The 72089-nt window shown below is 44.0% G+C and overlaps 1 protein-coding gene across 1 annotated transcript; it reads left to right on the top strand.

Annotated features, from left to right (window-relative positions):
- Positions 1 to 4545: 4545 nt before the first annotated feature.
- Positions 4546 to 45994, top strand: SV2B (synaptic vesicle glycoprotein 2B). Its single transcript, XM_058156458.1, has 12 exons — positions 4546 to 5023; positions 19689 to 19869; positions 21014 to 21165; positions 23928 to 24061; positions 26881 to 26970; positions 29304 to 29414; positions 30595 to 30683; positions 31271 to 31435; positions 38616 to 38749; positions 41200 to 41400; positions 44457 to 44616; positions 45606 to 45994. Exons 1-12 carry the CDS (start codon positions 4546 to 4548, stop codon positions 45787 to 45789), a joined length of 2079 nt encoding a protein of 692 aa, XP_058012441.1. The 3' UTR covers positions 45790 to 45994.
- The last annotated feature ends 26095 nt before the right edge of the window (positions 45995 to 72089 follow it).

Consider the following 72089-nt stretch of genomic DNA (forward strand, 5'->3'; position numbering starts at 1 on the left):
AATTCCTGGGAAGATAGATGGATGGATGGATAGATGATAGATAGAGATAGATAGATAGATAGATAGATGACAGATAGAGATATTGATTGACAGACAGACAAACAGACAGACAGACACTGCAGATAGATGATGGGTACATAGATGATATATAGAATTAAAGATAGATTGGTAGACAGACAGACAGACAGACAGACAGATAGACACAAACTAGCTTCTTCCTCTTCTCCATCCTGATGATCTGAATTTGCAGCCATCTCAGAATAACTGAAATGGACAACATGACTATGCTTCTCACCTGCAAGGAGTTGGTATTCCTATTTAATTGCTACCAACCTGCCTTCCACTGAAGACCTGTATACTGCACGAATCAAGAAGAGGGCCGTGAAAATATTTACAGATCCCTCACATCCTGGAAATAAAATGTTTCAACTCCTACCCTCAAAACGACATAGAGCACTGCACACCAGAACAACTAGGCACAAGAACAGTTTTTCCCCTGAATGCCATCACTCTGCTAAACAAATAATTCCCTCAATGCTGTCAAACTAGTTACTAAGTCTGCACTACTATTAATCTTCTCATCATTTGCATCACCAATCTCTTTCCACTTATGACTGTATGACTGTAACTTTGTTGCTGGCAATCCTTATGATTTATATTGATATATTGACCATCATTTGTGTTGTAAGTGTTGTACCTTGATGAAGGTATCTTTTCTTTTATGTACACTGAGAGCATATGCACCAAGACAAATTCCTTGTGTGTCCAATCACAATTAGCCAATAAAGAATTCTATTCTATTCTATTCTATTCTATTCTATTCTATTCTATTCTATTCTATTCTATTCTATTCTATTCTATTCTTATTTGTACCCTCTGACTATCATTAAGTGTTGTAAGTGTTGTACCTTGATGAAGGTATCTTTTCTTTTATGTACACCGAGAGCATATGCACCAAGAGAAATTCCTTGTGTGTCCAATCACACTTGGCCAATAAAATTCTATTCTATTCTATTCTATTCTATTCTATTCTATTCTATTCTATTCTATTCTATTCTATTCTATTCTATTCTATTCTTATTTGTACCCTCTGACTATCATTAAGTGTTGTAAGTGTTGTACCTTGATGAAGGTATCTTTTCTTTTATGTACACTGAGAGCGTATGCACCAAGACAAATTCCTTGTGTGTCCAATCACAATTAGCCAATAAAGAATTCAATTCAATTCAATTCAATTCTATTCTATTCTATTCAAGTCAATTCTATTCTATTCTATTCTATTCTATTCTATTCTATTCTATTCTATTCTATTCTATTCTATTCTATTCTATATATTTATTTATTTTTTGCTTTCTGAGATGTCTTCCTTCCCATGCAAGATGCTTTCAAGGGTGCCAAGCTAACATTCAGATCAGTGGTGAAATCTGAACCGGTTTACTACCAGTTCGCTGGGTGCCCAAACACGCTGGGTGTGCTTGTGCAGTGCGCACCACGTACCAAATGTGAGGTGTGCACGTGGGCACACGCAGTGCATGCCAAAAGGAGTCATGGGGTAAGTAAAACAGCGCAGGGGTGGGATGGGGGTGGGTGATCAGCTGTGGCGTGTGATTTTTTTTTTTTAACTTTTAAAAGCATTTTTTTAAACAACCTCTTCGGCCAAACAGATTGTAAAAAAAATGTTTTTTTTTAAAATAAATAAAAAAGGCTCTGACGATCACGCAGCTCAGCTGTGATCGTCAGATCCTTTTTAAAAACTTTTTAGAAGCATTTTTTTAAAGAAGCAGCAAGCAACCAGGCAATTGGGTGGGCATGGGTGGGTGGGTGGGGGGCAGGGATTTTTGCTGCCGGTTCTCTGAACCACCTGCCGCCATCGCTACGGGATCGGATTGGATCACTACCGGTCCGAACCGGAAGCATTTCACCCTTGATTCAGATGGTGTAACAGTATCCTGGAATGTACTACCACAGGGTACTTAGGTTGACGATGGTTGATCTTTGCGTCAGCCAAAATCAGACCAGATTCCTGAATTTTATTTATTTATTTATTTTATTTTATTTTATTTATTTATTTGTCACGACAGTATATATAAACATAAGCATGAAATAACTATACGATATATAAGCATATATATATAAGTATGAGTATGTAATAACTATATTAATTGGATATAATGAAAGGAAACTATAGGACAGGAATGGTAGGCACATTGGTGCTCTTATGCACGCCCCTTACAGACCTCTTAGGAATGGGGTGAGGTCAATAGGAGATAGTCTTTGGTTAAAGCTTTGGGGATTTTGGGAAGAGACCACAGAGTCTGGTAGTGTATTCCAAGTATTAACAACTCTGTTACTGAAGTCATATTTTCTGCAATCAAGATTGGAGCAGTTCACATTAAGCTTAAATCTATTGTGAGCTCGTGTATTGTTGCAATTGAAGCTGAAGTAGTCTGAAGAAGTAGTTCAATTCTTATCTGGGTGTATGCGTAAGATTCTAGGAGCATCAATCATAATCTGGCATGGAAGGAGCAAAATATGACTTTATGCTTACAATGTGAAAAGTGAGTTTTTCAAATATTGCCGAGCAGTTGTTTAGAGTCCAAGAGCCATGCATACCATTTTAGAGTACATGAGGATGGATGTAGACGTGCGGGTGGAATTGCACGCATCAAAATGTGTGTGGTGGAGTTGGGGATTAGTGTGGGAGAGGCACATGGGTGGTGCTTGAATTTTCAGTTCTTTCCCTGCCTTTTCTTGGCAGTAAGTAGACAGGATTTGAAGATCTATTTCATGGGTATAGTTGTTTCAGGAACTATACCATCCCAAAAGTGTGAGAAGCAATGCCAGTGTTTTGGGATTATGCTAAGGAATTTTGGAGAGGGTCTCACACATCTACAAAGGGAGAAATGTGATGAATACAAGTTGTTACCCAGCCTTTCAAAAGCCTGCTTTACAAAATGTGACTTTCCGGTAGAACTTGGACTTTTTCCCAGTGTTCAGAGGGCAGCTGTTATGCACTCAGCTGAAACAATTCCAGTTGCGGGAGAAACCTGTAAGAAATCTGTTGGCCTCGATCACTTGTTTTTTGTTCTCTTGTACACCGATGCGATGCAGATGTAAAAGTGTTGGACTAGGAACAAAGAGACTCGGATTTTAGCCCATCCTCAGCCGTGAAATTCCCTGCAGGAAGAGGATGGAGGGCTAAGCCAAGCCTGGGCACCTGAACAAAATATGGAATATAAATGGAACCAGGGATGGGCTGCTGGGGGTTTGCAGGGGTTCGGGAGAACCTCTAGCTAAGATTCTGTGCAGTTCGGAGAACACCCAAATTTTATTTTTATTATTTTTTTATTATTTGAATTTATATCCCGCCCTTCTCCGAAGACTCAGGGCGGCTTACATTGTATTAAGCAATAGTCTTCGTCCATTTGTATATTATATACAAAGTCAATTTTTATTGCCCCCAACAATCTGGGTCCTCATTTTACCTACCTTATAAAGGATGGAAGGCTGAGTCGACCTTGGGCCTGGTGGGACTTGAACTTGCAGTAATTGCAAGCAGCTGTGTTAATAACAGACTGCTTAGTCTGTTGAGCCACCAGAGACCCCTCCCACCTTGCCCCTCCCCTCCCAGGAGTCCCCATGCAGCCCGTTTTGGATGCAGGTAAGTGCAGAGGCTCAGGGAGGGCAAAAAATGGGCCTACCAGAAATTCAGGAAGGACAGAAACAGGCCTGTTTCCGGCCTCCAGAGGGCCTCTGGAGCCTGGAGAGGCCATTTTTGCCCTCCCGGAGGCTCAAGAAAAGCCTCCAGAGCCCAGGGAGGGCAAAAATGCCCCCACTCTGCCATTGTGCAGGAGGCTGACTATGCCATGCCCACCATGGCCACACCCACCCAGCAACCAGAAGAACCCCTTCCTAAACTTTTTGAAGCCCACCTCTGAATGGAACACACACACAGTCATTCTAGGGACCACGGTGTGTTTAAATATGTTTTAGCTGCCCTTTTTCCCCTCTTCCCCAAGATGTTTTCAGATGTGTCTTTTCTTGAAATTCCTTTGGTATTTCTGCCAGGCAGGTTTTGTGAAAGAAACATGTCAGAAAATATACCACGGCATGACCTTTCTCTCTCTTTCAAAGCATTTAATTGTGTATTTTTCTCTTTTCCCTTTTTCTTCTCTAGGATGTGACTTTCCACAGGAAGATGGACCATGAAAGCAAACGATCTGCCAAAACTTACTAGCGCCTGATGAGACGAGCTGCTGGTCCCTTAGGTTTCCTCCCCCACAACATCGCTTGACAGCTGAAGGATTCAGAAGACACGACAAGGCAGAGCTAAAATACTATGGCATGCTTTAGGAAGGATACAGTTCCTTAATTCAAGTTTCATCTAAATTGTGGTGGTTTGATCACATCTAAAGCAAATCTTCAAAGGAAGAGGGGGTTATGCCCATGTAGCTAACTGAACAGGTTAAAATATATCCACTTGCACAAAAGAACAGAACAAACATTGATAAAATATAGACGTCCATCCAGACATACTTGCTCAAGATGGATAGAAACCAGGGGAGCCGTGGGCTTGATGACTATCGCTACCAGGACGGCGGCTACATGGGTTATGCTCCCAACGACCCAACCTATAACACTGGGGAGGAGCCCAATCAGGAAGAAGATGCTCAGAGCGATGCTACCGAAGGCCATGATGAAGACGATGAAGTCTATGAAGGAGAGTACCAGGGCATTCCTCACCCAGATGACAAGCCCAAGCAGAAGAAGAAAGCCGGTCTGTCCAATGAGTTCAGAGATCATGACGAGCTTATAGCGGAAAAGATGGAGGATGAAGAGCAGTTGGCCCACCAGTATGAGAATATCATTGTGGAATGTGGGCACGGACGATTCCAGTGGATGCTTTTCATTGTGCTGGGCTTGGCCCTGATGGCGGATGGAGTGGAAGTCTTTGTGGTTGGTTTTGTCTTGCCCAGCGCTGAGAAGGATATGTGCTTATCAAGCTCCAACAAAGGAATGCTAGGTGAGTCCTACGTCTCTTAAGGAACTAGGAGGGAGGTTGTATAGTTTTCCTGATTATATATTTAAATATATTGAAATGTCTATGGAGATTCTCAATTTTCCATTCTCAATCTTCCACGGTTGTCCCAAAGATGCTTTCTCGAAAGGAAACTGGACTTCCTTTGTTTTTCCTTGAAGACGTTTTGCTTCTCGACCGAGAAGCTTCTTTAGTTCTGAGCTAAAGAAGAATAGAGAACTAACTAAAGGAGACTACAGAACAGTGGTGAAATCTGAATTGGTTTACTACCGGTTCGCTGGCTGCGCATGTGCGCTGCGTGTGCATGCGCAATGCGCACCATGCACCAAATGCAAGGTGCATGCATGCAGTGCATGCCAAAAGGAGGCATAGGGTAAGTAGAACAGCGTGCGGGGAGTGATCAGCTGTGGCGCACAATCTTTTTTTTTTACTTTTAAAAGCATTTTTTTACAACCTATTCGGCCGAAAAGGTTGTAAAAAATGCTTTTAAAAGTAAAAAAAAAAAAGGCTCTGACGATCGTGCGGCTCAGCTGGGATCATCAGCGCTTTTTTTAAAGCATTTTTTACAACCTATTCGACCAAATAAGTTGTAAAAAAATGCTTTTAAAAGTTAAAAAAAGGCTCTGACAATCGCGTGGCTCAGCTGGGCATGAGCGGGGGGGTGGGGGGGAGGGGGCCGGGATTTTTGCTACCGGTTCTCAGAACCACCCACCACCATTGCTACCAGATCGACCGATCAGGTCTGACCCGGGAGCATTTCACCCCTGCTACAGAACTAAAGAAGCTTCTCGGATGAGAAGCAAAGCACTTTCAAAGAAAAACAGAGAAAGTCCAGTTGTCTTTTGAAAAAGCACCCATGGGACGATTATATATTTAGTTTCCAATTTCATTGCCTGCTCTCATTCTTGGGTGGAAGTATGGAGAGGTATAACTGAACCAGCAGAAGGCTGATAGGTGAATTGCTTCTCCATATTTCTCATCCTAGGTCAACCTTACCTAAGTCTTCCCCAATCTATTTAAGAAGTGCTGAGATTGGAGAATTCTTGCTACCCATATCTGAGGGTACCAAAATGTTGAATAGTTTTTTTTAATTGACAGATGGCTGGGGGTAGGATCAATGCAATACATCACTTGTAAACCAGAACAATTAAATCTTACCAAATGGAAGCCACAGAATCCATAGGCTTTCAGGCATGTTATATTATCTATAAACTATTTTACACATTTGTTTGAAAGGATTGGCCTGATTATGATTTGATTTGATGATGGTTTAGTCTATCGTCTGGGTTTGCTCAGTGTGGAATCATAAAATAAGCACAACATTAGCACAAATGAAGGCATGTGCAATCTCACTGAAATTAAAACGAACTGAATTTAGCTTGTTGCATGAATTCAGCAAGCTGGCGTGACACCAACCTGGTTAAGTATCTTGTGTGAACTTAGCCACTGTATATGTCAGGCGGTTCTCAGGCTGGACCACAGAACCAAATTCATTCACATGCATCTAGACATACTGTACAACCAGGTTTGGGAAATTTAATGCAAATATCAAACTGCATCATTTCAGCTGCCAGCAGCCACTGGATTTCATAGTGGTATCCTGAGCAATTCTGCACGTTGGTCTATCAATTCTCATTTAGTCAGATGAAAGAGATTTTGCTTTTGAATTTTCTTAAAAGGGGGAAAAAAAAGAATTTGGACTTAATGATGAACTCTTCTGATTAAGTCTCTCTCCAATAGTCTGTAGGTTTCCAGGAAGAACGAATGTCTTTAATGGGAATTGCCCTTTGTATAAGCAAAGAAAGAAAGAAAAGAGAGAGAGAGAAAGAGAAAGAGAAAGACAGAGAGAGAGAGTGAAAGAAAAGAAAGACACACAGAGAGAAAAACAGAAAAGAAAGACAGACAGAGAGAGAGAGAGAAAGAAAAGAAAAGAAAAGAAAAGAAAAGAAAAGAAAAGAAAAGAAAAGAAAAGAAAAGAAAAGAAAAGAAAAGAAAAGAAAAGAAAGAGAAAGAAAGAAAGAAAGACCCACTATTGAAATTGAAAAATTTAAAAACCTACTAAGGCCACTCCCTTAATATTAGAAGCAGATCAGTGTAGATATTCTTTCTTTACGTTTCACTATATATATATATATATATATATATATATATATATATATATATATATATATATATATATATATATATATATATATATATATATATATATATATATATATATATATATATATATATATATATATATATATATATATATATGTATATATATATATATATATATATATATATATATATATATATATATATATATATATATATATATATATATATATATATATATATCTCCTGAAGATGATGAGTGAGACCTCGTCGAAACGTCGCCAAGATACTCTCAACCTTACATGGGGAAAGACCCGAAAATGCGTATATATATATATATATATATATATATATATATATATATATGTGTGTGTGTGTGTGTGTGTGTGTGTGTGTGTGTGTGTGTGTGTGTGTCTTTGGTTACTCGGGTTTTCTCCCGCGTAAAATTGGAAGTGTCTTGGTGACATTTCAACAAAGTCTCATTTGTCATCTTTAGGCTTCAGCTTCGTGCTTCTGGGATCAATGTGTGATTGCAGCTGTTTCTTCCTTTTTAACTGCTAGAGGGGGTTTGAACTGATTGGGTGGGAGCTTGGCTGTGCTCTGATTGGATGGGGGTTTTTTTGTGCTCTGATTGGCTGGGGGTGTGTCCTGTTTGGGTGGGGACTTGGTTGTGCTCAGATTAGTCTGAGTTGCAGGGGGATTTGAGCTGGTAAGCTGCATTGCTGTTGTTTGGCTTCGTGTTTGTGGTCGTGCTACATCTTCATAGTGGATGTCAGTCTGCTGCATGTATGGATTGGAGGGGTTTGAAATGGCTAATGTTGCAGCTGCGGTCTGGCTTCTGGTCCTTGGTCGTGCTTCATGATCAGTGTGGGTTTGGGTCTGCTTTCTGGGTGGATGTGTGGTGGTGACATCCTGTGTGGACCTCATGAGTGTGGGTCTGGTGTCATTCCTCATGTTAGGGACTCATTTGTCAATAAGGGTGGGTTTCCAAATGGCTGGTAGGCGGGAGGTATCATCTCGTTTGTTCATGCTGTGTGGGTGTTTTTCTATCTTGATGGCTTCTCTGATTATTCTGTTGTTAAAGTGTTCCATTTTGGCGATAGTTCTGGTCTTTTTAAAGTCAATATCGTGTCCTGTGGCTTTAAGATGTTGGACCAGGGAAGAAGTTGGTTCCTCTTTTTTGACTGAGTTCTTTTGTTCTTTAATGCGTGCACTTATTCTTCTGTTGGTTTATCCAATGTATGTGGTGGGGCAGGCGGTGCATGGGATTTCATATACTCCTTGATTTTCTAACTCAGTTTTGTCTTTGGGGTTTCTTAGGATGGTGGATATTTTTCGGTTTGTGCAGAATGCTGTCTTGATGTTGTGTTTGTGGAGGATCTTGCTGATTCTGTCTGTGGTGCCTTTTATATATGGGAGGAGGGCTGTGTCATTTTCTTGTTCCCTGTCTTGGATTTTAGTGAGGGGTTCTTTTTGGATTAGTTTGGTAATCTTATTTCTCTGGAATCCATGAAACCAAGCCCCCACCCAAACAGGACACACCCCCAGCCAATCAGAGCACAGAAGAACCCCCCATCCAATCAGAGCACAGCCAAGCTCCCACCCAATCAGTTCAAACCCCCTCTAGCAGTTAAAAAGGAAGAAACAGCTGCAATCACACATTGCTCCCAGAAGCATGAAGCTGAAACCTGAAGATGACGAATGAGACTTCGTCGAAACGTCGCCAAGACACTTCCAATTTTACGCGGGAGAAAACCCGAATAACCAAAGACCTACATACAATCACCCGCGAAAACCTCAGAAAACAAATATATATATATATATATATATATATAAATATATATATATATATATATATATATATATATATATATACACACACACACATATATGTATATGTATATGTATATGTATATGTATATGTATATGTATATATATATTTCCATGGCACATCCACATAATTGGAGAAGTTTGTTGTCTTGGGTGTTATGTTCCTCGTGGTTAAATGTCAGACATTTTTCTATATGTGAAAATAGATTTGCTGCTCTTCTCACCCACCCGCTGCCCCTCTGAAGGCCAACTTGGCAGGTGTGTTGAGTTCCAATGACGTCTCCTTTTCTGGAGAAAACAGGTTGCCAGACGAAACTACGCAGTAATTACATTAGGAAAACTCTGCTGGGCCAAGCAGAAAACCATGTGACTTGGTTTTCTCCCCTCAAGTGACTCATATATAATTTTATTTCCCTTGAATTGCATTCATTTGGTTCTTCAGTTTGGTTTATTTGTGCTGATAGATACTGGGAAATTATCATTTCCCCTTTTTCTTTAAATGTCTTTCTGTTGCCTCGTAAATCGATATCCAGGCAATACTGCAGCATCTGAAAGTGATTCAATGTGGTGCTTGTGTCCCAGCTGGGATAATTTTTGTTCTTTTTGTCCAGATGTCTCTTTCAATTATAAGCCAGGACTGCAAAGCAGTGAGGTGGAAGAGACAACCATAAGCAGGAGGGACAGCAGGGTATAATAAAAAAAAAAAGTCAAAAACAGTGCACCCCACTATTGTGTTCAAAGTGAGACCCAACTGAGTAGAGGTTCAGCTGCCATCTTGACTTTTTTTGACCAGATCTTGTAGATGCCCATTAGCAAGAATTTAGGCTTTGAGACTGAAGGATAGATGAAGGAAAAGAAAAGAATGGAGATCCATTTTGCCAAGACAGCAGAAACATTTGCTAAGAGATTGGAGAAAAATCTAGGTGTGGTTCATAGGAATGCTTGTAACAAGGGCCATTTAAGGAAGTAACAACACTGAACACCTTGGGTGCAATTCTTGCAGTTCATCCATCAGCTGAACAGTATTCAAACAAGCTCTACTTTCATTTTTAAAGGAGAATGAAGATTGGTGGCATTATTATTTTTAAACAGAGTGTGGAATACCGATATGAGGGAAGAGCATTCTTTATTTGATAGCTGGTGATAATCTAACGTTTGTGAGACTTCCTCTCCTCTCCCTTGAAGTGTCTAGTATTATTAGGTCACTGCCACCAGCAAAGTCCAGGGTGAGAGTTTCATATTTTACCTGTGGCAGAAATCTAAAGAAACTGGCTGCAAGGAAATTGTAGGCAGCTATCTTACTATTTATTACTATTTATTAGGGACACAGTGGCTCAGACGCTGATTGTTGATCGAAAGGTCGACAGTTCGAATCCCTAGCACCGCGTAATGGGGTGAGCTCCCATTACTTGTTCAGCTTCAGCAAACCTAGCAGTTCGAAAGCAGGTAAAAAATGCAAGTAGAAAAATAGGGACCACCTTTCGTGGGAAGGTAACAGCCTTCCGTGCACCTTTGGCGTTGAGTTATGCTGGTCACATGACCACGGAGATGTCTTCGGACAGCGCTGGCTCTTCGGCTTTGAAATGGAGATGAGCACCGCCCCCTAGAATCGGGAATGACTAGCACATATGTGAGAGGGGAAACTTTACCTTATAGAAACCTATAGGAACCTTTACTTTATAGAAACCAACCATTAGGTTGCTAGAATAGACCTAGAAATTTTAGGGCCTGCAAGCCATATCCAGCCCTTTGGCTGTTCCTGTCCAGCCCTCGTGACGTCAACTGAAAATCAAATATCAATAAGTGTACACTGTACACACAATACAACTGTATTGCTTTTATTCTGAAGGCAACTGCTATTTATTTTTTCAATTTAAGTTTGTGCCTGTGTGCCTGTACGCTCTCACGACTCTTGTTGGTTTCGCCCTCTGCAGCAGTCCCAGTTTCTCATGTGGGTAAAATTAATTGCCCATCGCTGTGCTACACTCACATTAGTGAATTATGAGATAGCAGCCAGGAAAGACGTTGGCGTAAAAGAATTCAGAATTCCCATGGCCCAATCCTTGGACCCCATGTCTATGTGTGCGTATGGAACCCAACTGGATCCAGAGACCTGGATTTCATTTCAAGAGAATTATTATTATTTTAGGATGGGGGCTGTCCCTTTATGTCCCATAACTGGGACATAGTACATTTGGCAAGAGTTCAGAATGGAGGGACGGAGCCCCACGTCCCTTGTTATGCTAATCAAGCGGGTTTGCAGAAAGCAATGGAATGACGATGTGTCCATATTAAAAGTGGAGTGGAAAAGTTGGATCACAGGCATTTATATATGTGCCGGGCGAAGGAGGAGAATGGCCTCTGCTTTTAAGGAGCTTTGGAGAACAGCTGGCATGAAGGATTTTCTCTGCAGAAAAGGCTGTTTACCCCGCCCCCCTTCCCTTTTTAATCTCTCAGCGAAGGCTCGAGTCAAAGCAGGGCATCTCTACTTTCCTGATTGCATTAATCATTCCCGTTTGTGACCTGAGGACTGTATGGATCTTACAAGAGTATTTTCCCTAACCTGATGCATTGATCTACGTGGACCATGCTGGTTGAGAACGATGAGACAGGTGGCCTGATGTTTCAATTATCTTCTCGGTTAACAAACCTTTTCTTTGCCTGCAATAATTGCTAGAACTAGCCATTATTAAATTAATATTACATCAATTATTAAATAAATAAATCCGATAGAACTTCTATAATTGGAGCGGTGGGTTGGCCTAGAGGTGGAGCACTCGCCTCACAATCAGGAGGCTGTGAGTTCGATCCTAGGTAGAGGCAGATATTTCTCTCTCTGGGCATGGTGAGAATTTATCCGCTGAATAAATTTCCACATTGGCGATAGGAAGGGCATCTGGCCAGTAAACACTCGGCTCCATTCAGTTGCCCAGACGCCACCCTGCAAGGGATTATGGGGTCATAAAAAGGAGATGATGGTTTGTTGTTGTCATGTCCAACCCATCGCAAACCCATGGACAAATGTTCCTCCAGGTCTTCCTGTCCTCTATCATCTCCCGGAATCCATTTAAGCTCACGCCGACTGCTTCAGTGACTCCATCCAGCCACCTTGTTCTCTGCCGTCCCCTTCTTCTTTTGCCCTCAATCTTTCCCAGCATTAGGCTCTTCTCCAGTGAGTCCTTCTTTCTCATTAGGTAGTCAAAATATTTGAGTTTCATCTTCAGGATCTGGCCTTCTAAAGAGCAGTCAGGATTGATCTCCTCTAAGACTGACCAGTTGGATCACCTTGCGGTCCAAGGGACTCGCAGGAGTCTTCCCCAGCACCAGAGTTCAAAGGCCTCAATTCTTTGGCACTCAGCCTTTCGTATGGTCCAGCTTTCACAACCATACATTGCAACTGGTGATTATGATGATAGATGCTGATAGAACATCTATAATTGTTTGGTTTGGCACAGCAACCAAATAGGACAGGTACAGACTCCAATGGACCCAGATAAGACAGCAGAAGGAACAGTTGCAACCAGCCTGCCCTCCATAGAAGGCCTGTATGGTTCAGAAGCAGTGGTGGGATTCAGACAGTTCGCACCACTTCAGGAGAACCGGTTGTTAACTTTCTGAGCAGTTTGGCAAACTGGTTGTTGGAAGAAATCATTAGGGAAGAGAACCGGCTGTTAAATTACTTGAATCCCATCACTGGTCAGAAGGAAGGCTGTGAGGATACTACAGACCCTTCATATCCGTGGACATAAACTGTTTCAACAGTGCTGTAGGGCATTGCATGCCAAAACAACTCAACACAAGGACAATCCCCCCCCCCTCTTGTGGCATCATTTTGCAGAACGCCTAATTCTCACAGTACAGCCATAGAGTAAATAATTTTACCCATTGGAATGGCTGTATCACTATTATCCTTCTCATCTTCTCTACTACATCCTCTTATTGATATCATTATTATAATTATTATTACTCTGTTGGTTTGCATGAACATTGAGTGCTTCTGTCCAGGAGACAAATTCCTTTTGTGTTGAATCATGCCTGGCCAAATAAAGTTCAATTCAATTCAATACTTTTATTTCCAATATACTGGTATAGCCTTTCACAAGTTGGTATCTAATGGGCAGTGTTGGGCTTCCAGGTTTAGTGATTGTTGGACTAGGCAACAGATTCCCTGAAGTTTTCCTGGCAACTGTGGCTGGCATTTTCAGAGGTGGTCTACACCCTGAAACCCAATACTGTCTATGTTTTTGTAAGAGTCAGGGTCAGGTTTCCGCCTCGAGCCAAGCTTCAAAAGAAATCCAGTTATTTATTAGGAGCTTTATGTTGGCACATTCCCAAGTGAAGCCAGCTCTGACCCTACATAATTTACACCCCAATCATGACCCTGTTTCCCCCTTCCCCCCCAGGGTGTGTCAACAATCACATTCACCAACAGAGCAATTTCGCGGATTGTAGAGATTTAATATTGTAAGATACCCAGAGTTATCACGTGATAAGATGAGTGGCTAATAACTTTTATAAATCATTCATTTATTTATTCATTCATTTATTCATTCATTCATTCATACATTCATTCATTCATTCATTCATTCAATCAATCAATCAATCAATCAATCCCACCTTACGTGTCATCTTAATCTGCTATTTGGTTTCATGGAGTTTACTTCCATGTTGTATGATCTTAGTAAGTTGTCACTTATTTCCTCCCAATAACCAATGGGGACAATAACTATCCTTCCATCCTTCCGAGGTGGGTAAAAGGGGGACCCAGATTGTTGGGGGCAAGAGGCTGACTCTGTAAACTGCTTAGAGAGGGCTATAAAGCACTGTGAAGCGGTATATAAGTCTAAGACAGTGCTATTGCTATTGCTATAACTCCAGTGGCTAGAAGCCCATCAACTATCAGGCTAGATTCCATTAAAAAAAAAAACAACTCCTAAAATCTACAGGTAGCCAACCTGGTGGAATAATTTCTCCAGATTGCCCCAGGAGCAGGAGAACCTCAATAATAATAATAATAATAATAATAATAATAATAATAATAATAATAATAATAATAATAATAATAATAATAATAATAATAATAATTTTATTTCCATTTATATCCCGCCCTTCTCCGAAGATTCAGGGCGGCTTACACTATGTTAGCAATAGTCTTCATCCATTTGTATATTATATACAAAGTTGACTGTTATTGCCCCTAACAATCTAGGTCCTCATTTTACCTACCTTATAAAGGATGGAAGGCTGAGTCAACCTTGGGCCTGGTGGGACTTGAACCTGCAGTAATTGCAAGCAGCTGTGTTAATAACAGACTGTCTTAGCATTCTGAGCCACCAGAGGCCCTTAATAATAATAATAATAATTATTATTATTATTATTTTACTGGTTTATGCCAGAGTCGAATTGCGAATTATTCTGGCATAAACCAGTGCAGGTGGTTCCAGTGGTACTCGGCACACTGGGTGCTGTGCCTAAAGACCTAGGCAAGTACTTAAAAGCAATTGGCACTGACAAGATCACCATTGGTCACCTGAAGAAGGCCACCTTACTGGGATCTGCTCGCATAATTCGCCGATACATCACGCAGTCCTGTATGCTTGGGAAGTGTTCGACTAGTGATCTGTGATACGAAATCCAGCATAGTTATCTCGTTTGCTGTGTATGCTGTCATTTTGTGTGAAATAATAATAATAATAATAATAATAATAATAATAATAATAATAATAATAATAATAATAATAATAATTTGAGAACAAGGCACCACCTTAGAGATCAATACTGCTACTCCGAGAGCTTCCTAGTAGAGGTTCCTCCTGATGACTCATCTTGGCATGGGTTGGAAACATTGGAATACAGAGAGGAGGCAGATGGTTGGAGGGATGATGGCATAGCGGATGAGGTGACATTAATAGGCAACTCTTCAAATCTCTGGTCCTTATTTAAGCAGAAGAACCTTGAAATCCACTCAGGAAAATATCTCCAAATCCACATCTTTGGAAGAACTTTCTAAAGCAAAATCCTCCTTCATGCTGTTGAATAGGAACTGATGGGGAAAAGGAGGATAAATTTCAGCCCAAAGTCTCTTGAAATAGCCAGGAGATGTGAATACCCAAAGCTCTGGAGATGATGCCGGAGGAGCACAAGATAGATAGAAAGATAGATAGATAGATAGATAGATAGATAGATAGATAGATAGATAGAATATGATAGATAGATAGATAGAGGATGATAGATAGATAGATAGATAGATAGATAGATAGATAGATAGATAGATAGATAGAGGATAGAGGATGGATGTAGAAGATAGATAGATAGATAGAATTCTTTATTGGCCAAGTGTGATTGGACACACAAGGAATTTGTCTTTAGTGCATATGCTTTCAGTGTACATAAAAAGACAAAATACATTCATCAAGAATCATAAGATACAATACTTAATGATAGTTATAGGGTACAAATAAGCCATCAAATCATACTAAGAAACAATCAATATAAATTGTGAGGATCTGGCAACAAGTTACAGTCATACAGTCATAACTGGAAGGAGATGGGTGATGGGAACGATGAGAAGATTAATAGTAGTACAGATTTAGTGAATAGTTTGACAGTGTTAAGGGAATTATTTGTTTAGCAGAGTGATGGCCTTCGGGAGAAAACTGTTCGTGTCTAGTTGTTCTGGTGTGCAGTGCTCTATAGCGTCGTTTTGAGGGTAGGAATTGAAACAGTTTATGTCCAGGATGCGAGGGATCTGCAAATATTTTCCCAGCCCTCTTCTTGATTCGTGCAGTATACAGGTCCTCAATGGAAGGCAGGTTGGTAGCAATTATTTTTTCTGCAGTTCTAATTATCCTCTGAAGTCTGTGTTTTTCTTGTTGGGTTGCAGGGCAGATGCAATGCTTCTGAGGGTAAATTCAGCTTCAGGACCCTCTACAGTCTCTCCCTGGAATCCAATAATCCATACGGTCCTCAAGAAAGGAACTCTATTTTATTAACACCCTGTACGTTTTACGAGTTTATAGTTTGACTCAGTCATTCATGCATGCCTGTGTTTATAGAGTGCTGCAGTGGCCTAGAGGTGGAGCTCTCACATCACAATCAGGAGGCTGTGAGTTCGATCCTAGGTAGAGGCAGACATTTCTTTCTCTGGGCCCAATGAGAAATATAACTGCTTGAACAAAACTCCACATTGGCGACAGGAAGGGCATCTGGCCAGTAAACACTCAGCTCTGTTCAGTTGTGTGAGACTCCACCCTGCAAGGGTATTTAAAAGGAGATGATGATGATGATGATGATGTGTGTGTTTATATCTGTTTGTGTGTGATGCATATGCTTAATAGGAAAAAGAAAGAAAAAAGAAAAAGAAAAGGCATCTCCTCCGAAACAAAATGTCGTGTCCCACTCCTCCGCTGACGGCCGGGTCAGGGAAATCCGAATCAGGCTTGCCTCTGCAGCTCTGCCCAAAGTCCTAGCAAAGTCCTCAGAGCAGGCAGGAGACCAGAAAGTGACTTCAGCAAGATATGTTCGACTTTGCCTGACTCAGAGACTGCCAGAAAGCAGATCCTTTATATAGGCCATGGGGTGTGGCTCCATGACTCAGCACTCATTAAGGCCTGCCCCTCCCTTCCTTCTGTTGCCTCCGCCTATCCAGTCTTCTGATGCAAGGGTCACTCCAATCAGCAGCTGTTGGAAATAAACCTTCCTCAGGCTCACATGCTGTGGAGGAGGGGGAGGGGTGTAGCTGCTCCGTTTGCCTGGGCATGGAGCCAGGGCTGGGGCCAGGGGGTGCTCCCTCCTCTGCAGCCTGCTTGGGCATGGAGCCAGGGCTGGGGCTGGGAGGCATACATTCCTCCGTGTTCGGAAGCAGATAAGCAGACCCCGGCTGTGGTGAGAGCGGGCAAGACACAACACAAAAGAAAACTAAGCTAAAGAAGGAATAATGAATACATATGAAAGGGAATCGCAGCTGGCTTGCAGCCTTGAAGCCAATGCATCTAAATATTGTGTTGTTCACTACAAAGCCTTTGCTTTTGTCCTGATTAGGAGAAATAACCGTATTTATGGACTCTTCCAATGGCTGATTAGCAGAGATATAAAGCTTCTGGCTGCTGCTGTTAATGCTGCAGTGCCTTTTAATGTCACAAGGGCCTTTGGTCTACCACGAGAGGAAAAGAATCAACTCCCCGCTTTTCCTTTGGTAAAATGAGGGCGTCAGCAATGAATTTGTGACTTTCTAGGAGCTTGTTTACCAAATGGGACATCTTGCAACCAGCCAGGCGCCTCGTTGTGGGGGCAGTTTCTTTGTTCTGCTTTGGGGAAGGTCCATTGGAACATTGGTTGCAACATTGGTACATTTTGTCTTGGCCGATTTGTGAATATTTTGCTTCCGAGGAGAACTGAGATTAGAGCCAGAGAAAGGACTACAGTATATTATTCCATCCTGTTCCCAGCTGGTCACTTATATTTGCACCTGCCTATATAGATAATCCTTCCTTCCTTCCTTCCTTCCTTCCTCCCTCCCTCCCTCTCCCTCCCTCCCTCTTAGTTTCTCTCTCCCTTTCTTCCACAACTCTCAATTTCCTCACCCCTACTCCCTCCCTCCCTCCCTCCCTCCTTCCTTCCTTCCTTCCTTCCTTCCTTCCTTCCTTCCTTCCTTCCTTCCTTCCTTCCTTCCTTCCTTCCGTCCATCTGTCTGTCCTATTTCAGCAGTGGGTAGCACTTAGTTGACTTTCGCTGATCCTCCTCCACATGTTAAGCAGGGATCACCAGGACATCATAACCTCCAGGCTAGAATAAGAAATTTGGGGGGGAAATATTCCAGAAAAAGGCAATGACAAACATCATCTATTTCATGGCCAGAAGAAAGTTATGGATGTGTCACCTTCAGCATCACCAGGAGCTGCATTGGACTTGAGGTTGACTGTTTTCCCTTCCTTTTTTCCAATAATTGGTGATACACATTTGCTGCCTTGATGAATGAAGGCTTTTGATGCCTTTTGCACAAGCTATTTGGTGGCCTTTGTTGCGGGGAGAGGGTGGGGGAGAAGGTTGTACCTGGATCATCATTTCTGCAGAATTGGCAAGTGGGCGTTTTTGGAAACCTGGAGAGATGCCACTGCTAACAAGAATAAGTACAGGGACTAATTTTTCTTGTGTTCTAATGCAATCCTAAATTGCATTAACAGTGGGATACAATCAAGATCAAGTGAAGTACTGATACCACTCTATAAAGTCTTAGTAAAACCACACCTAGCATATTGCATCCAGTTTTGGTCACCACACTATAAAAGAGATGTTGAGACTCTAGAAAAAGTGCAGAGAAGAGCAACCAGGATGATTAGAATAGAATAGAATAGAATTTTTATTGGCCAAGTGTGATTGGACACACAAGGAATTTGTCTTGGTGCATATGCTCTCAGTGTACATAAAAGAAAAGATACGTTCATCAAGGTACAACATTTGCAACACAATTGATGATCAATATATCAATGTAAATCATAAGAATTGCCAGCAACAAGTTATAGCCATACAGTCATAAGTGGAAAGAGATTGGTGATGGGAACTATGAAACGATTAATAGTAGTGCAGATTCAGTAAATTGACAGTGTCGAGGGAATTATTTGTTTAGCAGAGTGATGGCCTTCAGGAAAAAACTGTTCTTGTGTCTAGTTGTTCTGGTGTGCAGTGCTCTATAGCGTCGTTTTGAGGGTAGGAGTTGAGGGGACTGGAGACTAAAACATATAAAGAACGGTTGCAGGAACTGGGCATGGGTAGGCTAGTGAAGAGAAGGACCAGTGTCGTGTCCCATTCCTCCGCTGACGGCCGGGTTGGGGAAGTCCGTATCAAGCGTGCCTCTGCAGCTCTACCAAAGTCCTATCAGAGTTCTCAAGGCAGGCAGGAGACCAGTAAGTGACTTCAGCAATCCAAGTTAGACTTTGCCTGACTCAGAGAATGCCAGAAAGCAGATCCTTTATATAGGCCATGGAGTGTGGCTCCATGACTCAGCACTTATCCAGGCCTGCCCCTCCCTTCCTTTTGCTGACGTCGCCTCTCAATTCTCCGGAAGCGAGGATCTCTCCAGCCTCCAGCTGTTGGTAATCTGAGCTCATGACTGGCTTCACATTCTTCAGGCTCACATGCTGTGGGGGAGGGGTTTAGTTGCTCCGTTTGCCTGGGCATGGTGCCAGGACTGGGGGCTGAAGGCACGTCAGGCCCTTCGTCTTGCTCGGCCTGTCCGGGCATGGTGCCAGGGCTGGAGCCTGGAGGCATGCCAGGACATTCTTCCGAACTATCAGCGTCCGGCAGGAGATAAGAGGGTCCGGCTGCGGCGGGGGAGCAGGCGAGACACAACAACCAGGGTAGACAGGATAGCATCTTCCAATATTTGAGGGGCTGCCACAGAGAGGAGGGGGTCAAACTGTTTTCCAAGGCATCTGAAGGCCAGACAAGGTATAATGGATGGAAACTGACCAAAGAGAGATTCAACCTAGAAATAAGGAGAAATTTTCTGACAGTGAGAGCAATCAACCCATGGAACAGTTTGCCTCTGGAAGTTGTGGGAGCTTCATCACTTGAGACTTTCAAGAAAAGATTGGATTAGCATTTGTCAGAAATGGTATAGGGTCTCCTGCTTGAGCAGGGGGTTGGTCTAGATGACCTATAAAGTCCCTTCCAACTCTGTTAATCTGTTAATCTGTAAATGTTGTGTCCCTCTGTTGTACAGGACTAATTGTTTATTTTGGAATGATGGTGGGGGCTCTTTTCTGGAGTGGCCTGGCAGACAAGCTGGGCCGGAAACAGTGCCTGATTATATCACTCTCCATCAATGCCAGCTTTGCGTTCCTCTCCTCCTTCGTTCAGCAATACGGCTTCTTCCTCTTCTGCCGCCTGATCTCTGGTTTTGGGTACGTACTGAATGCCCTGTGGAAGTACAAGCTTATTCCAGGCGAAGGGAGACATCTGATTTTTGATAGTAAGGCTTAACCGATTGGCTTCCTACACTTCTCATTCCCAAGCAAGCTCCTTGGAACAGCAATTGAACATGTTGCAGTTTTACAACGCAGTGTAAGATGTTTGCAACGTTACGATGGCAGCAAGCCAAAAAGCCCATGCAATCCTGGGTTGCATGAACCGAGGGATAGAATCAAGATCATGTGAAATATTAATGCTGTTATATAAAGCCTTAATAAGAACACACTTAGAATACGGCATCCAGTTTTGGTCATCATATTATAAAAATGATGTTGAGCCTCTGGAAAGAGTGCAGATAATTGGAGTGGCTGGAGGCTAAAACAAATGAAGAACAGATGAAGGTATTGGGTTTGTCTAGTCTAGTGAAAAGAAAGACTAGGGGTGACATGATAGCAGTCTTCCAATATCTCAGGGGCTGCCACAAAGAAAAGGGAGTCCAGCTATTCTCCAAAGCACCTGAGGGTAGAACAAGAAGCAATGGGTGGAAGCTAATCAAGGAGAGACACAATCTAGAACTAAGGAGAAATTTCCTGAGAGTTAGAACAATTAACCAGTGGAACAGCTTGCCTTCAGAAGTTGTGGGTGCTCCATCACTGGAGGCTCTTAAGAAGAGTTTGGACAACCATTTGTCTGAAATGATATAGGGATTCCTGCCTGAGCAGGGGGTTGGACTAGAAGACCTCCAAGGTCCCTTCCAACTCTGTCATTCTGTTATTCTGTTAAATCCAACACAGAGGCAAGATAGCTGATATTACTAGGTTACTGAGCCACAGTGGCACAGTGGTTAGAGTGCAGTACTCCAGGTTACTTCTGCTGACTGTCAGTTGCCTGCAATTTGGCAGTTCAAATCTCACCAGGCTCAAGGTTGACTCAGCCTTCCATCTTTCCGAGGTCAGTAAAACAAGGACCCAGATGGTTGGGGGGCAAGAGGCTGAATCTTTAATCTGCTTAGAGAGGGCTATAAAGCACTGTAAAGCGGTATATAAGCCTAAGTGCAATTGCTATTGCTACTATGAAACCCTTTCTATGGTTTCTAAGTTGTTTTATCCTTCCCGTTTTCTCCTTTTCTTTCTTCAGTATCGGAGGTTCCCTGCCCATCGTCTTTGCCTATTTCTCTGAATTCTTAGCCCGTGAGAAGCGAGGAGAACACCTGAGCTGGCTCTGCATGTTCTGGATGATCGGTGGTTTGTATGCCTCGATCATGGCCTGGAGCATCATCCCACATTACGGTAACTGCTTCCAGACCTAGAGGGAATTTTCCTGCTTCTGTGTCTTGTCCCCAGGCTGTGGTTGGCTAGCTTTTATTTCATTGAAATTACGTGCTTCCAATCAGCTAGTGCAAGGGTCAGCAACCCCGGCTCTGGAGGCTCTTCATCCCTCTATTGTGGCTCCCTGTTGCTCAAAATATGCGCCACAATGTGCGATACCCACCAACGCGCAATTTATTAAGCTTTTTGACTCCCGGTAGGCCAACCATAGATAAATCCAAGAAAAGAAAAGTTTCAGAAGAAAACAGAATCTTTAATTCGGCCGGTGAATGGCGCAGGCTGGTAAGGCCTGTTATTAAGAACAGCCTGTTATTAAGAACACAAAGCCTGCAATTACTGCAGGTTCGAGCCCGGCCCAAGGTTGACTCAGCCTTCCATCCTTTATAAGGTAGGTAAAATGAGGACCCAGATTGTTGGGGGGGCAATAAGTTGACTTTGTAAAAAATATACAAATAGAATGAGACTATTGCCTTATACACTGTAAGCCGCCCTGAGTCTTCGGAGAAGGGCGGGGTATAAATGTAAACAAAAAAAAAACAACAAAAAAAAAACTATATATGCTAGTTTTGTGGCCACTCAGGAAATAGTCAGGCACGGGAAGAATTTTGTGGCTCCTAATGTTTTCTTTTCTGTGGGAAATGGATCCAAATGGCTCTCTGAGTGTTTAAGGATGCTGACCCCTGACCTAGTGGGACCAGGACATCAAACTAGGTTAAACCGGCTGCAATGTACCTGTTCTGTTTCCCCCTCCCACCACTCCCCACAAAAAGTCAGTCAAAGGCCTTTTCCCAATTTATTTACATTTGGCTGAATTCCTTCTGGCACAGAGATGTCTCCCCACACACCTGCCAAAATCCCTGGAGATAACCAGAAAATTATAGATAAAGCACGATTCACTCACAAACAGATTCTTCTATCCACGGACACAGTTTGCCCGTGCAAATTCATTGCTTTGTCCAAGACAAAAAGCCAGGAAGTTCCGCCTCCTGCTTTATAGCCCCTGTGGGTGTCACTCCGTGACTCATCATTCTTTGACTTTGTCCCAACGCTTCCTCTGCTGCACGCACCAGTCACGTCTGCACAGTCTTGCATCAAGCCAAGATTGTTCTTGGGGCTTTGCCAAATCAGAAGAAGGCCCGGGGGAATCAGGCCTTGCCAGCCCCTCCTCCTCCTCCTGGGTGGGTGCCAGGGAGGGAGAGGGCCCAGGGGAAGCAGGCCTTGCCAGTTCCTCTTCCTCACTTTCTGAATCCTCCTCCTCCAGGAGTCCGAGTCCGGGAACCTGGGTCACAACAGTACCTTTATTCAACTTGGTGGCCTCCATGTTTTGGCCAATATCGTAACAGAATTTGGAAGAAACTTTTTGACCATTTCCATACAGTAGTTACCACAAAATCTTCATGGACATGTCCATCAAATCATCAAGAGTCATGCTTGACTCAAAGGATGATGATGAAGATGATGATGATGATAAGACTTCCCACCTTCTTTAGCCAGGCATCATAGTCCAACCATTTGTGGAAGGAATCTAGTTGAAGAAGGCCAATTCAGTAGACCAGCTTGGGGGAATGCTACAAATTTAATCCCAAATTAAATCTGCCAATTGTGGGAGGTTTCTGGGGTTCTGGATGGATTCTAAAGTAATCTGGAATGTATTGGTGCATTTTATTGCATATACATGTACCCACAGGTACATCTTATCTCTAGACCATCCAAACCTGCTTTGCTTCACAAAGGGGGGATGTAACAGATCTCTTGGACTCTGCTGTATGCTGTAATGCTGAATAATGATAGTCCGTGGCTTTCTTGATTAGTCCAGCAAAATAATGAGCTGGATCAGCAGCTCCTAAATTTAAGGCTCTTGGACATTGCACATAGTGTGAATAAACCTGAAGGAAAAAAAAATCTGATGCTGATTGGACACCTTTCTGGTTAATTCACGTATCTTATAGCTAGAGGTTTGTTAGATTCTTTTTCTTTGCTCTATTTAATTTATATATGTTCTATTTTATCTAGTCACTGACCACAATAAGTATCACCCACCCATCCAGCCAAATCTATCTATCTATCTGTCTGTCTGTCTGTCTGTCTGTCTGTCTGTCTGTCTGTCTGTCTGTCTGTCTGTCTGTCTGTCTGTCTGTCTATCCATCCATCCATCCATCCATCCATCCATCCATCCATCCATCCATCCATCCATCCATCCATCCATCCATCTATCTATCTATCTATCTATCTATCTATCTATCTATCTATCTATCTATCTATCTATCTATCTTCCATCTGCCTGCCTGCCCGCCCATCCATCCATCCTTCCATCCTTCTAACATCTATCTATCTATCTATCTATCTATCTATCTATCTATCTATCTATCTATCTATCTATCTATCTATCTATTTATCTATCTATCTATCTATCTATCTATCTATCTATCTATCTATCTATCTATCTATCAGTCATCTATCCAGCCAGTCCTCTATCTTCCCAGGAATTTGGTTTTGTGTTCCTGCCTTTCAATGGAGCAAGGAAGAACTTAGTTTAGTCTGTCTGTCTATCTTTATTTCTGTCCATCATCTATCTATCTACAGCCTCTCCCTCCCTCCCTCTCTCTCATCTCTCTCTCTCATCTGTCTATCATCTCCCTGAACCTTCAACCTGGAATGCCTGACATCTGTACCAGCACTGATCTATTGTATTCTATTTTTCCTGTCCTCTTTCTCCCTTACAGGTTGGGGGTTCAGTATGGGGACACATTACCACTTCCACAGCTGGAGGGTGTTTGTGGTGGTCTGTTCCCTGCCTTGCATGGCATCCCTTGTGGCTTTGAAATTCATGCCAGAAAGCCCACGTTTTTTGTTAGAGGTAAGCCATCTGATCCGGGAAAGGAGACAGTTGCACGGAGTGGGCCATCTCAGGATCCCTTTTTTGGGCACAGATTTTTTTTTTAAACAGAGCTACAAAGCAGCAGCAGAATGCTTTCTTGCTATTTTGAGGCTGAAAGGACTGCACACTTAGACAGAAGCCCAGAAAAAGGCTTAACGTAGACTAAATTTAGACTTTTTAAATTTCTAAATTTTAATTTTAAATTTTTAAATCTTCTGTAATTTTATATGGGGTATTTTAGGTTCGTCAATTTGACCACCATTGAATAAGTATTTTAAATTGATTTTTAACTTTGTATATTTATTGCTTTTTATCTTGGCTGTACACCGCCCTGAGTCCTTCGGGAGAAGGGCGGTATAAAAGTTTAATTAATAAATAAATAAATAAATAAATAAATAAATAAATAAAAATAACCAGACTACAAACTGTACTCCAACTATGAAAATATGGAAACTTCTGTACGCAGCATCCTCTTTTTGTCCATGTCAGAAAGAGAGGTTGTTATATGCAGGATTTTCTCTTGCTGCTGAAGATATAAGTTTTCATTCTTGTTACCAGGGGTGAAATGCTCCCAGTTCAGACCGGATCGCCTGATCCGGTAGCGATCTTGGCTGTTGGTTCGGAGAACCGGTAGCAATCACGGTGCGAGACTCCGCCCCCCCAACCTGGCTGTCGTTACTTCCTGGTTTTAACCAGGAAGTAATGTGTTTTGTACCCTCTGTGCATGCACAGAAAAGTTTTGTGCATGCACAGAGGGTGTGCACGTGCATGAGATGCCCGTGTGTATGATGAAGCGAGCATGTACACGTGGCACATGCACTTCCGAACCAGTAGGGAAGGTAAGTAGATTTCACCCCTGCTTGTTACATACTTTGTTTCAATGACCCACAATTTGCCTTAGAGCCCTACCAGATTGTCCAAGAAAAATACTACCCTTCAAAACCTGTCTTATAGGAGTTGGTTCCTAAGATGATAAAGATTCAGGAGACCATGATTAAACAACCAGCTTCACGCTTCCCTTGTTACTGTGGTCTATCTCCTTGCCATTTCAGCAGAAGACTGTTAGCAGGACCAATGGAAATTTTCCTTCCAAATTCCACGAGGACTTGTTGGTCCTTAACGACAAATATAGGGACCGCGGTGACTCAGTAGCTAAGATGCTGAGTTTGTCGATTGAAAGGTCGGCAGTTCAGCGGTTCGAATCCTTAGTGCCGCGTAACGGGGTGAGCTCCCGTTACTTGTTCCAGCTTCTGCCAACCTAGCAGATCGAAAGCACGTAAAAAATGCAAGTAGAAAAATAGGGACCACCTTTGGTGGGAAGCTAACAGCGTTCTGTGTGCCTTTGGTGTTGAGTCATGCCGGCCACATGACCACGGAGATGTCTTCGGGCAGTGCTGGCTTTTTGGCTTTGAAATGGAGATGAGCACCGCCCCCTAGAGTCGGGAACAACTAGCACGTATGTGCGAGGGGAACTTTTACCTTTACCTTTAATGACAAATAGTTCAGTTGCTGGAATTTCTGTAAGCCCATATATGCCTGGCAGTAAGTCTTAAGAGAATTTCTTAGATCAGCAGTTCTCAACCTGTGGGTTGGGACCCTGTTGGGGGTCAAATAACGATTTGCCAGGGGTCGCCTAAGACCATCGGAAATATGGGAAGTGTACTTGCGAGTCGAAGAATCATGCTCCAATGGTTGACTCCACAAGCCAGCTGCAGGCTCTTCAAATCGCTAGCCGAATTCGGCTTCAGATGCGATGAATTAAAAAAGAGAGAAATCTTTGCTCTGATGTCTCCCTCTCAAGCCAGCTGCAATCACTCCCAATCGCTAGCCTAATCTGGCTTCAGGTGCGATAAACTTAATAGGGGAGGAGTCTCGGCTTTAATGCCTCCATCCTCAAGGCAATCACAAGCAGTTCAGAACCCTAGCCAATACGGCTTCAGGCGCGATAAATTCAAAACGAAAATAATTTTACGGTTGGGGTCGCCACATTGTGGGGAATTGTATTAAAGGAGTCACAGCACTATAAAGGTTGAGAACCACTGTCTTATATGATCATGCTTGGAAAGCGATGCCTTTTAATTTCAGGTAGCTACCACAAAGCCAGATGTGAGCTCTCCAAATGTGCTGGTCTTCAGCTCCCAATTATCTTCATCCACCATGTCCAAGGGCTCGGGGTAGAAGGAATTGGGAGAATTTATTTGGAGGGCAGCAGTTGAGTAGAATGTACACCAAAGCCATATGCACGACTGCTTCATCGTGAGGTTCCTACTTGTCCTTTGGCTGCCATTCTTCAACAAATCTGGGGAAGCCAGATTAACTGTGATTTAATTTAAAATACAATCGATAAGAGTTAACATGAAAGCAAATTAAATAAGATTAACATGATTACTTCTTACGGCTTTGCAGTGTTCATTTCTTCTGCCTCTCTCTCCCTTTGAAATATTGTTGGAGTTATTTCCAACATTTCTTGGGAATGCAAACAGTTCTGCATTTAAGATTATGCTCACAGCAAAAAAGGAGACATGATAACCCTAGAGAGCCACAATTCTGCAAGCATTCTCCCATCTTTGTTGTTTTCTGGAAGTAGAGGCTTCCCATAAAGCTGGGAGGAGAAAATGCTGATTAAGTACAAGTTATTCAGTCACCGGGACCAGAAGTTTATTCTTCCAAGATTTCAGATTCCTGGTAGGGCTCATCCTCAGGGAACCTCTCTTCATCTCATCTGGATAGTAGTCGTTTGGGTGAGGATGGTGTACAAATATGGGACTTCTGACTTCCTCTCCTGTGGTTTTTTCTAGATTGGTAAGCACGATGAAGCATGGATGATCCTTAAGCAAGTCCATGATGTCAACATGAGGGCCAAGGGAGAGCCAGAAAGGGTATTTACGGTGAGCTGGATCTAACTGATTTCTTCTTTCTCTTGGGTGTCAAACTTGATTTCGTTGAGGGCCGCATCAAGGTTGTGTTTGACCTTGGGGATGTGGGTGTGGCCAGTGTGGGTGTGGCCAGCTCAACGTCACTCGTGTCAGAGGCACCTGTGGTGGCCCAAGCGCTCTGCCTATGAAAATGGGCCCCCGAGCTCTGTTTTCAGCTGCAATGGCCTCCTGCAACCGTCTGCCAGTGAAAATGGAGCTTGTTTTCACGGGCAGAGGCACCATGGGATGGTCCTTCGCTATTTCCAGGGTGACCCCGTGGGTCAGATCTAAGCTGCCCGCAGGCCAAATCCAGCCCCCGGGCCTTGAGTTTGACACCCCTGTCCTAGATAGACTTGGGCCAAAGGGTAATCCATTTTTTGATAAATGCTCCAAATCAGATCTCCTTTTTTTTTTTTAAAAAAAAGACATAAATATTACCCTGGACATTGCTTTTCCATCAAGACTCTTGCTGTATTTCATGCCAAAGTGTCATCCCCATGTAATGTAAAACAGACTTCTCCAGATGTCTTATACTATGCTTCCTATCATTCTCATAATGACTCCTTTGACTGAGGATGATGGATGTTCTAGTAATAACACTTCTAGAAGGATCCAGGTTAATGGAAGGCAAAATTAGATGACCATCTCTTTGCCCAGAGAGGTCAATGAAGACCTCAAGCCAAATGTATTTGCAGTTGCTTTTCCCAACCTGGTAACTGTTGAGAACATCTCATATCCATGTGCATATCCAAGAGCTGTGGTGGCACAGTGGTTAGAGTGCAGTACTGCAGGCTACTTCTGCCAGCTGCCTGCAATTTGGCAGTTCGAATCTCACTGGCTCAAGGTTGACTCAGCCTTCCATCATTTCGAGGTCAATAAAATGCGGAGCCAGATTGTTGGGGGCAAGATGCTAACTGTTAATAAACCACTAAGAGAGTTCTGTAAAGCACTGTGAAGCGGAATATAAGTCTAAGTGCTATTGCTATCCATACTAAGGAAGTGTTATGTAGTAGTAAACAGTAATAGTAATGAGTAAGGAAAGTCCTCCTGGAAAAATTGGGACAATGTTACCCCATATATGAAAATGGATTAAAAACAAGCAAAAAATAATAAAACAAAAATGGCTCAAATCTTAGAAGATTTTGGTGTTTTTGCCTGAAATCCTACAATTTTGTTCTGGTGTGACAACAAATCTTGACCGGTTTTCAATGAGAATGTCAAAATCTTGTTCAGTTTTGGCCATTTTTAAAATGCATGCATTTTAAAAATTATTATGGTTCATCACACAGTCAGCCAGGTGTTCAGACTGGATTTGATATTTTTATTATCAATATCATTATTATTTTGAGCATCCAACCCAACAAGGGAAATTACAATGAGATGGCACCCAGTACCTGAATTAGTGGCCACATCGGGCGTTATCATTTCCTGTTCATTATTCTTTGTGTACATATATGAGATTTGTAAACTCTCTCTTGGAGTAGTTTCTTTAATTTTTTTTTTCATTATCATTTGTACTTCCCAATCAAACCTGATGGTTGGAGATGCTGTAAGAAGATAAGTAAGAGAGATCAACATGCTCCTTTCCTTCAGAACAAAGATCTTGGCCACATGTCCCAAAGGTGCTTTTTCAGGAGGCAACTGGACTTTCTTGTTTTTTCTTTTGAAGACGTTTTGCTTCTCATCCAAGAAGCTTCTTCATCTCTGACTTGGATGGTCAGATGGAATGGAAGGATTTACGTAAGGGTTACAGGAACCAGGAGCACCACTCCGGTGACCCTGAGGACACAGATAAACCTCCAAGTGCTTCAATGACCCTCTAAAAGGATGCAAATGACCAGCTGTCTGCAAGGAATATAATCCTTCCATTCCCCACTCTCCAATCAGAGCTGAAGAAGCTTCTTGGATGAGAAGTGAAAAGTCCTCAAAGAAAAAACAAGAAAGTCCAGTTGCCTCCTGAAAAAAGCACCTTTGGGGCAACCATGACCCAGATGACTGAGAATCTCTACAGAATCTTGGCCACATATCCATCCTTTCTAAAAGATGGAGTAGATCCAGAGAAGGTATTAGGTGTACAGCATATGCTTATCTTAGGGAAAGCCCCAATGAATGTGGCAACATTTTCTTTTGCGTAGTGACATAAACAATTCTGGCTTCCAGAGGATTAGCAGTTCAGAGATGAGACTGTGGCCTCCTCTGCCTTCTGTAGCCTTTGTGAAGTTGCTAACACAAACTAGGCTGTGTCTGAAGAGGCTGCTAGTGATGATGAGTTTTGTAAATTCTACTTCACTTTTCTTCTTCTTCAGGTAGCTCAGATAAAAACTCCCAAGCAAGTTGACGAATTTATTGAAATACAGAGCTCCACAGGAACATGGTACCAACGTTGCTTTGTTAGAGCCATGACCACCATGAGACAGGTAAGGAATAAGAATAGAATTTATTGGCCAAGTGTGATTGGACACACAAGGAATTTGTTTTGGTGCATATGCTCTCAGTGTACATAAAAGAAAAAGAAAAAAGAAAAGAAAAAAAAACATCAAAGGTACAACATTAACAACACAAATGATGGTCATAAGTTGCAATTTAACTTAACTTAATTTAATTTAATTTAATTTAAATAAGGATAACTAAGCAAAATACATCCAGGATTTGGATATAACCCAATAACCTAGATAGCAAAACACAGTTACCATGGTCACATAACATGCAATGTTCCAACAAACAAGCCATTTTATGGCTTAAGAAACAACATTTTTTTCCCATTTAGTATTTGAAGACAATGACTAAGTACCTATGACACCTTTAGTCACAATCTAGTGCGTTATCTAAGATGTCCTAATACAAAAATTTATTCTGCTTTTCTTCCAATGAATAATCCTTGGGATGAAACTATTCTGGAATGCATTTTGAAAATCTATGACCATGTGGTTGCATATTTTGCTTAGTCATAAATGTTTAGTAGTAGTATAGCCTTTATTGTCATTGCACATCATGTATACAACGAAATTGGTTTAACCATAGGAGTGGTGCGGTGGCCTAGAGTTGGAGCTCTTGCCTCGTAATCAGGAGGCTGTGAGTTCGATCCTAGGTAGAGGCAGATATTTCTCTCTCTGGACACTCTGAGAATATATAAGCTGAACAAAAACTCCGTATTGACGACAGGAAGGGCATCCAGCCATTAAAGCACTCTGCTAGCTCCATTCAGTTGCCCAGACTCCACCCCCGCAAGGGATTATGGGGTTGTTAAATGAAGGTGATGATGATAAATGTTTAACCGTGATTTGTTGAATATGTCACTGTGGTCCATATATTTCCTAATTAAACTAAGGTCAACCAAAACAAATTATATCCTAGCACAATATGTGATCCAATAAACATTAGTTCACATAAAACTGACAGCCTCTGAGTGATGTTGATTAAATACGGGAATTTTAGTTGAATAGCTTAGTTGAACATGCCTTTTGAAAGGTGAAAGAAATCACAACAAATTATAGAATAAATTAAGGTCACCAGTCTCATTGAACTAATTTGAGATCGCCACTGGTTTTACAAGGAATTAGTTACTTTCGTTACAACTTTTTCTTTTTGATTTTCTAGGTAATGGACAATGTGGTTTATTGTCTGACAGCGCAGTACAGAATGAACACATTGTTTCTGTCAGTTATCTGGTTTTCAATGGCCTTAAGGTAGGTGTCTTAGAGGGTTTTTTAGCTTTGATCTGCAGTCAGTATGTCCAACATATCAGCTATGACCATGATGGCGAACCATGGGTGGTTCGGAGAATCGGTAGCAAAAATCCCTGCCCCCCCCCCGCCCATGCCCAGCTGAGCCACGCGATCATCAGATTATTTTTTTTTAACTTTTAAAAGCATTTTTTCTTCGCCTGAAAAAATGCTTTTAAAAGTAAAAAAAAAGCCTCTGATGATCGTGCAGCTCAGCCTTTTAAAAGCATTTTTTCTACAACCTCTTCGGTCGAAGAAGTTGTAAAAAAAAGTGCTTTTAAAGGGTTCTGATGATCAGGCAACTCAGCTGGGATTGTCAGAACCTTTTAAAAGCATTTTTCTACAACCTTTTTGGCTGAAGAGGTTGTAGAAAAAATGCTTTTAAAAGTAAAAAAAAAAAAAAGTTGGCCACGCCTACCCAGTGACATTACCCCATCACCACCACCACTACCAAGCCACGCCCACAGAACTGGTAGTAACAAATTTTACATTTCAACACTGCGTGGTTGGATTAGAAAAGCAATGCAGCTGATATTTCCACTTCTCCGCAGTTATTATGGCCTGATTGTCTGGTTCCCCGATATGATACGGTATTACCAAGAGGAAGCATATAAGTCTGAGAGGAAGGTTTTCGATTCAGAATTAGTGAAGGACTTCACCTTTGACTTCAATCTCCGGAACCAGCTCTACTTGAATTGGACATTCAAGAATGACAGGTGAGTGCCCCAGCCTGCAGTGATCATCCCCCTGAGCCTCTAGGTCTGGACCACGTTCTGCCCGATATTCCAAATGGTGGAACTCATAATGTCAGGGTTCCAAGTAACACCCCCAATGAAATCAAATTCCGAGGCTTACAATTCCTCAAAGCTAATTTTAGAAAGCTAACTCTAGAAAGAGTGCAGAGAAGAGCAACAAAGATGATTAGGGGACTGGAGGCTAAAACATATGAAGAACGATTGCAGGAACTGGGTATGTCTAGTTTAATGAAAAGAAGGACTAGGGGAGAGATGATAGCTGTGTTCCAATATCTCAGAGGCTGCCACAAAGAAGAGGGAGTCGGGCTGTTCTCCAGAGCACCTGAGGGTAGAACAAGAAGCAATGGGTGGAAACTGATCAAAGAAAGAAGCAACTTAGAACTAAGGAGAAATTTCCTGACAGTTAGAACAATTAATAAGTGGAACGACTTGCCTTCAGAAGTTGTGAATGCTCCAACACTGGAAATTTTTAAGAAAATGTTGGATAACCATCTGACTGAGATGGTGTAGGGTTTCCTGCCTGGGCAGGGGGTTGGACTAGAAGGCCTCCAAGGTCCCTTCCAACTCTGTTGTTATGTTATGTTATGTTATGTTTTATTGGAGATGTCATATTGGCACATCTGGGAAAACCCGAATCTGAGAGCTTCCGGGTTTTCCTCACCCAAAAGAAAGTTCAAGACCTTGCCCTCTTCTCCCACATGTCCACCACTGCTCCAGTCAGTTCCTTCACCTACAGAAGACAACCTCCCCTTTCTTCTCAGTGCAGCTGTCGGACACCCTGGCCTTGAACTTCCCTGCGAAGTTCTGTTATGGCTAATTCTACTTCACTCATGCAATCCCACCTCTCAACTTCCCATGGTAGGATTGTGGCAGGCCTGGATTCTGAAGGCACCAAGGTAATATGGCTTCCAGGCCTGACACATACAAGGTATGTGAATCCTCTCCCAGCTCTTGGGAGGTCGCTGACTGTAGGATTCAATTCAAAGAAGTTCATTGATCCAATCAATTCATGTTCAGCAGTTAGATTTTGTCAGAAACACATCCCAGCAGGAACCAGTTGGATAAACCAACTTCTCCCCAGCAGCCATATCTTAGTAACCAAGGGGCTAACTAATCCCTGACTCTCCTGATATAGAAGTTGAAATCCTGGAAAGGACCCACAAAAATGAGGGGGGGGGGAAAGGCTCTTAGGCATCCCATCTCTTTTACTACTTAAAGTTTTAAACTTAAATTTTTACTACTTACTACTTACTATTTACTTTTACTACTTAGCTACTTAAAACTACTACTTACTACCCTTCCTCCAAACACAGGGAGGGCTTGAGTGTGAAAAATGAGCTGGAATGAGTTGATGGGTTGTACAGTACCTAGAAGGTTCATATTATCTCCAGATTGAGAAAATGGCTCCAGAAAACCCATTTCTAAATTAAGGATCACAGGGAGATACTCATTTTTAAATTAGGGAGGGAAGGAGAACCTCCAGGGGGTCTTCATACCTTGTCATGGTTTTATCCTTCTCAATTTAGATACTCTTTGCTGTTTTAACAAATGGTGTATTCCAAGAGAAGAGAAAACAGTATATTCCGTAATAATATAACTGATAACAAAAAATTGATGGTCAGAAAAATCTTTAATGAAATACGTTGCACATTTGGCCGATATGCAGCCAGCGACCACTTAGGAGTTAAGGGCTGCTATTAGGCCTTTAAATTAATTTAATTCCACTTAATGTGATTATTCCGCATGGATGTAATACTTTCCTCCTTCTATTTGATTAAGTAAAAAAAAAAACACACACACCCCAAGATCCTTCTAGTTCAACTCAACTCTCGGGGCTACACGAACAGTTCCTTGTCAATACAGAAGTGGCTTATAATTGCTTCCTTGGTTGTCTGGCTTTTTGCCCAGACTCTCCTACCCAAATGCTAACTAGGTTTGAAGTGGCTTAGCACTTCGGGAGACCACCCAAGGTTGCCACAAATTGGAGACTTGGTTCCATTAAGGGGTGGCTTTTGAAGGTGGAGATGACCTTGGAGATAGGAAGAAGAGCTGCAGCCTAGACAATGGTCTGATAAAGGAAATCTTGTCCAAAGGAGGAATGGGAGGTGGAGAAAACATCTCACAAGGAGGGAGGGGGAGTCCCTACGGATTTTACTCCATTAGTTGTTGCCGACTACAGGGACCAGTCTGCATCTCCATTTCAAGGCCATATCAAGTCTATGGTCCATTTCCATAGTCATGACATCATGGACCACTTTTACCTTCCCATCGAAGTGGCACCTATTTATTTACTTGCATTTGCATGCTTTCGAACTGCTCGTTTGTCAGGAGCTGGGGCAAGGACGGGAGCTTACCCTGTCACGTGACATTCGGGTCTCGAACCCGGCTTTCGGCTTTCCAGCCGACAAGCCCAGGATCTTCACCGCGAAGCCACTGTGCCACACACCTCAGAAGGAACCCTCCCTAATTTTCAAGACAATGAAATGGAGGGAGGGAGGGAGGGAGGGAGGGGAGAGGTACTTTCAGATATCAGGTCTTTGAGTTAGTCCAGACAAGAGGCACCAACCATGAACACCAAGCCTACCTTTATGGTAAGTTTCTAGTGACAGAAACTTGCAAATCGGGAAGTTTCTCTTATTTTTTAATCTAATGAAAATTAGGAAGGGTCCCATTTGAGATGCTTTTTCCACCCCTGTTTCTTCTGTGGGCTGAGATTATCTCTTGCCTGACCGGTCTGCAGCTCTTTCTCCTGTCAGGTCATTCTCACGCACCATTATAGGACTCTCTGGGTGTCGTGTCCCACTCTTCCTCTGACGGCCGGGTCAAGGAAGTCTGTATCAAGCGTGGCCACAGAGCCTCTGCAGCTTTGCCAAAGTTCTGTCAGAGTTCTCAGGGCAGGCAGGAGTCCAAGATGTGACTTCAGCAATCCAAATTAGACTTTGCCTGACTCAAAGAATGCCAGAAACCAGATCCTTTATATAGGCCATGGAGTGTGGCTCCATGACTCAGCACTTATCCAGGCCTGCCCTTCCCTTCCTTTTGCTGACGTCGCCTCTCCATTTTCCGGAAGCGTGGATCCGTCCACCCTCCAGCTGCTGGCAATTCCAGCTCGTGACTGGCTTCAGGTTCCTCACGTTCACATGCTGTGGGGGAGGGGTTTATTTGCTCGGTTTGTCCGGGCATGGTGCCAGGACTGGGGGCCGGAGGCATGCCAGGCCGTTCGTCTGCACTATCAATCCCTGGCTGAGATAACAGGAGATGAGAGGGGCCCAGCTGCGGAGAGCGGGGCGGGCGAGGCACAACACTGGGGTTGCACACAAAGATTTGGGAACATGCGCTGTGTACAGGGGTGGGCTTCAGATCCTTTAGCAATGGGTTCACTGCCCCATTGCTGGGATGGGCATGGCCATGGTGGGCATGGCCTACTCAGCTGCCTGCACCACAGTGGGGGCGGGGGCGTTTTTCACCCTCCCCAGGCTCCGGAGGCTTTTCTCGAGCCTTTGGGAGGGCTAAAACTGCTTCTCCCGGGCTCTGGAGTCCCTCCGGAGGCTGAAAACAGGCCCATTTCCAGACTTCTGGATCCTCCACACAGCCCCTGCACTTACCCGGAATGATCAATGGGCCGCATGGAGACTCCTGGGAGGAGAGGGGCAGGATGGGCGTGGCCAGCCAGAGGTGGCATGTGAGGGTTCAGCGAACCCCAGCAATCCTTGGCTAGAGGATGCGCCCGAACCCTGCCAAACCCCCAGGAACCCACCCCTTGCTATGTACCTTTGTTCAACTGCAACACGCTACCAATGGAAACTGTGCAGAAGCTCACATTTCTGAATCTGAATCAGGGGTGAAATGCTCCCAGTTCGGACCGGATCGCCCAATCCGGTAGCCATAGCGGCGGGTGGTTTGGAGAACTGGTAGCAAAAAATCCTGCCCCCCCCCTTCCCTGCCACTTGCCCAGCTGAGCTGCATGATCATCAGAGGGTTTTTTTACTTTTAAAAGCATTTTTTCTTCCGCCGAAAAAATGCTTTTAAAAGTAAAAAAACCTAAAACCTTTGATGATTGCACTGCTCAGCTGGGATTGTCAGAATCCTTTCAAAGCATTTTTTCTATAAGCTCTTCGGCTGAAGGAGCTGTAAAAAAATGCTTTTAAAAGTAAAAAAAAAGAGTTGGCCACGCCCACCCAGTCACATTACCCCACCACCACCACCAAGCCACGCCTACTGAACCGGTAGTAAAAAAATTTACATTTCAGCCCTGATCTGAATGTTTCACTTGTACTAACCAGTTTCTCAGTTGTTGCATGAGTAAGCTGGTTGATGTCACGTGTTTGTTCAAAGCAGGAGAAATAACGCTACATCACTTCAACTATTTTAGTTCAGAAGAGATGAAATATAATTGCTTTAGAGGTTTTTAGGTATGATCGTTTCATTTCTCAATCCAGATGGGTCGAGCAAGGTCAGATCAGTTTAGTTTTTTGACGATACCCACTGGGAAATCCTGCAGCTCTCCATTAAATTTGAGAAGAAAATTCCCAGAGGAAGAGAAGCAAAGCGCTTCCATACTATTGCGAAGGAAACCACATGGGCACAACCATGTGTGATGGAATGTGCAGCAGGGGAAGAAGTGGAGGGAGGGAGAAATATCCACAATCGTACTGCAACTTCCCAGGGAGGAAAGCAGCACATTTCAACCTAGAACTAAGGAGGAATTTCCTGACCGTTAGAACAATTAACCAGTGGAACTACTTGCCTCCAGAAGTTGTGAATGCTCCAACACTGGAAGTTTTTAAGAAGATGTTGGATAACCATTTGTCTGAAGTGGTGTAGGGTTTCCTGCCTAAGCAGGGGGTTGGACTAGAACAGGGGTCTCCAACCTTGGTCCCTTTAAGACTTGTGGACTTCAACTCCCAGAGTTCCTCAGCCAGCTTTGCTGGCTGAGGGATTCTGGGAGTTGAAGTCCACAAGTCTTAAAGGGACCAAGGTTGGAGACCCCTGGACTAGAAGACCTCCAAGGTCCCTTCCAACTCTGTTATTCTGTTTTTTTCTGAGGTGCCCAAGACAAGAGACTGTACAGTCCTGTTCTGGCTGATGTAACGAAGAAAAGGTTATTTAAAAAAAAACAAACCCTAAAATATCTCAGGGTATATTTATTAGGTTAGAAGGTTATACCTTTAGTTTGGCAAGATTTTATTAAGTGTAAGTAAATAAAGATCTGGCATTCCAGAGGATCTCACTGCCAGGTCATTTCTGGGCTGACACCAGAAGGCACCAGGAGTCAAGCTCAACTTGAAGGAAACTTCCCTGTATTTTAGATGTCAGATTTCTTTCTTTCTTTCTTTCTTTCTTTCTTTCTTTCTTTCTTTCTTTCTTTCTTTCTTTCTTTCTTTCTTTCTTTCTTTCTTTCTTTCTTTCTTTCTTTCTTTCTTTCTTTCTTTCATCTATCTATCTCTGTTTCTTTGCACCTTAAAAGTACTTGTTGGTCTCTATTTGGGGCATTCTGACCTCTTGTGGCAATATGAAGGAAAGCAATTCATGTAAACCTTTGCTGCTGAAAGTTATGGTTGGGATGCATTTAATGACCTTCTTCCTTCTATAATCCATCCTGTCTAATCATTAAAATCAGTGATCACAAGCTCATTTTCCCAATTTTTTCTCACAAAGCTCATAAGAGGCTTCCAATCACCAATAAACATTAGAGCGTCTGTTTTTCTAATCAAGAAATTTGTCCTTTTGACTAAATTGATTTTGAACTTAATAACAGCAGCAAGGCTGTTGATTGGACAATATTGGAAGAAAAAAGAGTTACCTACAATAGAAGAATGGATATTGAAAGTTACTAACTTGGCTGAGATGGCTAAAATCTCAGCTTTTTTGAAAGACAATACGCAGGAAAGATATTTAATTGAATGGAAAAAATGGATTGATTATTTACAAAACAGATATCAGATTAAGAAATATCAGATTGCCTTTGAATAATTAGGAAGTATTATTTTATATAATGGGGGGGTTAGGAAATGAAAAGATTTGGATGAGGTTAATTGGATTAGAAAGGAAAATTTTACTCTATGTTTGGTTTATGTATAACAATACCTTGTGATTGACCCGGGAAGCCGGGGGTGAAGGAGGGGAAGGGGTTTTGGGGGAGGGGAAAGGGGAAAAATGTTTTTGCTTGTTAAAACTTTTTCAATTAAAAAAAAAAGAAATTTATCCTTTTCACCAACATCGATCAACTTCACCATCCATTCCTCCATAGTAGGTCGTGTCGAATCTTTCCATTTTTAATGAATATAATAATATCGCTGCAGTCATTGTATATTGAAATAATTTCAGAAGTGGGAGCTTCTGAGTATCATCTAGTTCAGGGGTCTCCAACCTTGACAACTTTAAGACTTGTGGACTTTAAGACTTGTGGACTTCAACTCCCAGAATTCCTCAGCCAGCTTTGCTGGCTGAGGAATTCTGGGAATTGAAGTCCACAAATCTTAAAGTTGTCAAGGTTGGAGACCCCGATCTAGTTTCCTATCCCAGCAGCTTCTTCTGGAATTATTTCACTTATTTCCCGCCCCCCCTGCCCCCCGCAGCCTTTAAAGGAAGTCTTAGCAAGGCTTGATGGACCTCTTTACATCCAAATTCTCCAAGTCTTCCACTAACAAAAATGCCTATGAGTACCTAAAGTTTCTAAAACTGGGAGGAGGTGGGAGGAAAGGTTTGTGTTCTAAGTTTAAACATGCTCCTAGTCTTGGTTTAACTCATTGCATCTTGGATAGATTCTATAGCCTATTGTATTTCTTACCTTCTGCACTTTGCTAATAAAATGGTTTGAGGTATGTTGGCAAGGACTTAGCTCTTGTCCAGTGATGGGATTCAACAGGTTCAGGCGAACTGGTAGTTAAATTGCTGGCTGACCCCGCCCCTTCCAGGAGTCCCCACCTGCTCCATTTTGGCTCTCCCGTAAGTGCAGGGAGGCCTCCTAGGTGCAAAACGGGGCACGAGGGGGGCACATTTTCCCCTGCGACCCATTTTTGCTCCCAAGGGGGTGCAGGAAGCCAAGCTGCCTGTCACCTGGTCATGCTCCCCAAGCCACGCCCACAGAACTGGTAATAAAAATGTTTTGAATCCCACCACTGCTCTTGTCCATCCTCAGGTTCATTCAAATGAAAATGCGCGATGTGACTTTTGACAACTCCCTCTTTGAGGACTGTCATTTCGAAGATGTGACATCCAGCGAGACCTTCTTCAAAAAGTGCACTCTTGTAAATACCACCTTCTATGACACAGGTACCGTGGAGGAGCACCTGGGCATGCATGCATGGGGGAGGGGAGCTTTTTTTTCCCCCCTGTAAAAGCAGAAGACACAGAACCAAGTCTTTAGAGCAGAAGTTGCAAGAGAAGCGGAATAATCCCTCTGCAGAGCCGAGGAGTGGAAGGTTTGCCCTGTGTGGCCAAAATAGTCAAGATGACAGCTCCAGTGGTAGAATCCAAGCTCTATCTGCAACCCGTAATGACAGTGGTGGGATTCAGCCGGTTCGCACCTATTCGGGAGAACCAGTTGTTAACTTTTTAAGCAGTTCGGAGAATTGATTTTTGGAAGAAATCTTATTTTGTTTTTTTCCCCCACTTTACAGGGCTAATCCTGTAAGGAAGGCAGGAAGGAAACATTCTGGTGTTGTTTCTAGCCTCATCTTTATTGTCCTGCTTACAGAAACTGCCTCTCTGATTAACCCTTATTACATTGTAACAGCTAAGATGAAGCACCCATCGACGTGAGTGATGTTGAGTTGGCCATGCCCACACGGTCACATGACCACTGAGCCATGCCTACCCAGCTGGTCATTAAGGCAGAGAACTGGTTGTTAAATTATTTGAATCCCACAACTTAACTGTAATTAAGCAGAATTTGGATCACACCATCATAGCTGCCATGTTGAATAATTTGATTAAACCCTACAGATACCCCTGGACTGAATGTCAGCTGCCACCTTACGTTTGCTGTACTTCACTTTATTATGCAGTGCCAGTCTGCCATGAACTGCGGGGAGAGGGAATGACGGGTGGGGGGAGGGATGCTTGAGGGAAACGAAAGTAGATACTGTGCCATCCCAAGAAGCTGCTTCAAGGTCACCCAGCTGGAAGAAAGAGGAAGCTGCATACCGACCTGTTGTCAGACCGACTGTTGTGAAAATATTTTGCATGGACCTGATTGGTTACAGTGGGGTGGGCAGAGAGGGGCAGATAAGGGGGGGGAAATCTAACAGAGAATAGAATAGAATAGAATAGAATAGAATAGAATAGAATAGAATAGAATAGAATAGAATAGAATAGAATTCTTTGTTGGCCAAATGTGATTGGACACACAAGGAATTTGTCTTGGTGCATATGCTCTTGGTGTACATAAAAGAAAAGATACCTTCATCAAGAATCATAAGGTACAACACTTAATGATAGTCATAGGGAAACAGTCAATATGAATCTTAAGGATACCAGCAACAAGGTTACAGTCATACAGTCATAAGTAGGAGGAAATAGAACTTAGTGATTTTGGGGCACACAATTCTTAGTTCTGGCTCTGCATGACTGCAATATTTATTTATTTATTTATTTATCAAATTTATATACCGCCCTATCTCCCGAAGGACTCAGGGCGGTGAGTCCAATACACTTGGTCTCTCATAAAACTATACCTGTCTCAACCAATGGAGCCAAGAGTCATTTCTGCTTAGAGGTTTACTTTGTGGCAGGTCTGTGACTGACTCCCAAACTTCACTTTTCTTTCTTTTTGAAGGATAGAAAGGCCATGTCATTATTTGTATTTTTTTTTTTAATTTGAATTTATATCCCGCCCTTCTCTAAAGACTCAGGGCGGCTTACACTGTGCTAAGCAATAGTCTTCATTCATTTGTATATTATATACAAAGTCAACTTATTGCCCCACTCAACAATCTGGGTCCTCATTTTACCTACCTTATAAAGGATGGAAGGCTGAGTCAACCTTGGGCCTGGTGGGACTTGAACTTGCAGTAATTGCAAGCAGCTGTGTTAATAACAGACTGTCTTAGTCTGCTGAACCACCAGCTCAGTCTGCTGAGCCACCATCATGCTAAGGGTTTGATTCAGCGGTATTCCTAGGACCATCAGACCAGGGCAGAGGATTCAGGTTCCATCAGCACAATCTAAGTCTTGTTCTGTTTTTGCAAAGTAGCCTTAAAGCCATGTGCACATGAGTTAGGCTGGAATTGTGAAACCCACGACCACCATCCTGTCCGGTCCGAAACCTCCCTACAGCCACGCCGTGACATGATTTCTAGCTTTCCAACTTTCAGTCGGAAAGATGTTCCTTCTCAGAATAACGTGTAGAATTAGGGTTCTCGATTGGGGATTGACGAAGCTCTGGTCCCAACGATCTTTTTAAATACTGGTCCTGCAATGCCAGCCAAATTGCGAAGTTAGGTAAAGGTTAGAAATGTCTGAAGAATTCTGCAGGCCTACTTTTCAAGACTCCACAAGGCCTCATGGAAGATCGTTCGTACGATCCCCTCAGTCATTAAAATTCTCTCAGAAATTCAGAACGTTGTAACCCCACCCCATGAGAAATATGCACTCCCCCCCCCAATAATTCTCACTCTTGCTGTGAATGACTGTCCCCCCGCCAGGAATCTGAGCTGCTAGAGATTGGCTGCTCGCTTTGAAAGCTGTTCTAGTGATGGCCATCCATGGTTTCCTTCTCACAGATCTCTACAAGTATAAATTCGTTGACTGTGAATTTTTGAACGTCTCTTACTTTGGACAGAAGAAGGGTTGCCAGATGGATTTTGAGGAAGACAACGATTTCCTCATTTACCTTGTCAGCTTCTTGGGTAGCCTTTCCGTCTTGCCTGGTAATATCATCTCAGCTCTGCTGATGGACAAATTAGGAAGAATCAAGATGATTGGTGAGTGGGGATTAACCAGGGGTGAAATCCAGCAGGTTCTGGTGAACCGGTAGCAGAAATGTTGAGTAGTTCGGAGAACCAGCAAATACCACCTCTGGCTGGCCCCAGAGTGGGATGGGAATAGAGATTTTGCAATATTCGTCTCCCAGGAGTGGGGTGGGAATGGAAATTTTGCAATATTCGTCCTCCAGGAGTGGGGTGGGAATGGAGATTTTGCAATATCCTTCCCCCAGGAGTGGGGAAGGAATGGAGATTTTGCAATATCCTTCCCCCAAGAGTGGGGAAGGAATGGGGATTTTGCAATATCCTTCTCTTAGGAGTGGGGTGGGAATGGAGATTTTGCAATATCCTTCTCTTAGGAGTGGGGTGGGAATGGGGATTTTGCAGTATCCTTCCCTTGCCATGCCCACCAAGCCACACCATGACCACCAAGTCACACCCACAGAACTGGTAATTAAAAAAAATTGGATTTCACCACTGGGATGAACGGTATCAAAGGAGAAGGATGGGTCTGGCAGTCCTTTCGTGTGATGACTGCCATGTCTTGTTTCAAGAGCCAGGCATCCAGAGGTAGCAAGCAACAGAGCCTCCTGGGACTGGTCAGGTTCCAAATAAGGCCTGGGGGGTTGCATTTAGCTGAAGACTTCTCCTTGGCTTTCTAAAACAATCGACAAACAATGCAAAATCCCTCTGCGTGGAAAAAAAATAGCACATTCCTAAGAAGGTGGAACTGTACATTTTTCTTCCTGGCACAATCAACTTCCACAGGACTATTTCCTCCTTGGTAGTTATTAAGTAAAAATCAGGAACACGGGGGTGGGGGTGAGGGGTGTTGCATAACTTAAAACTGACAGGAAGGAAGTTCAAAAGTCATGTTAGCGTGTATAACTTCACAGAAAGAGTAATAGTAGTTTAGAACCAGAGGTAGCGGATCAGTGATTAGTAATTGAGTTTAAACATGCTTGGGGCAAACACATGTCCATCATCTGACAAATAAATAAATAAATAAAAATCATAAATCATAAATACATAAATTAAAAGGAAAACAAGAAACAAAAAAACCCTCAAAGGGCAGACTTGTTGGCTCACTAGGACTTTTACTGCCATCAGTTTTCTGTGTCTGTGTTTCTTTCTCTCTCTCATCTAGCTAGCTAGCTATCATTTAGCATATGGCTAAATAAGGGAGGTAGGGATGTGGTGGTTCGGTGGCTAAGACACTGAGCTTGTTGATCGAAAGGTCAGCAGTTCAGCAGTTCGAATCCCTAGTGCTGCAGTGTAACGGGGTGAGCTCCCGTTATTTGTCCCAGCTTCTGCCAACCTAGCAGTTACTTTGAAATGGAGATGAGCACCGCCCCCTAGATTCGAGAACGACTAGCTCATATGTGGAATGGGAACCTTTACCTTAACCTAAATAAGGGAAATCCACAAATGGTAGACACAATGCAGTCCTCATAGCCTAAATTGCTAGTTCATTCTGCTCTATGCTTGCGTGCCTATCCTTGGTGCATTGCAGGGAGTTAACTAACTTTCCTCAGCTGACTAGCGGCACTCAGGTTGCTGGCAGTTCTCCTCCTTGTCTTGTCTTGCCTCATGTTGCTTACCTCACATCCATCTAGGTCCAGTGCCAGCTTCTGGTCTCCACACACACAAATTCAGCTACGTTTTCCCCACGGAAGTGGTACCCATTTATCTACTTGCCATATTGCATGTTTTCGAACTGCTGAGAGGAGCAGGAGCCAGGGAGTGAGCGGCGGGAGCTCACCCAGTCTCTCAGAGCCAGGCTCGAACCGCTGAAGTGCAAATAATTTCTGGCTGGCAGTTTCAGCATCATTAAGCCCCTGCAACCCCTCGATGAACTTTCATCCCACCGTTTTTGCTTTGAAGTGGTCTGATCCAGAAACGGCATTCAAGTTCTACTCAGTTTGGACAGACACAACAGAAGTATCTGCAGGGACATCAAAACAGCCATCATGCAATTAAACCTTTTGTCCAGGGCACATTTTAAAAGGATGGGTTTTTAATTACCTACATCTGGATCAGGAGTGAAATTTGACCGGGTTGGACCGAATCGGGTGAATCGGTAGGGATGATTTGGATTGGTTTGCCAAACCGGTAAAAACCATCCCTTGTTGGCCCCGCCCATGCCTGCCCACTTGCCCGCTCGCCACTCACCCCTTCCAGCCGCTCACTCGTCCCTTCTGGCCGCTTGACCCATTCAACGTTAAATGCTGCAGCAGAGAGAATCCAGACTTTTCTCCCACCATTCAGAGCGGAGCTGCTGCAGCCTGTCCCTTTAAGGTACTTTGACCTCCGGGAGGGCGTGGACTGAGGGGGGGACCATAAAGGGAGCAGCAGCTTTGCAGTGATTGGAGGGAGAAAAGTTCGGCTTCTCTCTGCCACAGCATTCACTATGAGCCCTTCTGGTGCTCTTACACACATTTTTTCCTACCGGGTTCTGTGGGCGTGGCTTGGTGGGGGAGATCATGTGACTGAGTGGGTATAGCCGTGAGTGACACCGAGTTGTCCACGCCCACTCAGTTACAAGAACTCCCCCCCCACCAAGCCACACCCACAGAACCGGTAAGGAAAAAATTTGAATGTCACCACTGATCTGGAATAGGGACGTGGTGGCTCAGGGGCTAGGACGTCGAGCTTGTCGATCGAAAGGTCGGCAGCTCAGCGGTTCGAATCCCTAGTGCTGCTGTGTAATGGGGTGAGCTCCCGTTACTTGTCCCAGCTTCTACCAACCTAGCAGTTTCGAAAGCACTTAAAAATGCAAGTAGAAAAAATAGGGACCACCTTTGATGGGAAGGGAACAGCGTTCTGTGCGCCTTTGGCATTGAGTCATGCCGGCCACATGACCACGGAGACGTCGTCGGACAGCGCTGGCTCTTTGGCTTTGTAACGGAGATGAGCACCGCCCCCTAGAGTCGGCAACGACTAGCACGTATGTGCGAGGGGAACCTTTACCTTTACCTTACTGATCTGGATGCCATCTTTGACTTTGTTGACTGCCAAGCTCATATTTCTCCCCTCTGTCTTGCTTTCTCTTGCAGGAGGCTCCATGCTGATCTCGGCAGTGTGCTGTTTCTTCTTGTTCTTTGGCCAGAGCGAGTCAGCCATGATCGGGTGGCAATGTCTCTTTTGTGGCACGAGCATCGCTGCGTGGAACGCCTTGAACGTCATCACCGTAGAGCTGTATCCCACACATAAAAGGTGATCCATTTGCGCTGACCTCTTTTCTGGAGAATCCTGGTTTCCAGCTTTCGGTCACTTGTATCCTAGCCTAATGCATTGCTTGAAATCTGGCCAACTTCCCCTTTCTCACATCTACTTTGCTGTCCCAGAAAAGAACATAGAACATAGAACAAGAGGGTTGGAAGGGAGGTTGGAGGTCTTCTAGTCCAATCCCCTGCCTGTTGTGACCCAGACTCGAGCAGGTAGCAACCAACGCAGTCCTTAATGAAAATAAACTTTATTCAAGCAGCTGGGAATTGACCCATTCCCAGCGTCGTGAAACTCAAAAGAAAGCAAAGGCTTCTCACACAAAACGGTCTGTCATTATTTCCAACCTGGTCCAATTTAGATAATTGCCAAAGTCCTTTGCAGATAAGCGTCTCGAGCAGAGAATGGAGAGCTGCCAAGGTCTTCTCACAGAAACATCCAGAGCAGAGAATGTGACGAGCGCAGCTACAATGTTGTTTTCCGGCAAACTGAGACACCGATGCCAGTCTCCTTTTAAATCTTATGGGAGGAGCCAATTATCTCTTGGCCCTACCCCCGAGGTGACCTCTCTGCTTGAGCTGCTCCTGCCTCTTGGCAGCTCTTCTCATTCGGGCATTAGGGACAGGCTCTCCCAGTTTCTCCTCCTCCTTGCTTTCGGCCTCTGGAGGCTCTGGAGTCCGCACCTCACTCTCACTACTCTCAGGCCCTGGAGGCTCTGGAGTCCACACCCCATTTCTCGATGGCCCTGGCCTTGCCTCCGCCTCATCACTCTCCGATTCTGCCACCAGCACCGTAGGCTGCTGACAGACCACAGCTCTGCCCAAGGGCAGGAGATCCCACACCATTCCAGACTTTCATTGGGCTTTATGGGATGGGTACACATCAGAACTGAAATGTTTATATGTTAAAATAATTGAGCCTTGGATCTTTGGCTTTTGAATTCTGAAACCTTTCTATGATTTTCTCTCCTTCTTATCTAGAGCCACAGCCTTTGGGATACTCACCGGCGTCTGTAAAGTGGGGGCCATCCTGGGGAACTCCATCTTTGCCTCTTTTGTTGGGATCACCAAAGTGATCCCCATTCTTCTGGCTTCTTCTGCTCTGGTTGGAGGAGGCCTCCTATCCCTGAGGCTGCCGGACACACGGGACCAAGTCCTGATGTGAGCAGCTGGAGGATGAAAGGCAACACCGGCCTACGGTGAAGAGACCTGTTTAGAAGAAAATCAAAACATCTACCGATATTTCTCTGCCAATACCTCATATTTTGTGGGAAAAGGGGGAGAAGAAGCGACTTTCTATTGAAGGAAAGTTAAAACCTTGATTCTAGGACTATTGTATAGTGATGGTGGAGCCCACACAGCCAGGCAAATACACGATACACCCCTTACCTGACAAATATGTGCAAAGTTCTAATCAGTAGCCACCACAGCCTACTACATTGGAGAAATTCTACATTAAAAGGAATGTATAAACATCAATATACAGTAGATATCAATATAGCTTGATATCTGTATTTCTAGAGTTTTCCAGGATATTTTTATCTATCTTATCTATCTATCTATCTATCTATCTATCTATCTATCTATCTATCTATCTATCTATCTATCTATCTATCTATCTATCTATCTATCCATCGATTCCATCTAATCCATGTAATCCATCCATGTAATCCATCCATCTATCTGTCCATCCATTATCTATCTGTCTATCTATCTGTCCATCCATCCATCCATCCATCCATTCTATCTATCTATCTCTCTGTCCATCCATCAGGTCTGTCTGTCTGTCTGTCTTTCTGTCTGTCTGTCTGTCTGTCTATATCTATCTATCTATCTATCTATCTATCTATCTATCTATCTATCTATCTATCTATCTATCTATCTATCTATCCATCCATTCCATCTAATCCATGTAATCCATCCATGTAATCCATCCATCTATCTGTCCATCCATTATCTAACTGTCTATCTATCTGTCCATCCATCCATCCATCCATCCATCCATCCATCCATTCTATCTATCTATCTCTCTGTCCATCCATCAGGTCTGTCTGTCTGTCTGTCTTTCTGTCTGTCTGTCTGTCTGTCTATATCTATCTATCTATCTATCCATCCATCCATCCATCCATTCCATCTAATCCATGTAATCCATCCATGTAATCCATCCATCTATCTGTCCATCCATTATCTAACTGTCTATCTACCTGTCCATCCATCCATCCATCCATCCATCCATCCATTCTATCTATCTATCTCTCTGTCCATCCATCAGGTCTGTCTGTCTTTCTTTCTGTCTGTCTGTCTATATCTATCTATCTATCTATCTATCTATCTATCTATCTATCTATCTATCTATCTATCTATCTATCTATCTATCTATCATCTATCTATCTATCTTCTCTTTTCTCCAAGAGCAAGGTAGAATACATAACACTCCTTCCAATTTCCCCCCACAAAAAAAAACAATTCTTTTTTTAGGTTGGGCTTAGGCAGACTCACTGGCCTCATGCATTTCCATGGAGGAGACATTTGAACCTGGATGTCCCAGGCGCTAAACATGCAGTTGAGTCCCTAGTCCAGTGCTTCTCAACTTTGGCACGTCAAGATGTGTGGTCTTCTACTCCCCAAACTCAGTTCTGGGAATGGAAGTCCAGACATCTTCAAAGTTGCCAAAGCTGAGAAATATCAACCCCACATCAAAGGTTCAGAGAATTCCTTTGGCAAAATGTCAGCCATCGGCCCCACATTTGGTAGAAGGTAGAGTCTTATTTAGGGGATCCTAAAGTAACCCTGCCTATATTTTCAGGGAGGCCTGCTCAGCCTCTTCTCCTGTTCTCAGAATAAACAAATCCCTTTCTTCTTTTATGGAATTGTAGGAATCAAAGGCCATTTAGTCCAATCCTTTACTCAGGTCATTTCGATTTTGTATTCAATTTGAAAAAGTCTGGCCTGTATTTGCATTATATATATATATTATATATGTGCACATGCAAACTAATACACACATTGTTCTGAAGTATGCATGTAAACACACACATAAACACAGCAACTCACGTACTCTGAATAAACAACCCATTTCATTCTCATTGATGGTCTCAGAAAAAGCAGAATGCTTCCAATTTTCCCCATGGATATTTTAATTCCTGTAATGGACCCTGAAGTAGAAAGAGAAAGTGCTGCTAATGTTAGTTTAACCCATTGGACAGTATTCTAGTACTCTATTGGGCAATATTTCTACAAAATGAGGGTTTTTTTTGCTGCTGTCTTTGATTGAACCGGTTCCAGCTGAATGTTGTTTTCCAGAACCAAATATGTCCTTCCTCTACCCCCACAAAGAGGGGCAAGGATTTAATCCATCAATGTAGAAAACATTGAACTATTGGAAATTGTTGTGCACTATGGCCGTATGAATGCATGGCAATAGTTGAATTATTGATAGATGTCCACTTAACTGGAGTTAGTGCAAAGTACAGATTCGGGCACGGTCCTTCGCATCCTCTTGAGGACCGCAGCCACTAAAAGTTTTTTTGTCGTACAGACTGAAAATGCATCATCGGCTAGAGGAAAAGAAGATTTTTCAGGAGGAGGAAGGCTGTAACTCTGACACTGCTTAAGTTGTCTTGTTCTCAAGTATTCCATGCCACGGTTAACTTTTGGAGGCCTGGAGGGAAGTCAACGTTGGCGTATAGGGCAAAGACATATTTTAGGCTATCAAGATTGGCAAGAGATTGTGATTGGCCGGATGGCCTGAAGACATGCAATCCACTATTGCGGATACAGAGTTTTGGACTATTTTTGGATACAGAGTTTTGGACTATTGCCAAGGCGGCCAGGAAGATTCTGAGATGAGAAAGCGATCAACCGGATGCTTTTCAGGAATCTTCCTCCTCGCCAGGATCCAAAGACTTCTCGCAATCCTTACATCTTGTTTTGCAGACAGTTTGCAGAAAACTTGCTGACATTGATATCTATCTATCTATCTATTGCTCTGCTATCATCGACAAAATTGCTTCACAGTTTTGCCTCCAAAAAATATTTTAAAAAAAGAAAATCAGGAGGGGAAAAAAGAAGCCATCTTCAGAGAAAATGCCATAAAAATGAAAACAAGCAAACCAAAAGACTGCGCCTCTCGCTGTAAGGATTACACCAATCAAATCAAAATCAAATCTCAATTACGGTCAAAGGCCAGCATGACCATAATGATACCTATGGCACAGATGAGAGTCGGTTGCATACTGTCCAGCTGATGCATGTTCAGTATTCTCTGCCATCTGTTCACTGAGCTTGAGATCCCAGCTGCTTCCTCCTTGTTGTCTTAAATATATATATATATATATAAAAAAGCCATAGGGTCTGGTCCACTCTTAGGGAAACAAAAATATGGACATGGATGGCTCCAGAGCCAGACCTGAGTCTTCCCGTTTCCTCTTGTGATGTTCTCCTGCACTTCTACGGACTTGTTTTGTACCCAGCCTGCAACTTGTGTATTAATACATCTACCCGCTAATTGTGGGGACCTGTAGCTGTAGCATTATGTGTACATTGACAAAAACAAACAAACAAACACAAAACCCCGTGCTATTGAATAGATGCGATCACTACCCACGCTGACATTTCCTTTAGACACTCGTCCTAAAAAAAACCAAAAAAAAAAAAACCTGCTCCACCTTCTGTATCAACCTCCCTAGAATGCAAACCCGTCACCTTCAATTTCATGTCGGGCAATGAGATTGCAATAAATTACAGACCAGATGGGTCACCTTGAGCTCGGCGTTCGTTGTTGTAGATTTTTCTAGCCGCCTTGCAGAAACCGCTTGGCTGACCATTTTCTTCTTGTACCAACTTTCCCAGCCTGTCAACAAGGTGGGGAAATTTTAATGGTGAAGCTAAAGATTTTATATGGGGAAGTGGCTATAACGGGAGAGGCCATGTTATACAAAGAGGGGAGGCAGTGGTGAAATCCAATTTTTTTTACTACCGGTTCTGTGGGCGTGGCTTGGTGGGTGTGGCTTAAATGGGCATGGCAAAGGAAGGATACTGCAAAATCTCCATTCTTTCCCCACTCCTGGGGGAAGGATATTGCAAAATCTCCAGTCCCACCCCACTCTGGGGCCAGCCAGAAGTGGTATTTGCCAGTTTTCCGAACTGCTCAAAATTTCCGCTACCGGTTCTTCAGAACCTGTCAGAACCTGCTGGATTTCACCCCTGAGGTGAGGGCCTTCCTATGCAGATGGACAGAACTAGGCCTTTCCATTTTCCAAGTTTTGGGAAAGAGCTTTGCAGGATAGCCCTCTGTGTTTATAGTGTGCAGAACTTACACTGGACTTTCTGTATTTATTTATTTTTTGTGCTACCTTCAAATGGTAGGATCTCATGATGGCCATTTTCAGCCACAGTGGTCAGCAGGTTTGATGGACCATAAACAGGCTTGGGAGATACTTGCTACCCAGGGTCTGCTGGTGTCCTATCCACCCCTGACTTAAATCCAATAGCAATAGCACTTAGACTTGTATACCGCTTCACAGTGCTTTATAGCCCCCTCTAAGCGGTTTACAGAGTTAGCGTATTTCCCCCAACAATCTGGGTCCTCATTTTACCCACCTTGGAAGGATGGGAGGCTGAGTCAACCTTGAGCCTGGTAGGATTCGAACTGCCAAATTGCAGGCAGCCGGCAGGCAGCAGAAGTAGCCTGCAGTACTGCACTCTAACTACTATTGTGATAGAATAGAATAGAATAGAATAGAATAGAATAGCAATAGCAATAGCAATAGCAATAGCAGTAGCAATAGCACTTAGACTTATATACTGCTTTACAGTGTTTTTCAGCCCTCTCTAAGTGGTTTACAGAGTCAGCCTATCGCCCCCAACAATCTGGGTCCTCATTTTACCCACCTCGGAAAGATGGAAGGCTGAGTCAACCTTGGGCCTGCTGAGATTCGAACTGCCAAATTTCAGGCAGCCGGCAGGCAGCAGAAATAGCCTGCTGTACTGCACCCTAACCACTGCGCCATCCTGGCTCAAAAAGTTAAAATTCCCAGAAATCCTTCCTCTTAGGTCTTGAGATTTGTTGTACCTCTCGCTTAGATCGAAATGCAAGGATGCTACTGTCAACGGGTTGGGATGTGAGTGGAAGAATTCTCCAAGGGAAGCAGCTACAGCTGAAGGCTGCATCCGCTAGCAGCATTGCAAAGTTATTGCAGTGGATCACAGCTGATCCTTCTTAGAGGAGAAAAGTAAAAAAATCAAAAAATCACCATCTCGTGGTACACGGATAATCATCCACTGTTGAGCCGTCATATCCAGCTTAACCTTGCAAACCATTCCTGTCCTTGGAAAACGGGACTTCTAGCTAGAAGGCATTTGAAATCATTACAAACTTGGATTTAAATTGGGAGCACTGTGGAAGGAGTTTTGTGGCAGGACTGGCTACCCAGAATGGAGTTTTATTTTTCTAACCATTCATCCAGGGGTGAAATGTAAAATTTGTTACCACCGGTTCTGTGGGCGTGGCTTGGTGGTGGTGGGGTAATGTGACTGGGTGGGTGTGGCCAACTTTTTTTTTTTTACTTTTAAAAGCATTTTTTCTACAACCTCTTCAGCCGAAGAAAAAATGCTTTTAAAAGGCTCCTTTGACGATCTCAGCTGAGTTGCCTGATCGTTAGAGGCTTTTCTTTTCTTTTAAAAGCATTTCTTTTGGCCTTTAAAAGAAAAAAAAGCCTTGGGCCGAAGAAGTTGTAAAAAAATGCTTTTAAAAGCCTCTGATGATCAGGCAACTCAGCTGGGATCGCCAGAGGAGCCTTTTAAAAGCATTTTTTCTACAACCTCTTTGGCCCATGAGGTTTTAAAAGCCTCTGACGATCCCAGCTGAGCCACGCGATCATCAGAGGCGTCTTTTTTTTTACTGTTAAAAGCATTTTTTCAACCAAAGAAAAAATGCTTTTAAAAGTAAAAAAAAAAAACACCTCTGATGGCTCAGTTGGGCATGGGTGGTGTGGGGGGCAGGGATTTTTGCTACCAGTTCTCCAAACCACCCGCTGCCATCGCTACTGGATTGGGCGATCCGGTCTGAACCAGGAGCATTTCACCCCTGCATCCATCGTAGGACAGATCCTGATTGTGGTGCTAGGTATCTAATACTCCGGTACTATAACTCCATTCCCCCCCTTGTCCAGCCTTGTATGGGTAGTCCTTGGTTTACAGCCATTGGTTTAGTGACTGTTCAGAGTTACGACAGCCCTGAAAAAAGTGACACATGACTATTTTTTCACATGACGGTTGCAGCCTTCCCATGGCCAAGGGATAAAATTCAGATGCGTTGGCAACTGGTATTTATTTATGAGGGTTACAATGTCCATGGGATCCCCTTTTTGCAACCTTCTGATAAGCAATGGGGAAGCCAGGTTCGCATAACAACTGTGTTACTAACAAAAAACTGCAGGGATTCACTTAACGACCGTGGCAAGAAAAGTCATAAAATGGGGCAAAACTCATTTAACAACTATTTGCCTAGCAATGGAAATTCTGGGCTCAATTGTGGTTGTAAGTCAAAAACTGCCTGGAATTGGTAGTTGTGCTGGAGGTCAAGCAACAAAGTCCCCTGCTTTCTTTTTCTCCCTCTCCCTCTCTCTCCTTCTCCCTCCCTCCCTCTCTCCCCCTCCCCCTTTCTCCTCCTTCCTCTCTCTCCCCCTCTCAATCTCTCTCTCCTCTCTCAATCTCTTTCTTCCCCTCCCTCCCTCTCTCCCTCCCTCCTCTCTCTCCCTCCCTAACTCTCTCCCTCCCCTCCCTCCCTCTCTCCTCCTCTCTCAATCTCTTCTCCCCTCTCTCCCCTCTCTCTCCCTCCCTCCTTCTCTCTCTCCCTCCCTCCCTCCCTCTCCTTCTCTCCCCCTCCCTCCCTTTCTCTCCTCCCTCCCCTCTCAATCTCTCTCAATCTCTCCCTCCTCTCCCCCCTCTCAATCTCTCAATCTCTCTCTCCCCCATCTACCCCTGCTTTATTTTTTATTGCATTTTTTTTCTCTTTACATATCTCTATTACATATTTAACAGATCTATGACATTATTATCTACCCCTGCTTTTAAAATGACAATAATTGCCTGGCTTCTGTCCCTGAAAGCTTCCCAAAGTTGTTTCTGGATCTCTCTGATGCCCTTAATCATGAAAAGTCTCCGGCTGACTGTCAGAATAAGAGCCAGGGAAGACTGCCGAAAAGAGAGTTCAGCCAGCTCTATCAAAGGGCTCTGCAGCAGTCCTTCAGCAGGCCTAAGACAGCAGTGGCATAAATGGTGCCGCCTCCACTGGTGGTCCCTGTTCTACAACAATAACAAGGCTGGGAAAGGTGGTGTTATCCTTACAAATCGTCTGCAAGTTAATAGCAGTAACTCTAGCAATAGCACTTAGGCCAGCGGGTTCTCAACCTGTGGGTCGCGACCCCGTTGGGGGTCGAATGACGATTTGCCAGGGGTCGCCTAAGACCATCGGAAATATGGAAAGTATATTTCCGAGTCGAAGAATCACGCTCCAATGGTTGACTCCACAAGCCAGCTGCAGGCTCTTCAAATCGCTAGCCGAATTCGGCTTCAGGCGTGATGAATTAAAAAAGAGAGAAATCTTTGCTCTGATGTCTCCCTCTCAAGCCAGCTGCAATCACTCCCAATCGCTAGCCTAATCTGGCTTCAGGCGCGATAAACTTAATAGGGGAGGAGTCTCCGCTTTAATGCCTCCATCCTCCCCTCCCTCTCTCCTCTCAAGCCAGTTGCAGGCTCTTCAAATCGCTAGCCGAATTCGGCTTTAGGCGTGATGAATTAAAAAAGAGAGAAATCTTTGCTCTGATGTCTCCCTCTCAAGCCAGCTGCAATCACTCCCAATCGCTAGCCTAATCTGGCTTCAGGCGCCATAAACTTAATAGGGGAGGAGTCTCCGCTTTAATGCCTCCATCCTCAAGGCAATCGCAAGCAGTTCAGATCGCTAGCCAATACGGCTTCAGGCGCGATAAATTCAAAACGAAAATAATTTTACGGTTGGGGCCGCCACATCGTGGGGAATTGTATTAAAGGGGTCACAGCACTATAAAGGTTGAGAACCACTGCCTTAGGCTTATATCCCGCTTCTTGGTGCTTTTACAGCCCTAAACAGTTTGCAGAGTTCAGCCTCTTGCCCCCAACAATCTGGGTCTTCATTTTACCGACCTCAGAAGGATGGAAGGCTGAGTCAACCTTGAGCCGGTCAGAAGCCTGCCCGTGGGCAGAATGAGCCTGCAATACTGCATCCTAACTATTCACCGTTAAGTGTTCTCTATGGTGGCACATTAAAGTTAAAGAAAAGACAAGGTGGATTTTCCCCCAGTTTTGCTGCTTCTTCCTGCGGGCAGGAAAACAATCGCCAATTGTTCTGCCCAGTCAGAAGCAAGGTTGGGTTGGGTGAAGGCAGGTGGGTACTTACAACGGCAGGTTTAAGCCACAAGATTTCGCCACCTCTGAATAATAAGAATAAAAGGAAGGACTAGGGGAGACATGATAGAACTAAGGAGAAATTTCCTGACAGTTAGAACAATTAATAAGTGGAACAATTTGCCTGCAGAAGTTGTGAATGCTCCAACACTGGACGTTTTTAAGAAGATGTTGGATGACCATTTGTCTGAAGTGGTGTAGGGTTTCCTGCCTAAGCAGGGGGTTGGACTAGAAAACCTCTAATGTCCCTTCCAATTCTTCTATTCTATTCTATTCTATTCTATTCTATTCTATTCTATTCTATTCTATTCTATTCTATTCTATTCTATTCTATTCTATTTGTTGGTACAAGAGCAAATGCTAAAATATAATATTTTTAAAACGTTTTTCACCCACCTAGTTTGATATGTCAGCTGGCCCTTTCCATTCAGCAACTACAAATTCCAAGCGGAGCATTGCAGAGACTTTTAAACCGAGGATAGAATGCAAAAGTCATAGTTGTTTTATCTTGAGTGAATTAAAAAAAATACCTCTGAGTTGTCACATCCTACAATGGGATTGAGGTTAGTGGTGCATGGGAGGAGAGTGTAGGAAGCTCCTTGAATTGAGAAAAGAGCAGATTCACACAACTGACCTATCTAATTTGTCCTGTCTAAACAGGGGGTTGGACTAGAAGACCTCCAAGGTCTCTTCCAACTCTGTTATTCTATTCTAAAGTCACATGGATGATAACAAAGTCATAAGGAGTCTCTGTCTGCTGCTGCTGCTGTTGCTGTTGCTGCTGCTTGGCACACTCTTCCTTCATGCCTATTGGGCTACTTTTGAATATGAGTCCAGCAGCCTTTGGAAAGAATAGAATAGAATTTTTATTGGCCAAGTGTGATTGGACACACAGGAATTTGTCTTGGTGCATACGCTCTCAGTGTACATAAAAGAAAAGATACGTTCATCAAGGTACAACATTTACAACACAATTGATGGTCAATATATCAATATAAATCATAAGGATTGCCAGCAACAAGTTATAGTCATACAGTCATAAGTGGAAAGAGATTGGTGATGGGAACTATGAAACGATTAATAGTAGTGCAGATTCAGTAAATAGTCTGACAGTGTTGAGGGAATTATTTGTTTAGCAGAGTGATGGTATTCAGGGAAGAAACTGTCCTTCTGTCTAGTTGTTCTGGTGTGCAGTGCTCTATAGCATCGTTTTGAGGGTAGGAGTTGAAACAGTTTATGTCCAGGATGTGAGGGATCTGTAAATATTTTCACGGCCCTCTTCTTGATTCGTGCAGTATACAGGTCTTCAGTGGAAGGCAGGTTGGTAGCAATTGTTTTTTCTGCAGTTCTAATTATCCTCTGAAGTCAAAGAATGCTAAACTCACGTTCCAAGCTAGCTCACATGGAAACGGACATGGAAGAGGAGAACCATGGGGTGAGGCAGGTGGCAGCACTGTTTCCGGGAGAGGAGGGCTGTGCTAAGTGACACAGCTGAACTCACAGCCGATGGCATCTAGGAAGTGCCGGTGGACGGCCACACAGAGTTGTGACTTGCTCATGCACAACACAGTGGTGCTGCCAGAGCTGGAGTGGGTTAGGCAAACTGTGAATTGGTTTCCTCTACGCGGTGGCTCAGGGGCTAGGACGTTGAGCTTGTCGATCGAAAGGTCGGCAGCTCAGCGGTGCGAATCCCTAGTCCTGCCGTGTAACGGGGGTGAGCTCCCGTGACTTGTCCCAGCTTCTGCCAACCTAGCAGTTTCGAAAGCACGTAAAAAATGCAAGTAGAAAAAATAGGGACCACCTTTTGTAGAAAGGTAACAGCGTTCCGTGCGCCTTTGGCGTTGAGTCATGCCAGCCACATGACCACGGAGACGTCTTCGGACAGCGCTGGCTCTTCGGCCTTGAAACGGAGATGAGCACTGCCCCCTAGAGTCGGCAACGACTAGCACATATGTGCAAGGGGAACCTTTACCTTTACCCATCGTCCCAGGTAATAAAAGCAGTGCGAAGGCCCTGTGCTGTTCTTATCAGCAGAAGCAATGAAACACCTGTGATGTGTTTATTCCAGAACTGGCAACACACAGTTGGCAGAACTTGGTTCTTTTTTTTTTCCTGTTCAGATTGTCCTTTTGTGCAGGATAAACGAGCAATTTTTCCAAAAAGCAGAAGTCCCTTTTTAAAAACACTGGTCTGGTGAGGTTTTTTTCGGGAGAGCTCTAAACTCCTTTTACAAGGAACCTGCAGTAGACTCTTGACATGTCTTTTGGAGCCTGGCAGACATGTGAGAAGAGTCTTCAGTGCTAACACTCTTAGATTGAACCACAAAGCACAATGTTTCCATACAGGTAATCCTCAATTTATGACCACAATTGAGACTGAAACATCTGCTGCTAAGCAATGAGATTGTTAAGTTTTGTTGTTGTTGTTAGTTGCGAAGTCGTGTCCAACCCATCGTGACCCCATGGACAATTTTCCTCCAGGCCTTCCTGTCCTCTACCATCCTCTGGAGTCCATTTAAGCTCACACTGACTGCTTCAGTGACTCCATCCAGCCACCTCGTTCTCTGTCGTCCCCTTCTTCTTTTGCCCTCAATCTTTCCCAGCATTAGGCTCTTCTCCAGTGAGTCCTTCTTTCTCATTAGGTGGCCAAAATATTTGAGTTTCATCTTCAGGGTCTGGCCTTCTAAAGAGCAGTCAGGGTTGATCTCCTCTAGGACCGACCGGTTAGATCACCCTGCAATCCAAGGGACTCGCGGGAGTCTTCTCCAGCACCAGAGTTCAAAGGCCTCAATTCTTTGGCGCTCAGCCTTTCTTATGGTCCAACTTTCACAGCCATACATTGCAACTGGGAAAACCATAGCCTTGACTATACGCACTTTTGTTGGCAGGGTGATATCTCTGCTTTTTAATATGCTGTCTAATTTTGCCATAGCTTTCCTCCCCAGGAGCAAGCGTCTTTTAATTTCTTGGCTGCAATCCGCATCTGCAGTGATCTCTGAGTCCAGGAAAAGAAAATCTGACACTACCTCCATTTCTTCCCCATCTGTTTGCCAGGAATTGAGAGGGCTGGATGCCATGTTCTTAGTTTTCTTGACTGTTAAGTTAAAGGTAAAGATAAAGGTTCCCCTCGCACATATGTGCTAGTCGTTCCTGACTCTAGGGGGCGGTGCTCATCTTAGTTTCAAAGCCGAAGAGCCAGCACTGTCCAAAGACATCTCCGTGGTCATGTGGCTGGCATGACTCAACGTCAAAGGCACACGGAATGCTGTTCCCTTCCCACCAAAGGTGGTCCCTATTTTTCTACTTGCATTTTTTACCTGCTTGGTTGGCAGAAGCTGGGACAAGGAACCGGAGCTCATCCCATTATGCGGCACTTTTTTTATATATATATTTGAATTTATATCCCGCCCTTCTCCGAAGACTCAGGGCGGCTTACACTGTGTTAAGCAATAGTCTTCATCCATTTGTATATTATATACAAAGTCAACTTTTATTGCCCTCAACAATCTGGGTCCTCATTTTACCTACCTTATAAAGGATGGAAGGCTGAGTCAACCTTAGGCCTGGTGGGACTTGAACTTGCAGTAATTGCAAGTAGCTGTGTTAATAACAGACTGCATTAGTCTGTTGAGCCACCAGAGGCTTGGGATTCGAACCACTGAACTGCCGACCTTTCAATCGACAAGCTCAGCGTCTTACCCACTAAGCCACTGCGCCCCCTGACTGTTAAGTTAGCTGTGCCCAATTCAATGACCTTTCTTGCCATGGTTGTTAAGTGAGCCTGGCTTTCCCCATTGATTTGGTTTCTCAGAAATCCTCTGGGAAAATCACAAACGATCATCTCGTGACCTCGGGACACGATGCAAGCCAGTTGCCAAGCACCTGAATTTTGATCACATGACCATGGGGATGTGGCAATGATCGTGCGAAAAACGGTCATAAGTCGCTGTTTTCAGTGCCGTCGTAACTTCAAACGGTCACTGAACGAACGGTTGTAATTTGAGAACGATCTGTGTATATGCCATCAAGTTGGTGTGGCCTCTTAGCGACCACCTAAATAGACATTCTCTGGTTTGCTATTTTTGGACAATCCATTTGTTTTCTTTTTTGGATACGTGTAGTAAAGTTCCTAAAACGTTTAGGCAACAGTCCAGGAGTTAACTGGAAATAAATCCTCTTTGTTTTCAATATACTTGAATTTCTGGACATTCTTTCCTTCTTTTCTTTTCGCCATTTTTCCCCCCCAGAAACGAATGAAACATTTCTTTGAGATACCAAGCATTAGCGATGTTTAATCCTCCTTGGAGTCCTTCCTTCCCCTAATTGAGAAACCGCTCAGAAACGGAGGGCTTTGGAAGATGGAACGATTTGGCAATAGCTCCCAACAAAGGGAGAATGATTGGAAGAGATGATGGAACTCGCCGAAATGGCCAAATTGACTCCTTTGATTAGACAACATCGACGTTTCAGTTTATTGCCGGCTGGAAACCTCTTATGGACTTTTTGTGTGTGTAAAAAAGGAACTTTTGATTTATGTTTTTGATGATTAGATGGGCTTTATTATATTTATTTATTTATTTATTTATTTATTAAATTTGTATACCGCCCTTCTCCCGTAGGACTCAGGGCGGTTCACAGCCAAGTAAAAAATACACAATAAATACAATTAAAATACAATTTAAAAACCTTATTAAATTGGCCAGAATTAAAATTTAGAACTAAAACCCATAAAAAACCCATAAACTAAAAAACTAACCCAGTCCAGCGCAGATGAATAAATGAGTTTTAAGCTCGCGGCGAAAGGTTCGGAGGTCCGGAAGTTGACGAAGTCCTGGGGGGAGTTCGTTCCAGAGGGCGGGAGCCCCCACAGAGAAGGCCCTTCCCCTGGGTGTCGCCAGACGACACTGACGCACCCACGGCACCCTGCGGGGTCCCTCTGTGAGAGCGCACGGGTCGGTGAGAGGTATTCGGTAGCAGCAGGCGGTCCCGTAAGTAACCCGGCCCTATGCCATGGAGCGCTTTAAAGACGTTCACCAGCACCTTGAAGCGCACCCGGAAGGCCACAGGTAGCCAGTGCAGCCTGCGCAGGATAGGTGTCACCGGGAGCCACGAGGGCTCCTCAATCACCCGCAGCTGCATTCTGACTAACTGTAGCCTCCGGATGCCCCTCAAGGGAGCCCCCACAGAGAAGGCCCTTCCTGGGTGTCGCCAGGCGACACTGTCGCTACCGACGGCACCCTGAGGAGTCCCTCTCTGTGAGAGCGCACGGGTCGGTGAGAGGTATTCGGTAGCAGCAGGCGGTCCCGTAAGTAACCCGGCCCTATGCCATGGGCGCTTTAAAGACGTTCACCAGCACCTTGAAGCGCACCCGGAAGGCCACAGGTAGCCAGTGCAGCCTGCGCAGGATAGGTGTCACTCGGGAGCCACGAGGGGCTCCCTCAATCACCCGCGCAGCTGCATTCTTGACTAACTGTAGCCTCCGGGTGCCCCTCAAGGGAGCCCCATGTAGAGAGCATTGCAGTAATCCAGGCGAGGCGTCACAAGGCGTGAGTGACTGTGCACAGGGCATCCCGGTCTAGAAAGGGGCGCAACTGGCGCACCAGGCGAACCTGGTGGAAAGCTCTCCTGGAGACGGCCGTCAGGTGGTCTTCAAAAGACAGCCGCTCATCCAGGAGAACGCCCAAATTGCGCACCCTCTCCATCGGGCCAGTGACTCGCTCCCGACAGTCAGCCGCGGACTCAGCTGACTGTACCGGGATGCCGGCATCCACAGCCACTCCGTCTTGGAGGATTGAGCTTGAGCCTGTTTCTCCCCATCCAGACCCGACGGCTTCCAAACACCGGGACAGCACTTGATAGCTTCATTGGGGTGGCCCGTGGAAAAGTACAGCTGGGTGTCATCAGCGTACAGCTGGTACCTCACACCGAAGCCACTGATGATCTCACCCAGCGGCTTCATATAGATGTTGAACAGAAGGGGCGAGAGAATCGACCCCTGTGGTACCCCACAAGTGAGGCGCCGGGCCGACCTCTGCCCCCGTCAACACCGTCTGCGACGGTCGGAGAGATAGGAGGAGAACCACCGATAAACGGTGCCTCCCACTCCCAATCCCCCCAGCCGGCGCAGCAGGATACCATGGTCGATGGTATCGAAAGCCGCTGAGAGGTCTAATAGGACCAGGGCAGAAGAACAACCCCTATCCCTGGCCCTCCAGAGATCGTCCACCAACGCGACCAAAGCCGTCTCAGTGCTGTAACCGGGCCGGAAGCCGGACTGGATCAGGTCCAGATAGACAGTTTCCTCCAGGTGCAGGGGAACTGATATGCCACCATACTCTCTACAACCTTCGCCGCGAAGGTTGGAGACCGGACGATAATTACCTAAAACAGCGGGTCAGGAAGGCTTCTTGAGGAGGGGCCTCACCACCGCCTCTTTCAAGGCGGCCGGAAAGACTCCCTCCAACAAGGAAGCACTCGTAATCCCCTGGAGCCAGCCTCGTGTCACCTCCTGAGTGGCCAGCACCAGCCAGGAGGGGCACGGGTCCAGTAAACATGTGGTGGCATTCAGTCTACCCAGCAACCTGTCCATGTCCTCGGGAGTCACAGGGTCAAACTCATCCCACACAACATCACCAAGACCGCCCTCAGACGTCCCGTCCGAATCACTACAATCTTGGTCCAGACCGTCCTTCAGCTGAACGATTTTATCGTATAGATAACCGTTAAACTCCTCAGCACGTCCTGCAGCGGGTCATCCCGCTCCCCTGGTGAAGGAGGGAGCGGTCACCCAAACAGGGCAGCTGGGCGGTTATCTGCCGATGCAATGAGGAGGCGTGGCGCCTCGCTTCCCTCAGTGCCACTAGGTAGGTCCTAGTATAGGACCTAACTAGTGTCCGATCAGCCTCTGAACGGCTGGACCTCCAGGAGCTCTCTAGGCGTCTTCTCCGGCGTTTCATCCCCCTCAGCTCCTCGGAGAACCAAGGAGCCGGTTGGGATCTACGCCGGGTCAGAGGCCGCAAAGGCACGACACGGTTCAAAGCCCCAGCCGCAGCCCGCTCCCAGGCTGCAGCTAGTTCCTCTGCCGTGCCGTGAGCCAGACCTCAGGAAATGGCCCAAGCCCGTCCGAACCTCTCAGGGTCCATCAGGCGCCTGGGACGGTACCAACGTAATGGTTCCGCCTCCCGCGGTGTTGGGTAGCGGTCAGAAAGTCCAGGCGAAGGAGAGAGTGATCTGACCATGACAAAGGTTCAATGACTATTTCCTTTAAGTCCAGATCTCTCAACCACTGACCAGAGACAAAAATCAGGTCCAGTGTGCCACCCCGATGTGAGTGGGGCCATCCACTACTTGAGTCAGGTCCAAGGCCGTCATGGAGGCCAAGAACTCCCGAGCTACTGTCGATGACAAGCCGGCAGATGGCAGGTTAAAGTCCCCATGACTAAAAGTCTGGGGTCTCCACCGCCACCCCGCAAGCACCTCTAGGAGCTCGGGCAGGGCAGCTGTCACGCAGCAAGGAGCCAGGTACGCCACCAGTAAGCCCATCAGACATCTATGACCCCACCTCACCTAGCGGGATTCACACCCGGCTATCTGAGGTACAGTGGTGTCCCTCGGCTCTAGACTCTCTTTAATCACAACCGCCACCCCTCCACCCCTACCCTGGGCCCTCGGCTGATGGAATGCACGGAAACCCGGTGGGCACATCTCAACCAGGGGCACACCCCCTTCAATGCCCAGCCAGGTCTCCGTAACGCCTATAATATCCGCGGCACCCCCCTGAATTAGATCATGTATTAGGGGGGCTTTATTGGCCGCGGACCGTGCGTTGCATAGCATCAGACGAAGGCCCAGGCTCTGAGGGTCCTGACCATCCGGGGAACGGGTAAAGTTAAGGGGATCGGGGCACGCGATCGCCTGCATACATCGAACGCGTGACCCCCTGTGTCGATACGATCCCCCCCTATAGAAAGAAGAGAGTCACAATGTGACTTTAGAGAAAGAGGCGAATTTATGATTGTACTTAGAACTGCTGGAAAGAAGATTAGAAGCCATTTCTCTGCCTCTTTTTCCCCCTTTCTTTCTTGTCCTTTTAATTTTCCCTTCGGTTTCTTTTTTTTTTTCCTCCCTTACTTTATATTAATTCGCTTTACTTTTTTGTTTAAAAAACTTTTAATAAAATCATATATATATATATTTAAAAAAGAAAGAAACGAAAGCTTTTGGTAAGGCTCCAAGCTAACAGACAATAAATGAGCAATAAATGCTTATGTTAATAGCTCCTGAAAGCTTAATATATTTAAAGGGCTAATTTATTGCCTCTGCAAAGTTTGATTAGATCTAAAGCTTTACTGCCAGGGTGTTTTCTTGCTGAGTTTCCTGGTTCACTCTTCTGGGTTCCAAGCCCAATCCATTAAAATCAGCAGGGTGCTTGCAGGCCAAATGAGAAGAACTTGTAGGAGGGCGGTTGTACAGAAAATTGCAGAAAGTCTGCAGCCAGGGTTCTAGCAGATTTAAAATAAGTTGAATAACTCCTTTTGTTTCATCATTAGCAGTCTTTGACTAAGCTGGCCTTGTGAGCTCGCACTGCGGGCCCTCCTGGAGAATAAAAACAGAAAGCTAGAGGGTGCTGCAGAACTCACCTTTTCTCCTTGCAATATTGCAACTGATGGTAGCTGCTACAGGATGTAAGCAGGTTAAATCAAGCAGCGATGTGTGGGGAGAAGACATGATATAGGTAACGAGAAAGAAGTCTGGCTGGGATGGATCATTCCCGTTTCATACTGAAAAAAATTAACAGAAGTTAACAGAACTAACAGAATAACAAGAGTTGGAAGGGACCTTGGAGGTCTTCTAATCCAACTTTCTGCTCAAGCAGGAGACCCAGGGGTGGGCTGCTGGGGGTTCGCAGGGGTTCGGGAGAACCTCTAGCTAATATTGTGCAGTTCGGAGAACCCCCAAATCCCACTCCTGGCTGGCCCTGCCCACCCCGCCCTGCCTCTCCCAGGAGTACCCCCACGGCGCGTTTTGAATGCAGGTAAATTCAGGGCACGCGCGGAGGCCCAGGGAGAGAGAAAAATGGGCCCACTGGAAGTTCGGGAAAGCCAGAAACAGGCCCGTTTCTGACCTTCAGAGGGCCTCCGGAGCCTGGGGAGGCCGTTTTTGCTCTTCCGGAGGCTCGAGGAAAGCCTCTGGAGCCAGGGGAGGGCAAAAACACCCCCCCACCATGGAGCAGGAGGCTGATTAGGCCACACCCACCATGGTCACACACACCCAGCAACTGGGCAGAGAACCCCTTGCTAAATTTTTTGAAGCCCACCCCTGAGGAGGTCCTATGCCATTTCAGACAAATGGGTGCCCAGTCTTTTGTTAAAAACTTCCACTGTTGGAGCAACCACAACTTCTGGAGGAAAACCATTCCGCTGATTAATTATTCTGTTAGGAAATATCTCTTTATTTTCCAGGTTAGTTTTCTCCTTGGTTAGTTTCCATCTATTGCTTCTTGACTGAACTTTCAGGTGCTTTGGAGAAGTGGTTGGGGACCCCCTTTTCTTTCTGGCAGCCCCTCAAATATTGGAACCAGGCAGGTATGAAATCCAGGAGGTTCTGACAGGTTTTGGAGAACCGGTAGCGGAAATTTTGAGCAGTTTGGGGAACCAGCAAATATCACCTCTGGCCCCAGAGTGGGAATGGAGATTTTGCATCTTTAACCTTGAAATGGGATGGGAACGGAGATTTTGCAGTATCCTTCCCCTGCCAAGCCCACAAAGCCATGCCCACAAAGCCACACCATGCCCACCAAGCCACGCTCACAGAACCGGTAGTAAAAAAAATTGGATTTCACTACTGGAACCAGGTTTTACCTCCCCCACCCCCGCAACCATATTGCTGCATCTGTTCATAGGAAGATGGGATGTCAGGAATCCCTGATCATTCCAGGAAGGGTCACAAAATGATCCCTTCACTGTCCATTTAGACAGGTCGTTTTGGCTATTAAAACAGAACTCATGGACATCCCAAGCTGGATCCAATAAAATAAAGCATGTATTTTTTAAAAGAATCTATCCCCTCCCTATGTCTCTAAAAAGGTAAAAAAAATTATGTCTGAGTTTTGTTTTATTAAGTCTTCTAAAGGTAACATCTGTGTTAATAAAATATGTCTACTGCAATATGCTTAACCCTCATTCCTGTTCTTCCCCCTCTGCGTTTCTCTAATAGCTGAGAAGATAATTAAGATTAGGATGTTACCTAGTTTGGGGTGATGAAAACAACCAAGCTCAAAGAGCACTAAGGACCCCTCAGATAATTAAGAACAAGTCAGGGGTCAAAGCAGGATGACTAAAAGGTTTGCTAAGATGCTGAACTTATTGATTGAGAGGTCGGCAGTTCAGCGGTTCGAATCCCTAGCGTGGTGTAATGGGGTGAGCTCCCGTTCCTTGTCCCAGCTTTTGCCAATCTAGCAGTTCGAAAGCACATAAAAAATGCAAGTAGGAAAATAGGAACCACCTTTGGTAGGAAGGTAACAGCGTTCCGTGCGCCTTTGGCGTTTAGTCATGCCGGCCACATGACCATGCTGTCTTTGGATAGCTTTGGCTCTTCAGCTTTGAAACGGAGATGAGCTCAGCCACTGAGCCACCGTGTCCGTCTACATCTTTACAGTCGCAGAAACTAGAGAAGGTCTCCTCTGAGATGTTTGCCACTCTTCTGTTCCTTCTGCAGGCTCAGTTGCCACTTCTCTGACCATCATCTGGTCCAGTAGTTCCCAAACTTTTTCATCCATGGAACTTTCCCCCCTCCCCCTGATTCTTACTTTTACTTTCATTTTAAAATCCAATTAAAATTTGATCTTTGGGATTTTTCGTGGAACCCCTACGATGTTTTTGCAAAACCCTACGGTTCTGCAGAACACAGTTTGGGAACTGATGGTCAAGTTCAGGGGTGTCAAACTCGCATCATCATGGCGTCGTCTTGTGTTGTATTGTGACTGTTTTCCCCTTCGCTAAACCGGGTGTGGGTGTAGCCAGTGCATGACGCATCCAGCCTGCAGGCCAGGAATTTGACAGCCCGGGTCTAGTTTGTGATTCTTCCTGCTATCTTCCAATGCAGTTCCACCAGGGGTGCTATTCAGCAGGTTCTGGAGAACTGGTAGCGGAAATTTTGAGTAGTTCAGAGAACCGGCAAATACAACTTCTGGCTGGCCCCAGAGTGGGGTGGGAATGGGGATTCTGCAGTATCCTTCTCCTGGAGTGGGGTGGGAATGGGGATTTTGCAGTATCCTTCTCCTGGAGTGGGGAGGGAATGGGGATTTTGCAGTATCCTTCCCCTGGAGTGGGGAGGGAATGGAGATTTTGCAGTATCCTTCTCCTGGAGTGGGGAGGGAATGGGGATTTTATGGTATCCTTCCCCCAGGAGTGGGGAGGGAATGGGGATTTTATAGTATCCTTCTCCTGCCACGCCCACCAAGCCACTTCCAGAGGACCAGTAGGGAAAAATTCACCCCTGATTCCCACATACCATTACATTTAGGCTGGAGGTGTTGGGAGGCCATTTTTCCCCATTCCCCTTGGGGTATTATTCTGTACAGAAAAGAACTTCTCCTTAATTGTTTATTTCATTCCTTGCCACTCTTTTCCACTATCCCATGATCTCAAGAACGATGATGGAAGAACCCAAAATTCATAAGCTAATATACTTCGGAAAGGAAGCAATCTTCCCCTTTGTCCATTTCTAAATTAAATTTTGCAACGTTGGCTGGCCCGTCATTGGCATGGATCGTAGGTGGGAAACCTCACTGCAATCTCCATCACTCCGATTTTCAAAGCCCTGCTGAAATTAGCATTCGGAATGAGGTTAAAAAAGAGCAAGATAGATGCATTGATCCAATGCTTAATGTAACTTATTTTATTTTGCATGCAGAGAACTCCCGGTTCATCCCTCAAACGCTGGGGAAATGGGCTGAAAATTTCCAGCTCCACCAATTCTAATAAGCTTACCCTAACTCTTCACAATCGTTTGAAGTGGGTGGCCACCGAAGAAAAATAACTGCCCATCCGTGCCCTAAAATGAATTAAGCTCACCCTGCTGGCATTTTAGGACAGGAGCAGCAGGAGAAGGGTTAATCTAAGATAGCCAACAATCAGAGGTCTGATACCAACACATCCAATTAATCACATTCATTGAAAAGAACAAGCTTTCAAGTTACAGCTCATAAAGATGCTTAGAATGGCTAGACTTAGAGGTATCAAACTCAATTTCATTGGGGGCTGCATCAGGATTGTGTTTGACCTCGGGTGGGGGGAGAAGCGGGGTGTGTGGCCATGGGGGGGGACATAGCCAGCTCAACATCAGCTGTGTCAGGGGCGCCTGTGGCGGCCCAAGTGCTAGTCCCAGTAAAAACCAGCTCCCAAGCTCAGTTTTTCGCTCTTGTGACCCTCTGGCAGCGAAAATGGAGCTCGGGAGGGCTGAGGGCCAGTCCTTCTAAGCTGTTTCTAAGTACCCTGTGGGCCGGATCTGGCACCCGGGCCTGGAGTTTGATACTCCTGGGCTAGACTGATTTTAGGATTTTAAATTGGGATGAAGTGGGAGAAGTCAAAGTAGTTGTGGAGATGAAGGTCGCAGGTGAGATAAATTATGCATTACCTTATCAATTAACAATTGTAAGGTTAACACCAGTGGTGGGATTCAGCCAGTTCGCACCATTTCGGGAGAACCGGTTGTTAACTTTCTGAGCAGCTTGATGAACTGGTTGTTGGAAGAAATAACTAGAGCAGAGAACTGGTTGTTAAATTATTTGAATCCCACCACTGGTTAACACCCTTACAGCAGGTTGTAATGGAATTGATTTGATGAGGGTTTTTTATTTTATGTTTAAAAATAAATAAAAATTTTCAAAAAAAACCCAACAACCAATTGTAATGTTAATGAAAGACCAGGCTAGGGACAGATCATCTTGTAGAACTTCTATCGTTGTGGTTGCTAAGGGTCAACACTGACTTGATGACGGATAGTTAATCTAAGGGCAAAAAAAGCCATGCTGCCCACAGCCAGGAGTTCGATCCTGACCAGCTCAAGGTTGACTCAGCCTTCCATCCTTTCGAGATGGGTAAAATGAGGACCCAGATGGTTGGAGGCAAGAGGCTGACTCTGTAAACCGCTTAGAGGGCGCTGTAAAGCACTATGAAGCGGTATATAAGTCTAAGTGCTATTGCTACCCAAAATCAGCACTTTTACCACTAACCAGCAGCATAATCTAGGGATGATTAGTGGTTGGTGACAGATAGACTGTACAGTTTGAGTGCACATTAGGGTCATTCCATCCAAACAACCAACAGAAACAATTAAGCTCCATGATTCTGACAAACAGCATCCTGGCATTGTCTAAACTTTTCCAGAGTCTAATATTTTTAAAAACCTATTGCTGGCACCTTCAAAGAAACTCAGTCCAATCTTTCAATGCTATATAAATCCTGGATGGGTGGCAGGAAGCATTGTCTGCTCTGGGCATTTTGGCACCATGACATGGAAACTATGGGTACTGTTTTCCTCTTGCTGCGTCTAAGTAAATGAACTGGCAATCAATCTTCTCCAATCCTGAGGGTCTCCAGATATTGGCACACCGGGGTCATTGATGTGGTGATCCTTCTGCTCTTCTACTCTGTGTTTGATTACAAAAGGCCAGAAGAAAAGCTCTTCCAGATGCTTAAACTCTGTGGGGGCTCCCACACTCTGGAACGAACTCCCCCCGGGCTTACGCCAGATATCTGACCTTCGGACATTCCGTCGCGAACTGAAAACATATCTCTTTATTCGCGCGGGGCTGGCTTGAATGGAATTTTAAACTCAAATTTTTAGCAATTTTAATGGGGTTTTTGGTTTTATGGTAAATTTCTTAAATTTTTCAGGCTCATTTAATAAGTTTTTAATTGATATTTTAACTTTGTATATTGTATATTGTTCTTTGTTGGTTTTATTTTGCCTGTACACCGCCCTGAGTCCTTCGGGAGAAGGGCGGTATAAAAATCAAATAAATATAATATATAATATAATATAAATATATAAATATAAATATAAATATAAACAAAGAGCTGAATATAATTTAAGTGCTGAATATAAAAGATCATGTGAAGTGTTAATACCACTTTACAATGCCTTGGTAAGGCCGCATTTGGAATACTGCATCCAATTTTGGTCACCACGATGTAAAAAAGATGTTGAGACTCTAGAAAGAGTGCAGAGAAGAGCAACGAAGATGATTAAGGGACTGGAGGCTAAAACATCTGAAGAACGGTTGCAGGAACTGGGTATGTCTAGTTTAATGGAAAGAAGGACTAGAGGAGACATGATAGCAGTGGTCCAATATCTCAGGGGCTGCCACAAAGAAGAGGGAGTCAAACTATTCTCCAAAGCACCTGAGGGTAAAACAAGAAGCAATGGGTGGAAACTGATCAAGGAAAGAAGCAACTTAGAACTAAGGAGAAATTTCCTGACAGAACAATTAATGAGTGGAACAACTTGCCTGCAGAAGTTGCAAATGCTCCAACACTGAAAAATTTTAAGAAGATGTTGGATAACCATTTGTCTGAAGTGGTGTAAGGTTTCCTGCCTGGGCAGGGGGCTGGACTAGAAGACCTTCAAGGTCCCTTCCAACTCTGTTGTTGTTGTTGTTGTTGTTATTTTTAAATCACCTTGGAAGAAGTCAGAAGTCATTCTTGGTATGCATTTTTGTTTTCTTTTTCCCCCCCTTTATATCTTTCTGCACTGCTATTTTTCTCTCTCTGTCTCTTTCCTCTTTATCTTTTTTGCTTGATGTTGCTCATGTTAGTCTTTAGGTGTAGATTTTGGAACATTTAATCACGTTGTTATGAAACAAAGTGAAGCTGTTGCTAAGTGAAAGTCACGTGATTACAGCAGTGCTTACAATTTTATTTCAGTTTTCCTTGGCAGTTTTCCTTACTTTCTTCAGCTGAACTGAGGTTTTTAGTTTTTCCTCCTTTTTTTTATTTTATTTACATTTATATCCCGCCCTTCTCCGAAGACTCAGGGCGGTTTACAATGTATAAGGCAATAGTCTCATTCTATTTGTATATTTACAAAGTCAACTTATTGCCCCCCCCAACAATCTGGGTCCTCGTTTTACCTACCTTATAAAGGATGGAAGGCTGAGTCAACCTCGGGCCGGGCTTGAACCTGCAGTAATTGCAGGCTACTGTGTTCTAATAACAGGCTTCTTACCAGCCTGAGCTATTACGGCCCCTTGAAGGCATCTTGGAATGGGGTAAAAATGAGCAAGTGAAAACGAGAGCAGGGGGACTCTGCTAAGGTCATACATGCGAGGACTGGTTGCTAAGTGGATTTTTGGCACCATTTAGTGACTTTGAAAGTCATTAAGTGAGGACTACTTGAAGTTTCTCTTCCTTTCATCTGTCCAGGGATATCTTCAAAAAGTTTCAGATCTGCATTTCTTTCTGATTTGCTTCAGAAAAGCACGTGAGTTTGAGCTGCTGCTTTAAGGTGAATAGGGGGAGGAATATTTCTGCATTTCTTTCTGATTTGCTTCAGAAAAGCACGTGAGTTTGAGCTGCTGCTTTAAGGTGAATTGGGGGAGGAATATTTCTGCATTTCTTTCTGATTTGCTTCAGAAAAGCACGTGAGTTTGAGCTGCTGCTTTAAGGTGAATTGGGGGAGGAATATTTCTGCATTTCTTTCTGATTTGCTTCAGAAAAGCACGTGAGTTTGAGCTGCTGCTTTAAGGTGAATTGGGGAGAATATTTCTGCATTTCTTTCTGATTTGCTCCAGAAAAGCACTTGAGTTTGAGCTGCTGCTTTAAGGTGAATTGGGCGAGGAATATTTCTGCATTTCTTTCTGATTTGCTTCAGAAAGCACGTGAGTTTGAGCTGCTGCTTTAAGGTGAATTGGGGGAGGAATATTTCTGCATTTCTTTCTGATTTGCTTCAGAAAAGCACGTGAGTTTGAGCTGCTGCTTTAAGGTGAATTGGGGGAGGAATATTTCTGCATTTCTTTCTGATTTGCTTCAGAAAAGCACGTGAGTTTGAGCTGCTGCTTTAAGGTGAATTGGGGGAGGAATATTTCTGCATTTCTTTCTGATTTGCTTCAGAAAAGCACGTGAGTTTGAGCTGCTGCTTTAAGGTGAATTGGGGGAGGAATATTTCTGCATTTCTTTCTGATTTGCTTCAGAAAAGCACGTGAGTTTGAGCTGCTGCTTTAAGGTGAATTGGGGTGGAATATTTCTGCATTTCTTTCTGATTTGCTTCAGAAAAGCACGTGAGTTTGAGCTGCTGCTTTAAGGTGAATTGGGGGAGGAATATTTCTGCATTTCTTTCTGATTTGCTTCAGAAAAGCACGTGAGTTTGAGCTGCTGCTTTAAGGTGAATTGGGGAGGAATATTTCTGCATTTCTTTCTGATTTGCTTCAGAAAAGCACGTGAGTTTGAGCTGCTGCTTTAAGGTGAATTGGGGTGGAATATTTCTGCATTTCTTTCTGATTTGCTTCAGAAAAGCACGTGAGTTTGAGCTGCTGCTTTAAGGTGAATTGGGGTGGAATATTTCTGCATTTCTTTCTGATTTGCTTCAGAAAACACGTGAGTTTGAGCTGCTGCTTTAAGGTGAATTGGGGTGGAATATTTCTGCATTTCTTTCTGATTTGCTTCAGAAAAGCACGTGAGTTTGAGCTGCTGCTTTAAGGTGAATTGGGGTGGAATATTTCTGCATTTCTTTCTGATTTGCTTCAGAAAAGCACGTGAGTTTGAGCTGCTGCTTTAAGGTGAATTGGGGGAGGAATATTTCTGCATTTCTTTCTGATTTGCTTCAGAAAAGCACGTGAGTTTGAGCTGCTGCTTTAAGGTGAATTGGGGTGGAATATTTCTGCATTTCTTTCTGATTTGCTTCAGAAAAGCACGTGAGTTTGAGCTGCTGCTTTAAGGTGAATTGGGGTGGAATATTTCTGCATTTCTTTCTGATTTGCTTCAGAAAAGCACGTGAGTTTGAGCTGCTTTAAGGTGAATTGGGGGAGGAATATTTCTGCATTTCTTTCTGATTTGCTTCAGAAAAGCACGTGAGTTTGAGCTGCTGCTTTAAGGTGAATTGGGGTGGAATATTTCTGCATTTCTTTCTGATTTGCTTCAGAAAAGCACGTGAGTTTGAGCTGCTGCTTTAAGGTGAATTGGGGTGGAATATTTCTGCATTTCTTTCTGATTTGCTTCAGAAAAGCACGTGAGTTTGAGCTGCTGCTTTAAGGTGAATTGGGGAGGAATATTTCTGCATTTCTTTCTGATTTGCTTCAGAAAAGCACGTGAGTTTGAGCTGCTGCTTTAAGGTGAATTGGGGGAGGAATATTTCTGCATTTCTTTCTGATTTGCTTCAGAAAAGCACGTGAGTTTGAGCTGCTGCTTTAAGGTGAATTGGGGTGGAATATTTCTGCATTTCTTTCTGATTTGCTTCAGAAAAGCACGTGAGTTTGAGCTGCTGCTTTAAGGTGAATTGGGGGAGGAATATTTCTGCATTTCTTTCTGATTTGCTTCAGAAAAGCACGTGAGTTTGAGCTGCTGCTTTAAGGTGAATTGGGGAGAATATTTCTGCATTTCTTTCTGATTTGCTTCAGAAAAGCACGTGAGTTTGAGCTGCTGCTTTAAGGTGAATTGGGGAGGAATATTCTGCATTTCTTTCTGATTTGCTTCAGAAAAGCACGTGAGTTTGAGCTGCTGCTTTAAGGTGAATTGGGGAGGAATATTTCTGCATTTCTTTCTGATTTGCTTCAGAAAAGCACGTGAGTTTGAGCTGCTGCTTTAAGGTGAATTGGGGGAGGAATATTTCTGCATTTCTTTCTGATTTGCTTCAGAAAAGCACGTGAGTTTGAGCTGCTGCTCTAAGGTGAATTGGGGTGGAATATTTCTGCATTTCTTTGTGATTTGCTTCAGAAAAGCACGTGAGTTTGAGCTGCTGCTTTGAGGTGAATTGGGGGAGGAATATTTCTGCATTTCTTTCTGATTTGCTTCAGAAAAGCGCGTGA

This window comes from Ahaetulla prasina, chromosome 13, assembly GCF_028640845.1.
Source record: "Ahaetulla prasina isolate Xishuangbanna chromosome 13, ASM2864084v1, whole genome shotgun sequence".
Lineage (NCBI taxonomy): Eukaryota > Metazoa > Chordata > Lepidosauria > Squamata > Colubridae > Ahaetulla > Ahaetulla prasina.

Bases quoted from the DNA above. Each gene is read 5' to 3' on its own strand.
- SV2B (XM_058156458.1), top strand. From the start codon at position 4,546: ATGGATAGAAACCAGGGGAGCCGTGGGCTTGATGACTATCGCTACCAG. The intron at 41,401-44,456 runs GTGAGTGGGGAT...TTTCTCTTGCAG, and splicing joins AGGAAGAATCAAGATGATTG to GAGGCTCCATGCTGATCTCG. The intron at 44,617-45,605 runs GTGATCCATTTG...CTTCTTATCTAG, and splicing joins CTGTATCCCACACATAAAAG to AGCCACAGCCTTTGGGATAC.